General features: G+C 44.2%; 1 protein-coding gene and 1 pseudogene across 1 annotated transcript; one reads left to right on the forward strand and one right to left on the reverse strand.

Moving 5' to 3' along the window:
- Positions 1–934: 934 nt before the first annotated feature.
- On the forward strand, positions 935–4232 carry LOC115201975 (toll-like receptor 2; annotated as a pseudogene).
- Positions 4233–9379: 5147 nt separating this feature from the next.
- Positions 9380–12571, reverse strand: LOC115202077 (secreted frizzled-related protein 2-like). Its single transcript, XM_029765960.1, has 3 exons — positions 11946–12571; positions 11224–11304; positions 9380–11059 (listed from the first exon to the last, which is right to left on the reverse strand). Exons 1-3 carry the CDS (start codon positions 12439–12441, stop codon positions 10755–10757), a joined length of 882 nt encoding a protein of 293 aa, XP_029621820.1. The 5' UTR covers positions 12442–12571; the 3' UTR covers positions 9380–10754.
- Positions 12572–72089: the final 59518 nt, after the last annotated feature.

Genomic DNA, 72089 nt, shown 5'->3' on the forward strand with positions numbered 1-72089 from the left:
TGATACGCCACACCTGTCAGGTGAATGGGTTATCTTGGCAAAGGACAAAATGCTCACTAACAGGGATGTAAACACATTTATGCAAAACATTTTAGAAAAAAGCTTTTTGTGCAGATGGAACATTTCTCGGATCTTTTATTTCAGCTCATGAAACATGGGACCAACACTTTACATGTTGGGTTTATATTTTTGTTCAGTATAAATCTGAAATAATACTTGATAAAACCAGTCCCCATGTTTCACTCTGGCTTCACTTCCTCTTTTGACTCAATGTACTGTTCCATATGTATTATTGGACAGAGAAAAGGGAAATACTACATTATGCTCACTATTTGGCATCATTTGCCTGGCTACCCAAACTCCTTGCTACGGCCAAACGCTACGCCACGCCACGCCATTCCAATGGACAGTATATTGCTTGCAGGAACAGAGGCTCCAAGGGAATTTGGGACAGTCAAATTCTCACTGACCAGTAAGGGAGACTCAGAACACATTTTAGAAGACGGACCACTCTTGTTTGTTTGAATCAAGGAACCTAGTGATTTATTTTGCTCTACATTTCTCAAGTTCTAATCATTTAAAAATAATTGTCATAGTTGTATTTCCAGTTTATTAGGAACATGTTTCGATCCTACAGACGGCGAGTCACGTGGCAGTGGCTTGCTACATAAAGCAGGCTGAAAGACATTGAGGCATTCAGTTACTGTTCGATTGGGGAAAAGGAGTGACCTAAGCACCGGGTCCAATATCTCAGAAACGTCCGGCCTCCTGGACTTTTCACGTATGACAGTGTCAAGGGTTTACCAAGAATGGTGCGAAAACTAAAAACATAGTCAGTGGCAGTCCTGTGGACGAAAACAGCTCGTTGATGAGCGGTCGAAGGAGAATGGAAAGAATCGTGCAAGCTAACAGGCTGGCCACAAACGGGTAAATAATGGCGCAGTACAACAGTGGTGTGTAGAACGGCATCTTGGAGTATAGAACTCGTCAGTCCTTGTCACGGATGTGCTATTGCAGCAGAAGACCACACCGGGTTCCACTCCTATCAGCTAAAAACAAGAAGAAGCGGCTCCAGTTGGCACGCGATCACCAATTGGGCAATTGAGGAGTGGAAAAACATTGCCTGGTCTGATGAATCCCGCTTCCTGTTGCATCATGCTGTTGGCAGAGTCAGGACTTGGAGTAAACAGCATGAGACCATGGCCACATTCTGCCTGGTGTCAACGGTACAGGCTGGTGGTGTAATGGTGTGGGGAATGTTTTTTTCCTGGCACGCGTTAGGTCCCTTGATAACAATGGAGCAACATGTACATGCCCTGAAGAATTCAGGCTGTTTTGGAGGCTAAGTGGTGTCTGACCCAGTACTAGATGGGTGTACCTAATAAACTGTTGTATAGCTCTTGTATAGTTCAATAGCTGTATGTTATATCTTAAAACCTAGTTATTATAATTTGAATAATTGGTCCCACTTTTATGAATAACCATTTTAAATGCTTATTTTCATGTCTATGAATTTGAGTGGTTACATTTCTCCAGCCCCATCCATCAGTGGACACACAGGGATGGGAAGAAATATTTCTTGAGCAATCTTGAGGAGCTTGTGTTCCATGTCAGTGCTCTAGAAGTCTATAAAAATGGACGTTTAGAGAAAATTGTACCTGTTGGCAGTGTAACACTTCGTCTAAACAATCAATTTTAGAGAAACATTTTCTTGATTTACAACAGTGTCCCCCAAATTTGGCCTGTGCGTGGTTTTATTTGTCCCCTCAAGTTTTTTGAGTACATAGAAGACTGGAAAAACACCAGTCAGCTCCAAGTGATTTTCATTTAAGATATCTGTTCCCAAGTATTCGCACTCATAATAGAGACACCTGTTGTGTACAAATGTAACCAAGGTTTAAAATGAATATTTTTTAGTCAAACATATGTTTGGGCTTCTTGCGGTCAATTTGCAGTCTACAAATTATTTGTAATTATGTTCCGGCCCCCTACCGTCCACTAAAGATAAAATAGGCCTGCGGCTGAATGTAGTTGATCCATGGTTTACAACATTATGTTGTGTATTTCATATCCCAACACAACATTCATTTTCACAGATACAGATTCACAAAGCATTGATAATGGGGGGCATTTTGGGCAGTAAAATACAAAGGTGTGAGAAACATTGTTCGTAGAGATGTGTTTTCGACATAGCTTTTATTGAAACTCAATGCTGTCCTATATTGAGGTGGAGGTTTCCACATTTATTCTGACTGGCCATTGGGGCAGTGGAAACCAGCCTCACCTATGCATGCCAGTCTCTCTTGGCTAAGAGTTGAGGAGAGACTGACTGCATCACTTCTTCTTTTTATAAGAAACAATTAGTTGAAAATCCCAAGTTGTTTGCATAGTCAACATACACACAGCTCTGACACACACACTTATGCCACCAGAGGTCTTTTCACAGTCCCCAAATCCATAACAAATTCAAGAAAGCGTACATTATTATATAGAGCCCTTATTGCATGGAACTTCTATCTCGTATTGCTCAAATAAACAGCAAAAAACAGATAAAGCAACATCTCACGGCACAATGCCTCTCCCCTATTTGACCTAGATAGTTTGTGTGTATACATTGATATGTAGGCTATGTGTGCCTTTTAAAATGTTTTATGTAATTCTGTCCTTGAGCTGTTCTTGTCTATTAATGTTCTGTATTATGTCATTCTGTATCATGTTTCAGGATTTTTTGTGTGGACCCCAGGAAGAGTAGCTGCTGCTTTTGCAACAGCTAATGAGGATCCTAATAAAATACCAAATACCCAGAGACTGCTTTTCTTAAAAATGTAGATATTCCTCAATTCTATAATTTCCCTGCCATCTTTTGTCTGGTACCTATTCTACAAGTGCTGCGAAAATTATCGGTGATCAATAGTATAGTTCACACCACTCCTTGTGTAACCTCTGAGGATGTTTCCAGGCTGGAGTATGGACATTAGTGTAAACCTATTCAATGATCAGACAATGCAAGAGATGCTGTGCTATGGCAAGGGTGTACTTTGGGGGCTTAGGACCCTGGTCGTCAGCAGACACAATCTGCAATCCTTCAACAATCACCTTTTCACGAAACTGGACAAGTTGACCACCATCAACTTGAGTTGGAATGTTTTCCGTAGCATACTTGACAGATGCGTCTGGCCTCAAAGTCTCAGCTTACTGAACCTCTCGTCCTCCCACTTAACAAAGGCAACCCTTTGCCTTCCGAAGAGTTTGCACGTTCTTGATTTAAGCGACAATGACCTGACGCTGTTAAACATTGAACTTCCTCTCCTTACTGAGTTGTACTTCTCTGGCAACAAGTTCTTGAGTTTGAGGGATGGAAAGTTGTATCTTTGTCTGGAGGTTCTCTCCATTCGCAACAATTCCCTTTGCTCCTTTAGCTGTGATGACTTGGAGGGATACAACAAACTAAGGGTTCTGGAGGCTGGTACCAACACATTTGTATGTTCGTGTGACTTTGTGGCTTTCATGCAAGATGACATGGGTCATCTACTCACCTTACTAGATGGATCTGGGGCCTATGTATGCGAGTCACCTGACGCGGTGAGAGGGATGCCCATCGTAGACGCTCGGCTATCAGTGTTTGAGTGCCATGCAACATTATTCCTGTCCCTTCTTTGCACTAGCATTCTCATGGTCTTTCCTGTGTCTGGATGTCTGTGTTACAATTGCGATGCCCTGTGGTACCTAAAAATTACCTGGGTTTGGCTGAGGAGGCCAGTTCTCAAGAGAGACGACCGTTGGCTACGATGCCTTTGTAACCAATAGTGAGAGAGATCTGGGTGAGAGGAGGAGCATCTGGTCCCAGAGCTTGAGCAAGTGCAACAGCCATTACAGATCTACCTCCACAAGAGGGACTTCCTGCCTGGTGGGTGGATCTTGGACAACATCATGGACACCATATAGAAGAGCCACAGGACACTCTTTGTCCTCTCCCAGAACTTTGTAAGGAGCTATTGGTGTGGGTACGAGCTGGACTATTCCCACTTCCGACTGTTTGATGAAACAATGACAGGGCCGCGTTGAAACTGCTGGAGCCCATTGCCAAGGAAACCATCCCCAAAAGGTTCCATAAACTGTGAAAGGTCATGAACTCTAGGACCTACCTGGAATGGCCAGAAGATGACAACCAGTGAACTGAGTTTTGGCAAAGTCTAAAAGTGTCAATACAAAGACCTGAGCAGAAAGCATGAAAAATAAATTTGGAGTGAAAATGTAGGTATCCTATTGCTGTGCTGCTGTTATTTGAAACAATGGAATTTCCTTAATGTGAAATGTTTTGTTTATTAAAAGGTGCATCTATGCAATTCAGGGTAGTGTTCTGTAGGCAAAAAAATGGGAGATAATGTTTTGAACCCTACCAGAGATACTGGATATAATGAGGAAATGCGGGTGTCTCCATCCAAACAATGGGATTTGTTGTCCACAGAGCGGAACGTCGGGCTGTCAAGCTCACGTTTATTCCTCTCTGGATTTGTGGATACATCTTGTTATTTGAATATCAGATGAGGGGTGTTGACATCAACCACCTCCCACTGAGCACAGACTTCAATTCAACGTCTATTCCACGTTGGTTCAACGTAATTTCATTGAAATTACTTGGGAACAAAGTTGATTCATTGGCCGTCTCGAATTTCAACAATGACAACTCCAATTTAAAGTATTTTTTCTCAAGTTGCCAGGATGTCACGTGCATCATACTTTTAAATCAGTACACCCGTGAACACCTAAGCATTACGGAACCTCTATTAGATCAAATAAGCCATCAAACTAGAAATTCATTTTTTATCTTGACTTAATTCGTCAATCTCTCGTTGCCCCCCATACAAAAACTTGTAATTTGCTAATGAATGATCCTCGCAACGTGGACAGATTTTCGGCCCTTTCGCTTCGCCTCTTCCTCTCTGACCTTACAACCTAGGCAGGCTCAATCCCAATCAATCATTCTTCACCCCTTATCAACTCTTTATTGACCTCAATTCTGAATACGTTTATATCAAGTAAGAAATGTAGGTGCTAAACCTAGTTTCCATAATCCTGGTTGCACTGTCCTCAGCACCTGCATTTTAGAGCAAACTTGCTTACCTTGATCTCAGTTGCAGTGTGTTAAAATCTCTTATCTACCACTAGTGGTCATGCAAGACCTACCAAGGGTTAGTTTTAAATCCCTGACATGTTGTTATGATTATCAGTTTTCTGCCATATTGTTTCACATTAGTCTACAGTGATCATAAGGAGGCAAAATGCAATTGGTATGCTTGGTCAGTATTTTGTATTTCTTTTGTGTATATATATTTATTTTAGGGGGTACATCAGCTTTAATATTGCAGATAGATTGTGGATTCTATCAATGTAATTAGCTGCATCATTTCCAATCTCCCACATATTTTTGGGGAAATATATATATTTTTATGTATTTTCCTTCTTTATTATTTTCCCTTAACCCTACCATCCCTGCCCTAATTGGAGTAGACTAATGGACAAATCAAATCAAATTTATTTATATAGCCCTTCTAACATCAGCTGATATCTCAAAGTGCTGTACAGAAACCCAGCCTAAAACCCCAAACAGCAAGCAATGCAGGTGTAGAAGCACGGTGGCTAGGAAAAACTCCCTAGAACGGCCAAAACCTAGGAAGAAACCTAGAGAGGAACCAGGCTATGAGGGGTGGACAGTCCTCTTCTGGCTGTGCCGGGTGGAGATTATAACAGAACATGGCCAAGATGTTCAAATGTTCATAAATGACAAGCATGGTCAAATAATAATAATCATAGTAGTTGTTGACGGTGCAACAAGTCAGCAACTCAAGAGTAAATGTCAGTTGGCTTTTTCATAGCCAATCTTTGAGAGTATCTCTACCGCTCCTGCTGTCTCTAGAGAGTTGAAAACAGCAGGTCTGGGGCAGGTAGCACGTCCGGTGACTAGGTCAGGGTTCCATAGCCGCAGGCAGAACAGTTGAAACTGGAGCAGCAGCACGGCCAGGTGGACTGGGGACAGCAAGGAGTCATCATGCCAGGTAGTCCTGAGGCATGGTCCTAGGGCTCATGTCCTCCGAGAGAGAGGAAGAAAGAAAGAGAGAATTAGAGAGAGCATATTTAAATTCACACAGGACACCGGATAAGAGAAATACTCCAGATGTAACAGACTGACCCTAGCCCCCAACACATAAACTACTGCAGCATAAATACTGGAGGCTGAGACGGGAGGGGTCAGGAGACACTGTGGCCCCATCCGATGATACCCCCGGACAGGGCCAAACAGGCAGGATATAACCCCACCCACTTTGCCAAAGCACAGCCCCCACACCACTAGAGGGATATCTCTAACCACCAACTTACCATCCTGAGACAAGGCCGAGTATAGCCCACAAAGATCTCCGCCACGGCACAACCCAAGGGGGGGCGCCAACCCAGACAGGAAGAACACGTCAGTGACTCAACCCACTCAAGTGACGCACCCCTCCTAGGGACAGCATGGAAGAACACCAGTAAGCCAGTGACTCAGCCCCTGTAATAGGGTTAGAGTCAGAGAATCCCAGTGGAGAGAGGGGAACCGGCCAGGCAGAGACAGCAAGGGCGGTTCGTTGCTACAGAGCCTTTCCGTTCACCTTCACACTCCTGGGCAAGACTACACTTAATCATAGGACCTACTGAAGAGATGAGTCTTCAGTAAAGACTTAAAGGTTGAGACTGAGTCTGCGTCTCTGACATGGGTAGGCAGACTATTCCATAAAAATGGAGCTCTATAGGAGAAAGCCCTGCCTCCAGCTGTTTGCTTAGAAATTCTAGGGACAATTAGGAGGCCTGCATCTTGTGACCGTAGCGTACGTGTAGGTATGTACGGCAGGACCAAATCGGAAAGATAGGTAGGAGCAAGCCCATGTAATGCTTTGTAGGTTAGCAGTAGAACCTTGAAATCAGCCCTTGCCTTAACAGGAAGCCAGTGTCGGGAGGCAAGCACTGGAGTAATATGATCAAATTTTTTGGTTCTAGTCAGGATTCTAGCAGCCGTATTTAGCACTAACTGAAGTTTATTTAGTGCTTTATCCGGGTAGCCGGAAAGTAGAGCATTGCAGTAGTCCAACCTAGAAGTAACAAAAGCATGGATACATTTTTTGGACAGAACAATACTTAGGCTTTTACTTCCTGCTGATACACACTATATACATTTTACGGACACATTTTAGAAATAGCAATATTTTGGAGAATTCGTTTAAAAAAAAAAAAGAAGGCCATTCTTGAACACTTGTTGAGCCATTGTTACCAATCTGCTAGAGAACCAGTTTGGATTCAAGCCTTTATTGAGAGGTCTAATGCTTTAATATTTTATATTTTTTGCCCTCTGAATTCATATTCATTACCGTGCATTCAGAAATTATTCAGACCCCTTGAATTTTTCCACGTTTTGTTACGTTACAGCCTTATTTTAAAATTGATTAAATAGTTTTTTTCCCTCATAAATCTACACACAATACCCCATAATGACAAAGCAAAAACAGGTTTTTAGAAAAAAAAACTATCACATTTACATAAGTATTCATACCCTTTACTCAGTACTTTGTTGAAGCACCTTTGGCAGTGATTACAGCCTCGAGTCTTCTTGGGTATGACGCAACAAGCGTGGCACACCTGTATTTGGGGAGTTTCTCCTGTTCTTCTCTGCAGATCCTCTCAAGCTGCCAGATTGGATGGGGAGTGTCGCCGCACAGCTATTTTCAGGTCTCTCCAGAGATGTTTGATCGGGTTCAAGTCTGGGCTCTGACTAGGCCACTCAAGGACATTCAGACTTGTCCCGAAGCCACTACTGTGTTGTCTTGGCTGTGTGCTTAGGGTCGTAACCCTGTTGGAAGTTGAACCTTTGCCCCAGTCTGAGGTCCTGAGCACTCTGGAGCAGGTTTTACTTTGATCCATTCATCTTTCTCTCGATCCTGACTAGTCTCCCAGTCCCTGCCGCTGAAAAACATCCCCACAGCATAGTCCTGGGAGTCTTTAAGTGGCTTTTGGAAAACTCCAAACGGGCTGTCGTGCCGAAGAGTGGCTTCCGTCTGGCCACTCTACCATAAAGGCCTGATTAGTGGACTGCTGCAGAGATGGTTGTCCTTCTAGAAGGTTATCCAATCTCCACAGAGGAACTCTAGAGCTCTTTCAGAGTGACCATTGGGTTCTTGGTCACCTCCCTGGCCATTGCCCTTCTCCCCCGATTGCTCAGTTTGGCCGGGTGGCCAGCTCTAGGAAGAGTCTTGGTGGTACCAAACTTCTTCCATTTAAGAATGATGGAGGCCACTGTGTTCTTGGGGACCAACAATGCTACAGAAATGTTGTGGTACCCTTCCCCAGATCTGTGCCTCGATCCAATCCTGACTCCGAGCGCTATGGACAATTCCTTCAACCTCATGGCTTGGTTTTTGCTCTGAAATGCACCGTCAACTGTGGGACCTTTTATAGACAGGTGTGTGCCTTTCCAAATCATGACCAATCAATTGAAATGATATGAATGCTTGGTCAGTATTTGTATTAAACCATTCCTTTCTCTAAACTGATTAGTCATTTCCCTAACTCTTATTAATATGGTTTTGATCCCCCCCATGGGTCACATATTCTGAAAATATGTTTATCTGTAAATTGATAGTTTGGGGATTTTTGTTTTATCACTATCACATTTGTCCTGTTTGTTATTAATTTGTTTGAAAATAAATATAGGTATATAGTACAAGCTGTATTCTTTTGAAATATATCCAGCAGATAGCTCTTCATTATTGTATACATTTTACCCTAAGATATATTTTGTTCAGGGCCTCAGTTCCCAAAGTATTGGTTTGGTCTGGGTCTTGGCTAGTCTTTGTGGTCTCAACATCACTAGCCCAGTTTATACCTGGTGCTCACATGTGGTTGTCGTCATCCGATCAAGATGATCCAATCACAATTTGACACATCTATACTAAAATGTATATTTTATCAGTCCACTTTCTCTGCATCGTGACCAGATTTTGTGATCCCTCTGTATGCAAATTATTTGACAGATATTGTTTCAAAATAATATGAATGTATTCATTTTAAGACAATGGTGCCACCTGTTATCTTTTACAGGGCTGGATAATGATGATTTAGAGGTTTTTACAGTCCAGATCTGTCTACACTTGTGAGATATCCAGACACAATGCGTGCTCTGCTACCTCCGCAGGTGGCCAGGAAGATCAGATCACAATGTGTTTTTTGATCATCTACACCTGTCTACAAATGTGGACACAATCAGTATGGAATGGTTCTGAAGAGGTTGCGTCTGGTCTTCACTTCATATGTTCCCAACATATTAATAAACATGCCATTGATTAGTCAAAGATTTGTATTTTTAAGGTTCCTTGAATTGTTTCCTTTAATTAAGAGGGACCAAAAGATGCATATCACTTATAAGAATTACACTTCACAGATTAACATTATACAAGCATATGTTTAGTGTTGTAATTTAAAATATATATATATCACCATCTGAATTCACACGTGTCAACTTCTGCTGTCTCCCGAAACTATGTACAAGAATACAAGGATATTTACAGAGTACTATATAAAGCAATATTTTACACACACACACACACACACACACACACACACACACACACACACACACACACACACACACACACACACACACACACACACACACACACACACACACACACACACACACACACACCACACACACACACACACACACACTACAGCTGCATTTTTTTTTTGCATTCACCCCTAAAAATGAAAACACAATCGACCACTAATATACAATCCTGATATACTTAGTTAACGTACCTAAGACATGCTGTCATAGTGAGAAGAAATGTCATTAAAAAAAGTTGAGAGAAACAGAAATGGCATGGTAGACGGCAGTCCAAAATTTGATCACCAACGTCAAAGGAATTTACTTGAAAAAGCTTGAAACAGAAAAATATTTCATAATCAATAATTGTGGTAGAAAAAGAAACAGTGCAGTATTGAGGCTCATGTACAAAAAGGTGACATAGTCCATTGACTGCAGAGGGTCAAATAATTGATTGTCGTCACTGCAATGGTATGGGCCTTGCTTTGGGCTGCTGAACTTGCAATGCCATGGGGTACATTGGAAGTAGTATCTAAAAGGCAGAGAATATAGCCAGCTATCTCTCATTGCTTGAGAAAAATAATAAGTAAAAAAGCACATTACATTGTATTTCATTACATACCTTAGTCTCACCATCATCATCATCATCTTAAAGAATACATCTGAAACAATATCACACCATGCACACAGTAACCACACACACTCCCTCTCACCTAATGATAGGCCAATGCACTAAATGTATCCAGGCTCATCATCAAAGTCTGGATAAGTGTAGCCTAACAGACTGCATTGCATAATGAAAAAATGAAAAGAATGATTTTTAATATTTTCAGAAAAACTGAAATATTCAGCCAACATTACAGGTGGGACTGTGTAGTAGACCTACAATATACACCTTTTTGTCTTTTAATGTAATGTGATTTGTTTTATCTTATGACTATTGATGGATCAAATGAAATCCTAATAAACAAACTTGTTGAAAAGTAGCCTATGGCAGTGTTAAACATGGTACTAAAAACAGGACGTTTAACAATACTGACTGAGAACTAGTTGCATCCAGATCGGACCAGATCTGGCTCTTAGAGTTTAGATAAGACTCATCGGGTCTTGAGTCTTGCTTCGCTCAGCACTGCAGCTTGCGGATGCTGCGCGAGATCCTCTTGAACTCACGCTGGCCCCGCTGCCAGCGCTTGAGCGAGGTGATGACCAGGTGGCCATCCATCTTCTGGCCCATGACCAGGTAGGAGGCGTTGATGTCGTTCATCTCGTCGCACACGCACTGCAGCCCATCCTTGAGCCAGAGCACCGTCTTGCGCAGGTCGCGTTCCGTCACGCCGCTCAGCTTGTAGATGGTCTTGCTCTTGGTCTCGGGCACGATCTTGGTGTCGCCGTTCATGTAGGAGATCTCCTTTACCTTGATCTTCAGGGCTGCGCAAAGCAGGCAGGTGCGAAAGGAAGAGGTGGAGGTTAAGGTTTCGATTTGCTGGACTTGAAACTGGGTGTTAACAGGTCTGCAGTAGATAGCCGACTTTTGTATATCTATAAAAGCAAGACAAGACTGCATCTACTTAGAATTCAGGAGTAGGACTTACCGAAGTCGTTTTTGCACAGGTTGTCAACTATTTCATTGTCATTTTCCTCCTTTTCCTTGCAGGCGTCACACACTCTGGGCACTACAGGAGAAACGAGAGTAGATGTTTTATACTCCCACTGTAAATGCAACAGGTGTTCTATCAACTATAACATAATACAGCATATTACAGTGTAAAGAGTAAAGCTGTTCAATGCATTCTTTCTCACATTCCACTGTTGAGTGATCCTCAGGAGTAACCGGTGGAGATCGCGCTGTTTAAACGTCCCCCAATTAAGGGAACAACCCAGTAAACACAGGTCCTGCCCAAAGGAGGGGATTCCACAAGACTCCCCACTATTAACCTGATTTTCACTCCTCTGAAAATCTAGGAGGGAATGGAGCTGCAGGAACATGGCTTTTAGGCTATTACGTTTTATTTAAATACTCCATTACATTACTCCGTTAGATCTCAATAGGCTACTACATAAAATATATCATCCGCTGTTTGCTGTAGTGTCATGTTATTGTAGGCTAAGACATCTTTTGCCTTGACGTTATTTATTTTATCAGTAGACTATATGATATGAAAATCTTACTCAAAATGTTAAACTTTTTGTTATGTTGCCATAATAAAGCCCTGTATTTTTTCAGAACTGGTTAAACATGTTATATATAATCGATTTGGGGTTTATTTTGTGAATAACTGAAGTGTTGTCTAGCCGAATTATGTCAATACCTTACCTTCTTTGGTGACTGGCATGAAATAATCGATGGCCGATGGAGGGATACACAGGTCATTGTCTTTGGGGAAGCGCTCGCAGTCGAGCATATCTGGCCACGGGAACCCGAACGCGGACATCACCGGTGCGCAACCGTGTTTGACGCTCTCGCACAACGACCTGCACGGCTGGATAGGCTCGTCCAAATCGTGCAGACACACCGATGCAAAGAGAGAGCAAAGAAACTTCCTCGTATCTGGGTGACACTGCTTCTGGACAAGTGGAATCCACGAAGAGGCTTGCTGCAAAACCTCGTTCATGGTCTCGTGCCCGAGAAGATTCGGGAGGCGCATCTCGGTGTATTCGATGTCATGGCACAAGAGAAGATTGGCCGGGATGGGCTTGCAGTTATTCTTTTTGAAGAATAACTCGGGCTGACCGAAATTGTATAATCCGTGGATGGCCATGCACGCAGGTAATGTTATCGCCCATATTAAGGACAGAGTGTAGTAATTCATAGTTGTTGCCTAAATAAAATACAAAGGATCTAAAATCAATTTTTTTTAAATCGAAATGTCGAGCTGCAATTCCTTCATCCAGGTGTTCTTCAGCATCAGTAGCCTACATGAGTAGACGACCACTGACAATGTTCTGAATATGTAGTAGCCTAACATGGGGTTTTCTTGTGGGCATGTTTGGGAGGAGTCAGGGTCGTGAAGTGATCTCATCTATTGGTCCAGTTTCACTCCTCGATTTCAGGTAAACATTCGACTGGCAGAGTTACATTAGCAATTATTTTGAGTCTGGGTGGAATTAAAATCAATTACTACAATTGAATACAAACAATTAAACAATAGAGCTCACCAGAGAAAGATGTGTGAAAGTGTGGACTGGGATATTTTCTAGTGTACAATGTTCTTCATTTCTCATTTCTAGTGTACATTTCTAGTGTACAATATTCTTCATTTCTTATTGTAGCAAAAACATATGTATACAAACCAAGGTTTATTTGAAAAATGGCGCTGGAGAAGAAGGCATGTCCCCAACTGATTGTGTTTTTTTTGTTCTTTATTTGCGTTTTTTTTATAACTTATATTTTGTGCATAATGCCACTACCTTCTCTTATGACAGAAAATAACTTCTGAACATCAGGACTGCTATTACTCACCACGAACTGGCAAAAACAAGCCAGACACAAACAATATATTGCTTTCTCGGAAACAGACCCATATCGCCGTGATTTGCGTGAAGAGGCGGCGGAGAAAAAGGGGCCGAAGGGCGGGCTGCCTTCTGAGAATTCGTAGGCAATCGAATAAACCCCCACTTCCTTCCATTCTGCTAGCAAACGTGCAATCTTTGGACAATAAAATAGATGACCTATGGGCAAGATTAAACTACCAACGGGACATTCAAAACTGTAATATTTTATGCTTCACGGAGTCGTGGCGGCAGGATAGAACAACAGTGGCGTCTGGTAAGACAAGGGGCGGCGGGCTATGCATTTTTGTAAATAACAGCTGGTGCACGATATGTAAGGAAGTCTCGAGCTATTGCTCGCCTGATGTAGAGTATCTCATGATAAGCTGTAGACCACACTACCTACCTAGAGAGTTTTCACCTGTATTTTTCGTAGCTGTTTTACATACCACCACAGTCAGAGGCTGGCTCTAAGACAGCATTGAATGAGCTATATTCCGCCATAAGCAAACAAAAAAACGCTCACCTAGAGGCGGCGCTCCTTGTAGCCGGGGACTTTAATGCAGGGAAACTTAAATCCGTTTTACCAAATTTCTATCAGCATACAAAGCTCTCCCTCACCCTCCATTTGGCAAATCTGACCATAACTCTATCCTCCTGATTCCTGCTTACAAGCGAAAATTAAAGCAGGAAGCACCAGTGACTAGATCAATAAAAAAGTGGTCAGATGAAGCAGATGCTAAGCTACAGGACTGTTTTGCTAGCACAGACTGGAATATGTTCCAGGATTCCTCTGATGGCATTGAGGAGTACACCACATCAGTCATTGGCTTCATCAATAAGTGCATCAATTACATTTTCCCCACAGTGAACGTACGTACATACCCCAACCAGAAGCCATGGATTACAGGCAACATCCGCTAATCGAGCTAAAAGGCTAGAGCTGCCACTTTCAAGGAACGGGACTCTAACCTGGAGCTTATAAAAAATCCCGCTATGCCCTCCGGCGAACCATCAAACAGGCAAAACATCAATACAGGACTAAGATCGAATCGTACTACACCGGCTCTGATGCTGGTCAGATGTGGCAGGACTTGCAAACCATTAGACTACAAAGGGAAGCACAGCCGAGAGCTTCCCAGTGACACGAGCCTACCGGACAAGCTAAACTACTTCTATGCTCGCTTCGAGGCAAATGGCACTGAAACATGCATGAGAGCACCAGCTGTTCCAGAAGACTGTGTGATCACACTCTCCGCAGCCGATGTGAGTAAGACCTTTAAACAGGTCAACATTCACAAGGCCGCAGGGCCAGATGGATTACCAGGATGCATGCTGCGAGCATGCGCTGACCAACTGACAAGTGTCTTCACTGGTATTTTCAACCTCTCCCTGTCCGAGTCTGTAATACCAACATGTTTTAAGCATGTTCTTGTGCCCAAGAACACTAAGGTAACCTGCCTAAATGACTACTGACCGGTAGCACTCACGTCTGTAGCCATGAAGTGCTTTGAAATGCTGGTCATGGCTCACATCAACACCATTATCCCTTCAATTTGCATACCGCCCCAACAGATCCACAGATGATGCAATCTCTATTGCACTCCACACTGCCCTTTTCCACCTGGACAAAAGGAACACCTATGTGAGAATGCTATTCATTGACTACAGCTCAGCGTTCAACACCATAGTTCCCTCAAAGCTCATCAATAAGCTAAGGACCCTGGGACCTAACACCTCCCTCTGTACCTGGATCCTGGACTTCCTGATGGGCTGCCCCCAGGTATTTGTATTTAATATGGATCCCCATTCCCACTCTTCCTGGGGTCCAGCAAAATTATGGCAGTTTATACAATTTTAAAACATTACAATACATTCACAGATTTCACAACACACTGTGTGCTCTCAGGCCCCTACTCCACCACTACCACATATCTACAGTACTAAATCCATGTGTATGTTTAATGCGTATGTTATCGTGTGTGTGTGTGTGTGTGTGTGTGTGTGTGTGTGTGTGTGTGTGTGTGTGTGTGTGTGTGTGTGTGTGTGTGTGTGTGTGTGTGTGTGTGTGTATGCGTCTGTGCCAATGTTTGTGTTGCTTCACAGGCCCCGTTGATCCATAAGGTGTTTTGTAATCTGTTTTTTAAATCTAATTTTACTGCTTGCACGTCAGTTACTTGATGTGGAATAGATGGTAAGGGTAGGTAACAACATATCCTCCACTCTGATCCTCAACACAGGGGCCCCTCAGGGGTGCGTGCTCAGCCCCCTCATGTACTCCCTGTTCAGTCATGACTGCACAGCCAGGCACGACTCCAACACCATCATTAAGTTTGCCGATGACACAACAATGGTAGGCCTGATCACCGACAAGACAGCCTATAGGGAGGTCAGAGACCTGGCCGTGTGGTGCCAGGACAACCTCTCCCTCAACGTGATCAAGACAAAGGAGATGATTGTGGACTACAGGAGAAAGAGGACCGAGCACGCCCCCATTCTCATCGACGGGGCTGCAGTGGAGCAGATTGAGGGCTTCAAGTTCCTTGGTGTCCACATCACCACAAACTAACATGGTCCAAGCACACCAAGACAGTCGTGAAGAGGGCACAACAAAACCTATTCCCCCTCAGGAAAAGATTTGTCATGGGTCCTCAGATCCTCAAAAGGTTTTACAGCTGCACTCTCAAGAGCATCCTGACTGGTTGCATCACTGCAAGGTATGGCAATTGCTCGGCCTCCGACTGTAAGGCACTACAGAGGGTAGTACGAACGGCCCAGTACATCACTGGGGCCAAGCTCCCTGCCATCCAGGACCTCTATACCAGGCGGTGTCAGAGGAAGGCACTAAAAATTGTCAAAGACTCCAAGTCTAGGTCCAAGAGGCTTCTAAACAGCTTCTACCCCCAAGCCTTAAGACTCTTGAACACCTAATCAAATGGTTACCCAGACTATTTGCAATGCCCCCTTCCCCCTCTTTACACCGCTGCTACTCTCTGTTGTTATCATGTATGCAGTCACTTTAGTAACTCTACCTACATGTACATATTACCTCAACTAACCGGTGCCCCCGCACATTGATCCTGTACCGGTACCCCCCTGTATATAGTCTCGCTATTGTTATTTTATTGCTGCTCTTTAATTACTTGTTACTTTAATTTCTTATCCGTATTTTTTTTAACTGCATTTTTGGTTAGGGGCTCGTAAGTAAGCATTTCACTGTAAGGTCTACCTACACCTGTTGCATTTGGTGCATGTGACAAATAAAATATTATTTTATTTTATTTAAGTTATTTCATACCAAGCATACCTCTTTGCAATTGGAGCCAGTAGAATGGGAGAAATACCTCACACATGCTACAAAACTATCAGTCTTGCACTTTTTTTACTAGCTAGAGCTATATCACTTAATTTAGGCTTTCCAGTTTCCTATGCTTTTTGAGTCAGCTGCCCAAAACAATAGTAATATATTAACTAATTAAAACCCATAAGCTACATCTTGTCTTTAGGGAGTATGGAGTTAGGAAAGCTATGTTGAAAGTGGCACTCGGCTCAAATTAACGCATGGATAAATTATCATCGCCAGAGGTTAAACCTTCTGGCCCACTCCTTAGGTTGGGCCAGAAATATAGTCCAGTGTGAGAACCAGAGCTTGGCGCATTGGACCCAGGGGTGAAACTCTATCTTCCCCCATCGGCTGCAGCCCTAGCCTGGCTCCCATCCCACTCAACACCCCCTGGGCTGGAGTCTAGTCTACAAACAGCCAAATGGTTCTTCTCAGCCTTGACATCCTGCCCTATTTTCTTCTTGGGGAAAAAAGAGAAAGAAAGGATGGTGAAAGCGTATCTTAAAGGTTGATGTTGTTCATGCTCGCAGGAGTCTTTGCTCCGACAAGTATAACTAGATCAATGTGTAAAAGGGAGAGCTGGAGTTGACATGGTCAGCAACCTAAGTCATGGCTTCCATTTCCTTACTAGAAAGTCAGTACTCTGAGAAGAATGTTGATTTTCAGCCACACACAATAACATAAGGAAGCATGTACATTGCATTGTTCTAGTGAATTTTACATTTTATTAAAGCAACAAAAATGTGTTCTTGCTTGTTAAAGATGCACTCTCGAATAATTTCAGCCAGTAGTTTTGAAAAGGATGCTCACGAGCAAAAACTGTTCCCCGTTTTTTGTGTACCACGTCATCCAATTGTGAACTGCGTCATCCATTTCGTGTGATACCTTATGGATTTTACAATTTGTATGATATCATACGAATTTTGCAATTTGGGTGATATGTTAAAGATGCACTCAGGGATCTTAAGCACAAAAAATTGTAACTTGTCCCACAATAAGATGTTATTGCCTTGTAGTTGACATGTTACCTACCTTGACAATAATGCAGTATGTATGCTATAATAGGCCTAAGAGTACACAACCTATGTGCATGTACAATTATTATTTTTTAAATCTTTATTTAACTAGGCAAGTCAGTTAAGAACACATTTTTATTTACAATGACAGCCTACTGGGGAACATTGGGTTAACTGCCTTGTTCAGGGGAAGAACGACAGATTTTTACCTTGGCAGCTCGGGGATTCAATCTTGCAACCTTTCAGTTACAAGTCCAACGCTTTTACGGTAGAAAAAGTGATACTACATTGAAAAAAGAAATGAGGGAAGAATGTGTTATTGTAATGGTGTGATTTATGGCATCACCCAAAACGGTTATAATGAATTACTTTTTAAACATTTCAATGAGAAATCTATCATATGTCATAAAGTTGTTTTTCTTTTAAAATTGTGAAAATTTTACGAGGCCCATAAAGCTTTTAGCCGTGTGCCATCCATGTCAAACAAGCCAAGAATTGACAACCCCCACCTTTTGGATGGAAAAACCAATGAACATGATTCCTCGCTAAAGCTTTCTTCTGGGACAGGAAGGGCAATATGTACCTTGCTGTGGTCTCGCCATCTCTTCTTCACTTCTCGAGATCCCCTTCCAGCACCACACAACAAGCAGATCTGTTCAAATAACATTAGTTGTCTTTCAAATACTTTAGCTGTGATTAATTGCCCTGCCTGTCAAAATTGAATCAATGGAATAGTCCCAAAAGTGCAAATCCCACCCACCTGGCACAGTGGCACTCCAAGCAGGCTCAAGCAAATGTTTATAGTATTTGAAGGAAAATCAGGTCTGCACAGCAGTCACTTCGTTCACCCTAGAAGTTGATATAAGTAAATGGCAAAAGAGGGAGGAGAATGGAAGTCAATTGAAAACAAGAGAGTCATTTACAGTGTCTGAATTAAACCTATCATTAAAGTTTATAGCTTTAAGTCCGTACATTTTTCAGTTGGGAGGGATAAAGAGGATGGATACGTTGGGAAAATGCTTAAAGTTTGGGACTTATATTCTGTGGTAAAACAAGACAGAACTTCCATAATATAAACAACTAGGAGTGTTTGGCATGAGTAAACTGTCTTTCAGTCCAAATGAATAGCTGACTATTTACCCATTCCCTTAAATTAGGTGTTTTATTGTTCGCTAGCCATGATAAAATACTTCTAAAATTCTCCTGGAATGAGTCATCATAGAATCATACCTTCTACTGAGTCACACATTTCATCTTTTTATAGAGGTTAGTATGGATTTGTTACGAATAATAGTACCTATTGCGCCCACATTTCAGGAAGGCAGATCACCTAGAGCGCATTTAGAATGTATAAACATATGTATTTGCTGTCAAAGCAAGGCCCTTGTGTGTTGGGACAATGTGAAACTGACTACAGACACTTCCATTTTAACCATCCTCCAATAACATTTAGACTGCTGCTCGCCGAGTGTCAAGTGTGCACGTGCCGGAGTGTAACTTATCTACCACTGCTTTTTATTTACATAGGGAAAATGTGCCCCCAGTGGTCTAAGGATCAACTGAGTCCAGTGGTACGTTTGTGGTGCCCCCAGTGCCTTGGAGTCAAAGGTTTACCCTGCTTTTTATGGGGCAGCGCTTCTCCCTTCATCCTTGCTCCTCTTCGTAGTGTGTAAATTCCACAAACACTTCTGCGAAGACAACCTTGAGGTCGTATTTACTCACTAAAGCCCCTATTAACCCGCTACTGGGCTCCCCTTGACCCTCGGGGTCCAGAGGCTAAGCCACGAAGCGAGCCCAGCTATTTAAACCCTAGGTTTGATAGTTCAAGTGACAATCCCTTCTATTGGGGCTACCGAGGTGATCTAAAGGTTACAAACGGGAGCACGGCTTATACTGGGGAGTCTTAACGTCTCGCTACACCAGGGCCAGTATTCACAAAGCGTCTCAGAGTAGGGGTGCTGACCTAGGATTAGGTCCCCCCCGTCCATATAATCTTGTCCATTATGATCTGAAAGGGAAAACTGATTCTAGATCAGTGTACTCCTACTCTAAAAAGCTTTGTGAATACGGGCCCAGGCAATGGTTGTGGACCCATTCAATGGGAAAGCTAAGGGGCGTAGAATGTGTTGAGGTTTCACAGGTCCACGGGGCATGGGTAAAATCACTGGGGAAGCCAAGCCGGAAAAGAAACCACATCACAACCTGTATGTGTTGTGCTAATTGTGTTGTTTTCTCTACAGCCTATTAGGTCATATGCCTTGCCACAGTGATATATAGGCCTAAGGCCGAGACAATAAGAAGATACAGAGGCAGAATAAATTCAACCACACCTTTGTTTCATCACAAAACTGGAGAGCAGCATCTGTCCAGTGAAGTCCACAAAGCGCATTGCATTCAACAAACAGTTACATGACCTACAGCATGGTCAAGCAAGTTAATGTTTCCGTCATGTTCATACTATTGATTTCGAACCATGGAGAGTTCCCGCAAGTCGCTAAGAAAACCGGAGCTGCCTCCTGCTAGTTAACATTAGCCTACTACATCTAGCTACATATTGAACTTCCATCCTTTCAGGCCAGGGGCACAATGTATGAATTTATGGTTGGTTGGATCAGAATCGCAGTTATATAATCACTAATCAGTACGGAGAATTAATTAAAAACAAATTGCTATCCCCATCCATGGCTAATTTAGGAAAGGGACAATTTTATCTAACTAGCTAGCTACCGGAGGACAACGCCACAATGAGATAAAATAATCCACGTTTTTTCTGTCAATGACAACTTACTTTTGATGTGATTGGTGTGAAGCCAAATCCAAACTCTCTTCCCATGACACTTCCCTTCACAGTTTAGCTCAACGCAGATTGGCTATTATTATTTTTTTAAACTATTATAATGGGAGGCCAAATGCTCACTGGCTTCCCTTGCATTCAATGCTACAGTCAGCAACAATGTCATACTCTTTTTGACCAGACAGCATCAGATAGACTTGAAGTCGGAAGTTTACATACACCTTAGCCAAATACATTTAAACTCAGTTTTTAACATTTCCTGACATTTAATCTTAGTAAAAATTCCCTGACAGAGCTGGTGTAACTGAGTCAGTTTCCTGTTTCCTGTCACAACTTGCAGACTTGTTTACGCTGCTGTGCGTTTTTGTTGCCGATCTTACTTTGCTACCTAACGGTTTTTACTTTTTCATTACCGTATATTTTTACTTTTTACCCTCACTCAACTTTTTTCATTCAACTTTCTTACCCCGGAGGTTTTATCTGGACATGGTTCGTCAGGACTTCAAACAGCCGAAGCTAAGTAACATTAACATGATGCCTTCTAATTGCAGTCGTTGTACTTATAATATACAAGAGAACGATCGCCTTACGGCAAGGATAGCTGTGCTGCAAGCCCAGCTTCAGACGCAATCGTTAGGCAAGGGTAATTTCAGTGTAGGAAAGGATGAAACAGCGTCTGTGCCACCAGCAAGTACAGATAGTAACGTTAGCATAAACCCCCTTGCACGGTCTCCGCAGCCGGACAACTTTCTCATGGCTTCTGGAGGGAAACGCTGTAGGAATGCTCAACCGGTGTCGCTTATTCAGCCGACAGAAACTTTCAACCGGTTCTCCCCATTAAGTGAGTCGGAGTCGGAGGCCGAGACTTCTCTGGTCTCTACTCCTCCCGCTGTGGGGTCCGAGACGCCGACGGCTCCCACCATTAGCTCTGACAAATTGAAAACCCTAGTCATTGGCGACTCCATTACCCGCAGTATTAGACTTAAAACGAATCATCCAGCGATCATACACTGTTTACCAGGGGGCAGGGCTACCGACGTTAAGGCTAATCTAAAGACGGTGCTGGCTAAAGCTAAAACTGGCGAGTGTAGAGAGTATAGAGATATTGTTATCCACGTCGGCACCAACGATGTTAGGATGAAACAGTCAGAGGTCACCAAGCGCAACATAGCTTCAGCGTGTAAATCAGCTAGAAAGATGTGTCGGCATCGATTAATTGTCTCTGGCCCCCTCCCAGTTAGGGGGAGTGATGAGCTCTACAGCAGAGTCTCACAACTCAATCGCTGGATGAAAACTGTGTTCTGCCCCTCCCAAAATATATAATTTGTAGATAATTGGCCCTCTTTCTGGGACTCACCCACAAACAGGACCAAGCCTGGCCTGTTGAGGAGTGACGGACTCCATCCTAGCTGGAGGGGTGCTCTCATCTTATCTACGAACATAGACAGGGCTCTAACTCCTCTAGCTCCAGAATGAAATAGGGTGCAGGCCAGGCAGCAGGCTGTTAGCCAGCCTGCCAGCTTAGTGGAGTCTGCCATTAGCACAGTCAGCGTAGTCAGCTCAGCTTTCCCCATTGAGACCGTGTCTGTGCCTCGATCTAGGTTGGGCAAAATTAAAAATGGCGGTGTTCGCTTTAGTAATCTCACTAGTATAAAGACCTCCTCCATTCCTGCCATTATTGAAAGAGATTGTGATACTTCACATCTCAAAATTGGGTTACTTAATGTTAGATCCCTCACTTCCAAGGCAGTTATAGTCAATGAACTAATCACTGATCATAATCTTGATGTGATTGGCCTGACTGAAACATGGCTTAAGCCTGATGAATTTACTGTGTTAAATGAGGCCTCACCCCCTGGTTACACTAGTGACCATACCCCCCGTGCATCCGGCAAAGGCGGAGGTGTTGCTAACATCTACGATAGCAAATTTCAATTTACAAAAAAAAAAACAATGACGTTTTCGTCTTTTGAGCTTCTAGTCATGAAATCTATGCAGCCTACTCACTCACTTTTTATCGACTCAGTGGGTTTTGTCCAACATGTCTCTGGACCTACTCACTGCCACAGTCATACTCTGGACCTATTTTTGTCCCATGGAATAAATGTTGTGGATCTTAATGTTTTTCCTCATAATCCTGGATTATCGGACCACCATTTTATTGCGTTTACAATTGCAACAAATAATCTGCTCAGACCCCAACCAAGGAGCATTAAAAGTCGTGCTATAAATTCTCAGACAACCCAAAGATTCCTTGATGCCCTTCCAGACTCCCTCTGCCTACCCAAGGACGTCAGAGGACAAAAATCACTTAACCACCTAACCGAGGAACTCAATTTAACCTTGCGCAATACCCTAGATGCAGTTGCACCCCTAAAAATTAAAAACATCTGTCATAAGAAACTAGCTCCCTGGTATACAGAAAATACACGAGCTCTGAAGCAAGCTTCCAGAAAATTGGAACGGAAATGGCGCCACACCAAACTGGAAGTCTTCCGACTAGCTTGGAAAGACAGTACCGTGCAGTATCGAAGAGCCCTCACTGCTGCTCGATCATCCTATTTTTCCAACTTAATTGAGGAAAATAAGAACAATCCGAAATTTCTTTTTGATACTGTCGCAAAGCTAACTAAAAAGCAGCATTCGCAAATGGAGGATGGCTTTCACTTCAGCAGTAATACATTTATGAACTTCTTTGAGGAAAAGATCATGATCATTAGAAAGCAAATTACGGACTCCTCTTTAAATCTGGGTATTCCTCCAAAGCTCCATTGTCCTGAGTCTGCACAACTCTGCCAGGACCTTTGCTCAAGGGAGATACTAAAGTGTTTTAGTACTATATCTCTTGACACAATGATGAAAATAATCATGGCCTCCAAACCCTCAAGCTGCATACTGGACCCTATTCCAACTAAACTACTGAAAGAGCTGCTTCCTGTGCTTGGCCCTCCTATGTTGAACATAATAAACGGTTCTCTATCCACCGGATGTGTACCAAGCTCACTAAAAGTGGCAGTAATAAAGCCTCTCTTGAAAAAGCCGAATCTTGACCCAGAAATTATAAAAATCTATCGGCCTATATCGAATCTTCCATTCCTCTCAAAAATGTTAGAAAAAGCTGTTGCACAGCAACTCACTGCCTTCCTGAAGACAAATAATGTATACGAAACGCTTCAGTCTGGTTTTAGACCCCATCATAGCACTGAGACTGCACTTGTGAAGGTGGTAAATGACCTTTTAATGACGTCAGACCGAGGCTCTGCATCTGTCCTCGTGCTCCTAGATCTTAGTGCCGCTTTTGATACCATCGATCACCACATTCTTTTGGAGACATTGGAAACCCAAATTGGTCTACATGGACAAGTTCTGGCCTGGTTTAGATCTTATCTGTCGGAAAGATATCAGTTTGTCTCTGTGAATGGTTTGTCCTCTGACAAATCAATTGTAAATTTCGGTGTTCCTCAAGGTTCCGTTTTAGGACCACTATTGTTTTCACTATATATTTTACCTCTTGGGGATGTCATTCGAAAACATAATGTTAAATTTCACTGCTATGCGGACGACACACAGCTGTACATTTCAATGAAACATGGTGAAGCTCCAAAATTGCCCTCGCTAGAAGCCTGTGTTTCAGACATAAGGAAGTGGATGGCTGCAAACTTTCTACTTTTAAACTCGGACAAAACAGAGATGCTTGTTCTAGGTCCCAAGAAACAAAGAGATCTTCTGTTCAATCTGACAATTAATCTGGATGGTTGTACAGTCGTCTCAAATAAAACTGTGAAGGACCTCGGTGTTACTCTGGACCCTGATCTCTCTTTTGAAGAACATATCAAGACTGTTTCAAGGACAGCTTTTTTCCATCTACGTAACATTGCAAAAATCAGAAACTTTCTGTCCTAAAATGACGCAGAAAAATGAATCCATACTTTTGTTACTTCTAGGCTGGACTACTGCAATGCTCTACTTTCTGGCTACCCGGATAAAGCACTAAACAAACTTCAGTTAGTGCTAAATACGGCTGCTAGAATCCTGACTAGAACCAAAAAATTTGATCATATTACTCCAGTGCTAGCCTCCCTACACTGGCTTCCTGTTAAGGCAAGGGCTGATTTCAAGGTTTTACTGCTAACCTACAAAGCATTACATGGGCTTGCTCCTACCTATCTTTCCGATTTGGTCCTGCCGTACATATCTACACGTACGCTACGGTCACAAGACGCAGGCCTCCGAATTGTCCCTAGAATTTCTAAGCAAACGGCTGGAGGTAGGGCTTTCTCCTATAGAGCTCCATTTTTATGGAATGGTCTGCCTACCCATGTGAGAGACGCAGACTCAGTCTCAACCTTTAAGTCTTTACTGAAGACTTATCTCTTCAGTAGGTCCTATGATTAAGTGTAGTCTGGCCCAGGAGTGTGAAGGTGAACGGAAAGGCTGGAGCAACGAACCGCCCTTGCTGTCTCTGCCTTGCCGGTTCCCCTCTTTCCACTGGGATTCTCTGCCTCTAACCCTATTACAGGGGCTGAGTCACTGACTTACTGGTGTTCTTCCATGCTGTCCATGGGAGGGGTGCGTCACTTGAGTGGGTTGAGTCACTGACGTGGTCTTCCTGTCTGGGTTGGCGCCCCCCCTTGGGTTGTGCCATGGCGGAGATTTTTGTGGGCTATACTCGGCCTTGTCTTCGGACGGTAAGTTGGTGGTTGTAGACATCCCTCTAGTGGTGTGGGGGCTGTGCTTTGGCAAAGTGGGTGGGGTTATATCCTGCCTGTTTGGCCCTGTCCGGGGGTATCATCGGATGGGGCCACAGTGTCTTCTGATCCCTCCTGTCTCAGCCTCCAGTATTTATGCTGCAGTAGTTTATGTGCCGGGGGGCTAGGGTCAGTCTGTTTCATCTGGAGTATTCTCTTGTCTTATCCGGTGTCCTGTGTGAATTTAAATATGCTCTCTCTAATTCTCTCTTTCTCTCTTTCTTTCTTTCTCTCGGAGGACCTGAGCCCTAGGACCATGCCTCGGGACTACCTGGCATGATGACTCCTTGCTGTCCCCAGTCCACCTGGCCATGCTGCTGCTCCAGTTTCAACTGTTCTGCCTGCGGCTACGGAACCCTGACCTGTTCACCGGACGTGCTTGTTGCACCCTCGACAACTACAATGATTATTATTATTTGACCATGCTGGTCATTTATGAACATTTTAACATCTTGACCATGTTCTGTTATAATATCCACCCGGCACAGCCAGAAGAGGACTGGCCACCCCTCATAGCCTGGTTCCTCTCTAGGTTTCTTCCTAGGTTTTTGGCCTTTATAGGGAGTTTTTCCTAGCCACCGTGCCTCTTTCACATGCATTGCTTGCTGTTTGGGGTTTTAGGCTGGGTTTCTGTACAGCACTTTGAGATGTCAGCTGATATACGAAGGGCTATATATATAAATTTGATTTGATTTGATTTGTAGGCCTCCTTGCTCGCACACGCTTTTTAAGTTCTGCCCACAAACATTCTATAGGATTGAGGTCAGGGCTTTGTGACGGCCACTCAAATACCATGACTTTGTTGTCCTTAAGCCATTTTGCCACAACTTTGGAAGTATGCTTGGGGTCATTGTCCATTTGAAAGACCCATTTGTGACCAAGCTTTAACTTCCTGACTGATGTCTTGATATGTTGCTTCAATATATCCACATAATTTTCCTACCTCATGATGCCATCTATTTTGTGAAGTGCACCAGCCCCTCCTGCAGCAAAGCACCCCCACAACATGATGCTGCCACCCCCGTGCTTCACAGTTGGGATTCTATTTTTGTTTCATCAGACCAGAGGACATTTCTCCAAAAAGTACGATCTTTGTCCCCATGTGCAGTTGCAAACCATAGTCTGTCTTGTTTATGGCGGTTTTGGAGCAGTGGCTTCTTCCTTGCTGAGCGGCCTTTCAGGTTATATCGATATAGGACACGTTTTACTGTGGATATAGATACTTTTGTACCTGTTTCCTCCAGCATTTTCACAAGGTCCTTTGCCGTTGTTCTGGGATTAATTTGCACTTTTCGCACCAAAGTACTTTTATCTCTAGGAGACAGAACACGTCTCCTTCCTGAGCGTTATGACGGCTGTGTGGTCCCATGGTGTTTATACTGTTGTTTGTACAGATGAACGTGGTACCTTCAGGCATTTGGAAATTGCTCATAAGGATGAACCAGACTTGTGGAGGTCTACAATTTTTTTTTCTGATGTCTTTGCTGATTGATTTTCCCATGATGTCAAGCAAAGAGGCACTGAGTTTGAAGGTAGGCCTTGAAATACATCCACAGGTACACCTCCAATTGACTCAAATGTCAATTAGCCTATCAGAAGCTTCTAAACCCATGACATCATTTTCTGGAATTTTCCAAGCTGTTTAAAGGCATAGTCAACTTAGTGTATGTAAACTTCTGACCCACTGGACTTGTGATACAGTGAATTATAAGTGAAATAATTTGTCTGTAAACAATTGTTGGAAAAATTACTTGTGTCATGCACAAAGTAGATGTCCGAACCGACTTGCCAAAACTATAGTTTGTCAACAAGAAACTTGTGGAGTGGTTGAAAAACGAGTTTTAATGACTCCAACCTAAGTGTATGTAAACTTCCGACTTCAACTGTAGATGGGCTAGACATACAGAGACAGAGGTGCTGTTTCGCTCGCTCGGATGCTTTCTCCGGTGAGAGAATTCTCTTCGAATTGAAGGAAAATTATGAAACACAGAGACACGAAACATACATTATTGTATATGTATTTTTCTTGGTAATTTTTGGGGGGAAGCCTGGCATCCCTTGGCACCCATGAATACACTCCACTGTGCACAGAACACTGCACACTGTCTGTACATCATCCTAAACCTCTTCAAAAGCTCCAGAGACAAGCCCATGTGAGAGTGAAATAAACCAGGCGAAAGGAAAAGCACATTGTGGTTGGGTTTTAATAATTTAGCCTAGCGGTTAAGAGTGTTGGTTCAGTAACCGAAATGTAACTGGTTCGAATCCCCAAGCCGACTAGGTGAAAAAACTGTGGCTGTCCCCTTGAGCAAGGTGCTTAACCCTAACTGCTCCTGTAAGTTGCTCTGGATAAGAGCGTCTGCTAAATGACTAAAATGTATAAAGCGACTCAAGTTGAAGAGAGGTCATTTTCAAGAAAGCCTTTTAAAATATTCTTACAGTGTGATCCCCACTCCTCTAACCACAACTGTAGGGCTCCCCTGTGCCAAGTACAGTATGTCACCAACACTGCAATGTTACACAAAACCATATAATTGCTATTCGTACCATTTACATTTACGTCATTTAGCAGACGCTCTTATCCAGAGCAACTTACAAATTGGTGCATTCACCTTATGATATCCAGTGGAACAACCACTTTACAATAGTGCATCTATATATTTTTTTGGGGGGGGGGTTAGAAGGATTACTTAATCCTATCCCAGGTATTCCTTAAAGAGGTGGGGTTTCAGGTGTCTCCGGAAGGTGGTGATTGACTCCGCTGTCCTGGCATCGTGAGGGAGCTTGTTCCACCATTGGGGTGCCAGAGCAGCGAACAGTTTTGACTGGGCTGAGCGGGAACTGTGCTTCCGCAGAGGTAGGGAGGCGAGCAGGCCAGAGGTGGATGAACGCAGTGCCCTTCTTTGGGTGTAGGGACTGATCAGAGCCTGAAGGTACGGAGGTGCCGTTCCCCTCACAGCTCCGTAGGCAAGCACCATGGTCTTGTAGCAGATGCGAGCTTCAACTGGAAGCCAGTGGAGTGTGCGGAGGAGCGATGTGGCGTGAGAGAACTTGGGAAGGTTGAACACCAGACGGGCTGCGGCGTTCTGGATGAGTTGTAGGGGTTTAATGGCACAGGCAGGGAGCCCCGCCAACAGCGAGTTGCAGTAATCCAGACGGGAGATGACAAGTGCCTGGATTAGGACCTGCGCCGCTTCCTGTGTGAGGCATGGTCGTACTCTGCGAATGTTGTAAAGCATGAACCTACAGGATCGGGTCACCGCCTTGATGTTAGCGGAGAACGACGGGGTGTTGTCCAGGGTCACGCCAAGGCTCTTAGCACTCTGTGAGGCGGACACATTGGAGTTGTCAACCGTGATGGCGAGATCATGGAACGGGCAGTCCTTCCCCGGGAGGAAGAGCAGCTCCATCTTGCCGAGGTTCAGTTTGAGGTGGTGATCCGTCATCCACACTGATATGTTTGCCAGACATGCAGAGATGCGATTCGCCACCTGGTTATCAGAAGGGGGAAAGGAGAAGATTAATTGTGTGTCGTCTGCGTAGCAATGATAGGAGAGACCATGTGAGGATATGACAGAGCCAAGTGACTTGGTGTATAGCGAGAATATGAGAGGGCCTAGAACTGAGCCCTGGGAGACACCAGTGGTGAGAGCATGTGGTGCGGAGACGGATTCTCGCCACGCCACCTGGTAGGAGCGACCTGTCAGGTAGGACGCAATCCAAGAGTGAGCCGCGCCGGAGATGCCCAACTCGGAGAGGGTGGAGAGGAGGATCTGATGGTTCACAGTATCAAAGGCAGCAGATAGGTCTAGAAGGATGAGAGCAGAGGAGAGAGAGTTAGCTTTAGCAGTGCGGAGAGCCTCCGTGACACAGAGAAGAGCAGTCTCAGTTGAATGACCAGTCTTGAAACCTGACTGTACCACAAGGGTGATGTAAAGCGGTGTACCCTGCAACCAAGAACCCCAAACAGCACAATCTGTGTTGGCCCATATTTGTCCTCCATAACCAAGGGAGATGATCCCTAACGAAGCATAGATCTCAGGTCAGTCTGGAGTTTGACAACTTTATGGGTAGAGGTTAGAGTCAGGAATCGGGAAGCTGATCCTAGACCTGTGCTTAAAGGGGCCACGTCTCCCCAGAACAAGTACCAGCAGGTTCTCGTTACAACTGTGTCAAAATGAGACGCAGCTTTGTTGGAGCGACTCGCTCATCTGTAGGCCTTCCTCTCTTTTCCTCCCCCCTCCATCCCTCCCACCCTCTCTTTTTACATGTTTTATTGAGAATCGCAGGCTGGACTACTGTCACAAGCCATTAGTGAAGGAATGTTTCCTCGGGTTCAGGAGAAACCCAAACCCCACTGGAAGCCTTTGAGGAATCAATTCATTGAGCGTTAATAAAGTCCCTTGCGGTGTGAAGGGGGCTTGGACCATCGGGCCCGCTCGAATGTAAAACAAGAATTCTCTTTCATGTTTTCACATCAAAGTCGCTATTCCTTGATCAGAAAGCAATTTTTTTTCCCATCTGCACTTTACAACAATTTTTTTAACGTTTGCTATTTGGGAAGGAGTTCGCTAGTCAGGTCTCTGAATATGTTTACTGTAATTTGGTTGTAATCGACATATTTCTAATTATAGTAGCTGGGATTAGTGTCACTGAAACAATAAAAGCCAAATCTTTCATCATTATGATACGACATTCTGTTCCAATCACGGTACCAGAAGAATTGTTGTTGGCTTTCGAGAAGGGCTTTGTTAAGCCGATTTGACGTTTTAAAAATCAGCAGTTACAAAAGCTTGTCATTAAAGGGGCAATCTGCCGTTCAAACAACAAGTAAGTAGTCACCACACCACTGTTTTGGTAAAGAGCTGAAGGATGTGGCTTGAGAAATGAAACCGCTCGCAGAGCTATGGATAAAAAGAATGACCATACATGAAATCAAAATTGTAATTTCAACTATGTTTTGAGGTTATGCAGTGTTTACAAACAATCTTATATTGATGGAGTAAGTAAGACTGTTGAACTAAGCTCATGAGGCATTTCTTAAAATCAATGGGTAAATATCATACATTTAAAAAGCAAAAGAAAATATCAACCCTTTAAGCACTTTCTAAGCTTCTCAGGCTGCGTTTAGACAGGGAGCCCAATTCTGATCATTTTCTTTCACTAATTGATCTTTTGACCAATCAGATCAGCTATGAAAAAGATCTGTGTGAACGCAGCCATAGTGATCTGCAAGTGCCAATCTATAATAGATCTTAGATCTGCAGTGTATGAATCTATTATATATGATTCATGGTCTGAGTGACATTTAGACCGATGCTTTGTGAGATCAACAAGGCTGTTCCACTTCTACTCTGTACTTATCACGTAGGGCCCACCACGGGACCCCAACAGAGAATCAACGTATAGTCCAGGATATGTACTGAAGTCCACATGGACCACATGTACTAATGACCTTGTTAGCCGTAATCCCTCTGCATACATTGACATAAGAGGGGAAGGAATTCATCCTATCTATCTAAAATGTATTAATCTCATTAAAGTTCCAGAGAGTCATATAGATAATGTTTGCTGAGTGTAATTTATGAAATGCCCCCATTACGGAGGTAAAATTGTTTCAGTATGGAGGTTCAGGCAGCTGTGACACAATCAACTCTCATGCTAAGGGGGGGGATAATAATCAGATGCACACTAGCCAAGAGTTGTGGCCCTGTCCAGCTTCTACTTCAACTAGATCTACACATCTGTACAATGCTCAAATTCTATTTCAACTATATCTACATATATACATTGAGTGCACCAACCATTAGGAACACCTTCCTAATATTGAGTTCCACAGGGATGCTGGCCCATGTTGACTCCAATGCTTCCCACAGTTGTGTCAAGTTCGCTGGATGTCCTTTGGGTGGTGGACCATTCGAGATACACGCGGGAAACTGTTGAGCGTGAAAAACCCAGCAGCGTTGCAGTTCTTGACACAAACCGGTGAGCATGCCACCTACTACCATACCTCGTTCAAAGGCACTTACATTTTGTGTCTTGCCCATTCACCCTCTGAATGGCACACGCACAATCCGTCGGAATTGTCTCAAGGCGTAACAATCCTTCTTTAACCTGTCTCCTCCCCTCCATCTTCACTGATTTGAAGTGGATTTAACAAGTGACATCAATAAGGGATCATAGCTTTCACCTAGATTCACCTGTCATGAAAATGTTTTAATGTTTAAACATTATGTTAATGTTTTGTATACTGTGCGAGTCAAAGTCAACAGCATGGTACAAAAAGGCTTCTTCAGGCTCGTCTCTGTAGAAAAACCCGTTATGATTTTAGGTAGAACCATTTTTCCCACAAAGAACCCCGTTAAAGACGTTTTTTCCCCATGGAGACTGTTTTGGAGTCTCACCCTCCCGGATGAAAAGGGTTCCATTTTCACTACAGAAAAAAGGCTTCCAAAATGTTTTTTTGTGGGTGAAAAGGTTTTACCTAGAACCAGAAAGGGTTACATTTTACATTTTTTTTAAATTTTAGTCATTTAGCAGACGCTCTTATCCAGAGTGACTTACAGTAGTGAATGCATACATTTCATACAATTACATACATTTTTTTTTTTTTTTTCTGTGCTGGCCCCCCGTGGGAATCAAACCAACAACCCTGGTGTTGCAAACACCATGCTCTTACCAACTGAGCTACAGGGAAGGGTTCAACTACTACAGGGACACGAACTGAACAGACACAATGTCTATATGATTGACTGTTAGTACACATGAGTTCTTCCCCTTTCAGACAAGCTGGAAAAGTGTTTTTGCGTTGGGATCAAATAAACTTAGGTGGTGTTTTTTTAAATAAAAAAGTCAACAGCTTGCCGTTTGAAAAGGTCAGAAAAGCGTCAGAACATAAAGTGCAGCACGTAAAACATTGGGCCGAGCAGTTTTACGCTATAAAGGATGTCCGCGACCCACGACAAGCGGATGCTTCGGAATGGCCTTGCTCTTTGACCTCTGACCGACACTGGAGCTGGAAGTCTCACACTGAGGGGCTTAGAAGGACTTTTTACGACGCACACCAAAGCAACGAGCAGCCCTGGGGTTACTGCACTGTCTATGGATGACCCAGACCTGATCTCCATCTCATACGGAAGGGCACCACCATCCCGTTCTCGCCACCCCCACCCCCTTCCCTGACTGAGATGCATTCCTTCCCAATAGGAACCTTGGCGTTTACCTAAATCAGTCCTTGTGGAAAAAGAGAGGGGGCTACCAACCTACCTACCACTCTAAACCATTATTAGCAAGGCTTGGAAAACATACAGATGAGACGTTAACCAATTAAACAAAATGTAGCAGCTGCCGGATATCCATTATGGCCAATTGTAAAAGGTGGGGTCATTTCCTGACATTTCGCTCACGTTTATGCCCTGTACATAGTTGATGTACATAGTTGTGAGTTAGCATAGGCCTATGCTGATTTTTTTTAAAAATGGGTACGAGACTAGCTATAAGTTAGAGGCCTATCAGTTGCTATATTTATAGTCTGTGTACTGTATTTTGGACAACCTGTTGTCTTGATGAAGCCATGGAGTCTGTATAAGAGCTCCATAAGCAATAAGGGAGAGGGTCTAGGTTTAGCTCCATCTGTAAAATACTGGAACAAAAAGAAAGGTGGCTTAACAGGTTCATAAACCGATTGTATTTCGTATCTAATTAACTGACCCAAAAGTTTGAATCATGCACAGGTCGGCAAGGAGCGCCACATTTATCAAACTTCAACTTGAGCCTTTAAGACCTCAGATACGGTCTTACGTGTACAGTGTACCTTTTTGGTCTGAAGCTGTTAGACACAATATCACTCTGTTTACTTAGACTTGTTTTAGAGTGTCCAGTGCTGTTTTTCTGCTACATTTTATTGATATCAATGATCCAGGCTCTATCAACGATTAAGCGTCACTCTATCTGGGCATTCTAGAGGAATGGGACTAAATCCCAATGCTCCCCCCCCCAAAAAAAATACTTCTTAGCTCATAAAACATAAGGTGAATGCACCAATTTGTAAGTCGCTCTGGATAAGAGCGCATCTGCTAAATGACGTAAATGTAAAATGTAAAAAACAAGTCAGGATGTTTTTACAGATAACGTAAATATGGCCCATAAAGTATTCATCTAAATGCAAGTGCTACAAGACAAGCACCGGGTGTCTCAGTGACATGAACAAATGACTGCTCTTGCACCAGTCATGGCTCATTTGGCAGTGTGTGTTGTGAAATAGTCTCCACAAACCCTCATCACCGTCCTCTTAATTTTAGCCAACAATGACTGTGGGTGTGCTAAGTGACCCGGAGTGACCCCGGGAATACCAGACGCAGACTCGTGTATAAATAAAGCTCCGGCATTCCCACTCAAAGTCGCAGCCACTGCGACAAGGCCGGAATTAGTTTACAGGGATCAGCTGAGACCCATTAGGTTTCACTTGAGCAGAAACAGACGTGAGAGCAACCATCGCGGAACCTCTCCTTCATCGTGTCACAAACAACCCCCGTCAGCCCGTAAATGTGAAACGTGAAATGTGACCTGTAGTCCGTCTCTGAAGTCACTATCAAAATATAATTATCCAAAAGGCCCACTACAGTAGGCCTACAAGTTAACATTTATTTTCGCTAGGTCATTATTTCTATTTTTTTTTTTATTGCAGATATATTTTGCGATAAAGGTCTCGTTTCCATTTCTGCCTGTTTGAAATTGTTTTGGATTTTCCAGATTTTGTTGCATTAATCAATGTGATAACTGCTTACAACTGGAATAATCTTAATTTAAGGTAATATCTTTGAAATTCCATTGATTGATATGAAGCAGATTGTGTTGAGGTATGAGGTATGTAAACAGAGCATACAGTAGAACACAGATTTATTGGAAATGTGGAAATAGTATGAAAGCAAACCACTCGATAATAATCTGAGAAACAAGCAGACATGTGGTTGCAGCAAATCAAGTTAATCATTTCTGTATATTTTAATCTAACATGGATTTAGTTACATACAGGACATGAGGGTATTGTTTAAAAAAAACACACCAATTGCTTTTGCAAGATGAGCTTACAAAAGCTGCAAGCATATCAAAGAGTTGAAAAGTTGAGAAGCCTTTGCACCGTAGGAAGAGGACAAGCAACAGTAAAGGTAAAATGAAACATTGCTTAGAGGCAGAGGACTTAGCATATGTTACAGTGTAAAAGGATTAAATAAAAGACTGATTATGCTTAGTGTCGTGCAAGGCATCTCTTTCTCAGCCAAGTATGGCACAGTTACATCATCATGTAATCAAAGGTTTCCCCTCTCATACAGCTGAAGGATGGACCAGTGCTCCAAACAACCTGCAGCAATGAGGGGTGGAGAGGTTTGGCGTGAACCTGTGTGTCCACGAATACTATCATTACGTGTTCAAATAGTCACCACAAGAGCTTTTTATTTTATTTTATTTATTTTTTATTTCACCTTTATTTAACCAGGTAGGCAAGTTGAGAACAAGTTCTCATTTACAATTGCGACCTGGCCAAGATAAAGCAAAGCAGTTCGACACATACAACAACACAGAGTTACACATGGAGTAAAACAAACATACAGTCAATAATACAGTAGAAAAATAAGTCTATATACAATGTGAGCAAATGAGGTGAGATAAGGGAGGTAAAGGCAAAAAAGGCCATGGTGGCAAAGTAAATACAATTTAGCAAGTAAAACACGGTAATGAAGAATTTGTAGTGGAAAAAAGTGAAAAGTAGAAATAATGGGGTGCAAAGGAGCAAAATAAATAAATAAATACAGTAGGGGAGGGGTGGGGGTTAAAAAATAGAAGGGGTCGATTTCCATTTCGAATCCATGTTTCAAATGCGAAGACTTGTAGTCTAACATGACAAAGGTTACACCAGAATGTCCATATGTCCATAATGTTGAAACGTCCTTAAATTGTACAAATGTCAGCTTCTAACCTTACTCTTATGCAACTGCATTTAGGGGAATTTAATTATGACAGTAATATCCACTTGTTGCCCATTTGCTAACTGAACCACACTATGCAGTCAGTGTGCTTTCATCACCAGTACCCCCATGCTCTGGCATGTTGACGTTTTTCGCCAAGATGTCTAATTATTTTGACAACACGTGATGGATGACAGTGTGCAGCCACTTCAAATAAGTCCTACTGCATGTAGAAGCCAATGCGATAATTCCCTCGGCGAGTTGGATTATCTCATTTGAGGAATATTCTTTCCTCTTCACTCACAGAGCTAGACAATTGTGACCACAAGAATGAATTAGCTAAACATTTTGGAAGGATGCATTTTCATGGGATCACATGTACTGTATTAATCAATATGACAACTGTGTATGCCAAAATATTATATTTTTTATTAGCAAGAGGCATTGTTGCTGTAAAGGTGTGTCACATAGGCGTTCCTAATGTCAGAATACACCCTATACTGAAAGGGAGTTTTGTTTTATATTGAAGAGGCTTTTTAAGCATAGCAAAAAGTGTTTTCCCCTGCCATTTTTACTGTTTTTAAAATAATACACTGACAAACACTGTCATTATACCCTGATGAAGACAGCTTGTCTGTCGAAACGTTGGACTTAAATATTTTTTGGCATCTGAGCTCTTAGAGTGCGCGGCTCTCCTTCATTTTATAATACACTTTACCGTCCAAGTTTACACTTTTTAATAGAGCCAGGCAAAATGATGTACCTTTTATCCAAATAGAAATAGATTTAAAAGACCCTGTGTCTTCATGTCTGCAAGACTTACTTTTAATTTTTTAGCACCTGTGGACCAAAGCAAGGCACTACATTAAAGGATAAATAAGGTCTTTGCCGCACCCGGCATGGGATACATTGACACTTGAAACATTGATATTGTTCCGAAGGATATTACCTTCCTCCTGGTCCACAGTACAATAACAACGTTTGATATAGAGTTGTAGTATATCATTGACTACATGAAGACAGTTTTGTACCTCTCAAAGTAAGTGGAGAACATCATCTCCAGATAAACCACACAAATGTATTCCACTTGCCTTGTAGTGTAAAGATAGCATAGACATTTTGGTGAATAGCCCAAATTCCTACCCTTTCTTAATACATCGCACAGTTTCTTTGCGTTGACTTACAGTACAGGACATTTTCGCTTTACCTTCATCCACTGTGCCAAGAGGGTTTGCTAACTTGGAAGTGTGCTTGGATGGAACAAGCCCAAGGCACTGCACATTATACCTGCAGAGTCCTGCTGGGAGCAGCAGAAAGAGACCAGGCCTTAACCTATTTGGGAGACGCCGCTGCACACACACTTAAAAACCTCCTGCACGTTTACTAAATGATGGCCTCCTGTAAACGCTGAAGGCATTTCCAAAACCTTGACGAGACGACCTCCTTCAAAGTCCCTACACGCTAATTGTTTGACATTTTGAGAGGTAGGATGGTAGCTAGGCTTCTCTAAATGGCAATTAAGTACTGTTTGCTTGCATTTACCACTTTCTTTTCGACAATAAATGAAATCCAATTAAGTTGATTTTGTTTGTAGATTTTGTCTTATCACGTAGTCTGGTCAGTTGGTCATCAACCCTGATTCTGTAGTTCTGCAGTGTGTGCAGGCTTTTGTTCCAACCAAGCATGAACACACCTAAAATAGCACAGAACAAATCAAGGTTAGTGCTAAGATCAAGGTTAGTGTTAGGCCCACAAAAAAAGTCTGCACCAGGGTTGGTAACCGCTAGTCAAGGTAAGCAGCACCAATGTGATCAGTGTTCGCTAGGCTGTGGTAGACCCACTTCTCTCCAACTGGTCTTCAAACATACCTTATGGCTATGATCAGAACATTGAACTTATATTCAAATCCAAGGAATTACTGTACAGTACATGACATTAAAATAATGTTTAGATTACGATTGCCCCAGCCAAACACTTTCCCTGACACTACCCTTCAGTAGACCTTAGTTGCCCTCTCAAGATGACGTAACCATTTTACAGAAAGCTCTGACGCATGTTGTTATCTTAATACATTCCATGTTCACGACTGTCTGAATTTTAGGGCTGCTCAAAATGGAAAATAACAAGTGACAAACTTACTCAGTCTCAAGACGATGGGGCTTTCTTCCATTTGCCTTATTCTCAAAGGGAAAATGATGATCTGTTGCGCAAAGCACGCCTCAGTTGCATTCCAATGGAAGGTATCGCTGTTTTAAAGAACGAGTGGACATAGCTCAGCAGAAACCCGAACCCGACCTTTACTGATTCCAGACTCTCTCCTAATCTCATTGTCATCTCAACCACTCATTGTCAATTTAGAGTGGAAGTGGTATAGTATTGTGAATATGTGAGAAAGGTAAGTAACAGCCTTATAGGTGAACTCTCCAATGTCAGTACTGTATAAATCAATACTTTATAGGAGCAAGTTCACGTCAGGGGAAGTAGACGAGAGAATACTTTCCTCTGGTCCTTTGAAAACCTTTTGTTTACAGTCAACTTATTAGTAGCTACAATCCCTCTGTAGCTAACACTGAAATATTAGTAAAAAGACTTCTTGGTTGTAAACCAAATGCTAATGACATAAGTTCTCTGTTTGTTACAGAGTCATTGTCACAAGAGGCATCCCAAACAGCTCGCAACTGGTTCTATCAAATCACGATTAGCGCCCACAAACATTATAGCTAGCTCATGGTAATAATAGCACATTTAGTAGCACACACTTTTCCACTCTTTAACAGCCTTATCTGAGGGCCAAACTGGGGCCTCAAAGAAAGGATATGCCACATTTGCATTGGTAATGCACCCAGGTCTTGTGCATTTGATGCCTGCAGATATCTAAGAAAGAAAGAGAGAGAAAGAAACAGTGAACGAGTAAAATGAGTGCCACATGAAGCTAGAGCTCTCAGCTGCATTATAGGCCAATCTTCAGGCCTGTGAAGCCCCAATGTCCTCTCCCTCTCGACCCATATCTGGGTTGGCGGCCCTAATTGTTTGATACCGCTCTCCCTCCAACCTCCCAGTGCAGCCAAAGCACTTCAAAGACTGCAGAGGCCTCAGAGTCTGGTTAGCATGGGCTAACCAATGGGAAATTTCATTGGTCAGGGGTTCTGAACCCGTGTCGCCCGCCACCTGTTTTTTTTCTCCCATTGCTGGCATGGGGGTGTGGTGTGTGTCAAGTAGGGGCAGGTTCAGGAAAGGCAAGGCAAGGCAAGCTGTCGAATATATGAGAACGGTTCTGGGAATGGCCAGACTCACCATATAACTCTGCAAGGGTCCTGTGTGTGTGTGTGTGTGTGTGTGTGTGTGTGTGTGTGTGTGTGTGTGTGTGCGTGTGCGTGCGTGTGTGTTTGTAGGGGGGGGGTGGGGTTACGAAAGTCTAGAGATAGGTCTCTTTATCCGTTGGCATGTACACATTGCCTTCACATTGCCTTTTTGTGTTACAAATTGGGATTACAATGCATTTAACTATCCTTGTTAACGATCTACACAAAATACTATATAATGTCAAAGTGGAAGAACATTTCTAACATTTTTATTTTATTCATGACAAATAAAACACTAATGTGTCTTGATTAGATAAGTATTCAACCCAATGAGTCAATACATTTTAGAATAACCTTTGGCTGGTCTCCCGAGTGGTGCAGCGGTCTAAGGCACTGCATCACAGGGCTTGAGGCGTCACTACAGACCCTGGTTTGATTTAGCCGGCTGCGACAGAGAAACCCATGAGGCGGCGCACAATTGGCCCAGCATCGTCTGGGTTAGGGGAGGGTTTGGCCGGCCGGGATGTCCTTGTCCCATCGCGCTCTAGCAACTCCTGTGGTGCGGTGGGCCGGGTGCATGCACGCTGACACGGTCGCCAGTTGTACTGTGTTTCCTCCTACTCATTGGTGCGGGTGGCTTCCGGGTTAAACGAGCAATGTGTCAAGAAGCAATGCGGCTTGGCAGGGTTGTGTTTCAGAGGACGCATGGCTTTCGACCTTCGCCTCTCCTAAGTCCGTACGTATTGAAGGTCCACCCAATAAACACCACATAGAAATAGACAAACACCCCTCTTAAATAAGAACCCCCCCGCAAAGGTGCAGACCCCGGAAGCACCTCACACAAAAATAAACACAAAAAAATAAACCCCAAAACAAAAAATAATCCTAACTAAAGGGAGGGAAGCGAGGGTGGCCACCGTCACTGACGGTTCTTGTGCTACACCCCCCCCCAACCTCCGACTACGGAGGTGGCTCAGGCTCCGGCCTTACTTCCCAACCTAACCTGTCCACCCCCGCTGAATGCTTATTATATTTTACCCCTCCTGAAGTCTCTGGGCTAAAGCGCATCGCTGAAGACCTCGGGCTGATGCGCGTCGCTGGAGACCTCGGGCTGATGCGCGTCGCTGGGGAGCTCCGGACTGGAGGGCGACTCTGGGAGCTCCGGACTGGAGGGCCGTCTCTGTCGGTTCCGGACTGTGGGCCGTCTCTGTCGGTTCCGGACTGTGGGCCGTCTCTGTCGGTTCTGGGCCGTCTCTGTCGGTTCCGGACTGTGGGCCGTCTCTGCCGTCTCCGGACTGTGGGCCGTCTCTGCCGGCTCCGGACTGTGGGCCGTATCTGCCGGCTCCGGACTGTGGGCCATCTCTAGAGTGGGGCACTGTCGCCGGACACTCTGGACGGGGCACTGTCGCCGGACACTCTGGACTGGGCACTGTCGCCGGACACTCTGGACGGGGCACTGTCGCCGGACACTCTGGACGGGGCACTGTCGCCGGACACTCTGGACGGGGCACTGTCGCCGGACACTCTGGACGGGGCACTGTCGCCGGACACTCTGGACTTGGCACTGTTGCCGGACACTCTGGACAGGGCACTGTCGTTGGAAGCTCTGGACAGGGCACTGTCGTCGGAAGCTCTGGACGGGGACTGCGCACTGAAGGCCTGATGCATGGGGCTGGCTTAGGAGGCGCCAGACTAGGGACACGCACCACAGGGCGAGTGCGAGGAGCAGGAGCAGGACGAGCTGGACTGGGCTGACGCACTGGAGGCCTGGTGCGTGGGGCTGGCACTGGAGGTACCAGACTGGAGACACGCACCCCAAGGCTAGTGCGAGGAGCGGGAAAAGGACGTACTGGACTGGGCTGACGCACTGGAGGCTAGTGGGCTAGTGCGAGGAGCAGGAACTGGATACACCGGGCCATGAGTAGGCACTGGAGGTCTGGAGCGCACCGCCTACACAACCCGTCCTGGCTGGATGGTAACAGTAGCCCTGCACAAGCGGAGTGCTGGCACAGGGCGAACTGGGCTGTGCAGAGGCCTGATGGCTGCCGTGCATAGAGTAGGGTAGCCTGGGCCTAGGAGGCGCACTGGTGGCCAGATGTGCTGCGCAGGCATCCTCCTTCCAGGCTGGATGCCCACTCTAGCACGGCACTTGCGAGGGGCTGGGATCGCTCGCACCGGTCTGTGCGTGCGCATGGGCGAGATCGTGCGCACTTCCGCATACACCGGCACTCTCCTCTCCACACGCTCCCCATAATAAGCACGGGGAGTTGGCTTAGGGCTCACCCTTGGCCCAGCCAAACTACCCGTGTGCCCCCCCCAAAAAACATTATTGGGGGAGCCTCTCAGGCTTCCTTGCCAGCCGTGTTCCCGCATAGCATCCTCGGTCCTCTTCAGCCTTCCTCCATGGTGACTCACCCGCCAGTATCTCCTCTCTCCTAGCTGCCTCCACCTGTTCCCATGGGAGGCGATCACTTCCGGCCAGGATCTCTTCCCACGTGTAGGATCCCTTGCCGTCCAGGATGTCCTCCCATGTCCAGTCTTCTTTACAGCTCTGCTGCCGCTCCTTCCTCCGCTGCTTGGTCCGTTGATGGTGGGTAGTTCTGTCACGGGTATCGTAGGGATTGGACCAAAACGCAGCGGGAACGTGTAAACTCATCTCCTTATTTTATTAAAGAAGGAAAACAAAAGAAACACGTATACAAAAACAACAAACGACACTAAACAGTCCCGTCAGGTGCACGAACACAAAACAGGAAATGACTACCCACAAATCCCATAGAAAAAACACCCCTCTTAAATAGGACCTTCAATTAGAAGCAACGAGGAGCAGCTGCTTCCAATTGAAGGTACACCCAATAAACACCACATAGAAATAAACATACTAGAACTAACATAGAAATAGACTAACAAGAACATAGAAAACCCCCGAAACACTCTAAACAAACCCCCCCTGCCACGCCCTGACCAAACTACAATACAAACAACCTCTTTTACTGGTCAGGACGTGACAACTCCAGTGTATTTTTGTCTTTATGTTTTACGTGAATTTGATGAATTTGTCTCCCAGTGTCTGTTGGAAAGCAGACTGAACCAAGTTTCCTCTAGGATTTTGCCTGTGCTTAGCTCTATTCTGTTTCTTTTTATCCTACACAACTCCCTAGTCATTGCTTATGACAAGCATACCCATAACATGATGCAGCCACCACCATGCTTGAAAATATGAAGAGTGCTACTCAGCGATGTGTTGTGTTGGATTTGCCCCAAACATTTTTTGTTGTTGTACACGCTTCCTTTTCATTCTGTCATTTATGATAGTATTGTGGAGTAACTACAATGTTGTTGATCCATCCTCAGTTATCGCTCATCACCACTGGCCTCATGGTGAAATCCTTGAGCGGTTTCCGTTCTCTCTGGCAACTGAGTTAGGAAGGGCGCCTGTATCTTTGTAGTGACTGGGTGTAATTAATAACTTCACCATGCTCAAAGAGATATTTGATGTCCTTCTTTTTTGAACCCATCTACCAATAGGTGCCTTTTGCGAACCATTGGAAAACCTCCCTGGTCTTTGTAGTTGAATCTGTGCTTGAAATTCACTACTCGATTGAGGGACCTTACAGACCATTGTATTGCATGTGTGGGGTACAGAGAGGAGGTAGTTATTTAAAAATCCTGTTAAACACTATTACACAAAGAGTATCCATGAAACTTATTATGTGACTTGTTAAGCACATTTTTACTCCTGAACTTATTTAGGTTTGCCATAACAAAAAGGTTGAATACTTATTGACTCAAGACATTTCAGCTTTTCATTTTAAATTAATTTGCAAACTTTTCTAAAAAAACATAATTCCACTTTGACATTATGGGCTATTGTGTGTAGATCAGTGGCACAAAATCTCAATTTAATCAATTTTAAATTCAGGCTGTAACAACAAAATGTGGAAAAAGTCAAGGGGTGTGAATACTTTCTGAAGACACTGTACAGTGCAGATCACTTACCTTGTACTTTTGCTACATACTGCACCGTCAGACCATTTAATCACCATTAAATCGACTCTCAACTAGACTGTCAACCATAGTCAGAAAGCAGAGTAATTTAGCTACACTAGACATGTATGAACAGTGGTCTCTCTACTGTAGCTTGATAGATTGGTGACTCTCGTCTGTTGCGTCGTAGCAAAGAGTGGGGTTGGAAAAACCTGACCCCAAGATGTTTGATCTCCGTGGACCTCCAGATGCACCCAGAGACAATCATGGATGTCATCTTTGTTCTTTTTTGGTGGTGGGCGAGAGCGAGCAAGAAAGCCACAAGAGAACAGGCCCTATGATTGGCCCTATTTTGATCTTGAAACGATTCAATATCATCAAAGACTTGGGACTTAGAAGAGGGTAAATTACTGAAAAAGATTACCTCTATTCTACAGAGTGAAAAAAGTAAACCATCCTATTGAATATTCAGATACAGAAAAGCAATATATTATCTGAATCAGTTAAAAGAGACCAGGGTATTCAATACATCTAACTACTTTGTGCTCTAAAAATAGACTACATACTGAAAGAACAGTACCCCCTCCTTCTAAACTCCTTTTTCAGGACCCTGTCTTTCAAAGATACAGTTGAAGTCGAAAGTTTACATACACTTAGGTTGGAGTCATTAAAACTCCACAAATTTCTTGTTAATAAACTATAGTTTTGGCAAGTCGGTTAGGACATCTACTTCGTGCATGACACAAGTCATTTTTCCAAAGTTGTTTACAGACAGATTTTCACTTATAATTCACTGTATCACAATTCCAGTGGGTCAAAAGTTTACATACACTAAGTTGACTATGCCTTTAAACAGCTTGGAAAATTCCAGAAAATGAAGTCATGGCTTTAGGAGCTTCTGATACGCTTATTGACATAATGTGAGTCAATTGGAGGTGTACCTGTGGATGTATTTCAAGGCCTACCTTCAAACTCAGTGCCCCTTTGCTTGACATCATGGGAAAATCAAAAGAAATCAGCCAATTTCCAAATGCCGGAAGGTACCACATTAATCTGTACAAACAATAGTACGCAAGTATAAACACCATGGGACCACACAGCCATCAGACCGCTCAGGAAGGAGACGCGTACGGTCTCCTAGAGATGAAAGTACTTTGGTGCGAAAAGTGCAAATCAATCCCAGAACAACAGCAAAGGACCTTGTGAAGATGTTGGAGGAAACGGGTACAAAAGTATCTATATCCACAGTAAAACGAAAGGCCGCTCAGCAAGGAAGAAGCCACTGCTCCAAAACCGCCATAAACAAGCCAGACTACGGTTTGCAACTGCACATGGGGACAAAGATCGTACTTTTTGGAGACAGGTCCTCTGGTCTGATGAAACAAAAATGGAACTGTTTGGCCATAATGACCATCGTTATGTTTGGAGGAAAAAGGGGGACGCTTGCAAGCCGAAGAACACCATCCCAATCGTGAAGCACGGGTGTAGCAGCATCATGTTGTGGCGGTGCTTTGCTGCAGGAGGGACTGGTGCACTTCACAAAATAGATGGCATCATGAGTAAGGACAATTATATGGATATATTGAAGCAACATCTCAAGACATCAGTCAGGAAGTTAAAGCTTGGTTGCAAATGGGTCTTCCAAATGGACAATGACCCCAAGCATACGTCCAAAGTTGTGGAAAAATGGCTTAAGGACAACAAAGTCAAGGTATTGGAGTCAAGGTATCACAAAGCCCTGACCTCAATCCTACAGAAAATGTGTGGGCAGAACTAAAAATGTGTGTGCAAGGAGGCCTACAAACCTGACTCCTTTACACCAGCTCTGTCAGGAGGAATGGGCCAAAATTCACCCAACTTATTGTGGGAAGCTTGTGGAAGGCTCCCTGAAACGTTGGACCCAAGTTAAACAATTTAAAGGCAATGCTACCAAATACTAATTGAGTGTATGTAAACTTCTGACCCACTGGGAATGTGATGAAAGAAATAAAATCTGAAATAAATCATTCTCTTTATTATTATTCTGACATTTCACATTCTTAAAATAAAGTGGTGATCCTAACTGACCTAAGACAGGGAATTTTTACTAAGATTAAATGTCAGGAATTGTGAAAAACTGAGTTGAAATATATTTGGCTGAGGTGTATGTAAACATTCGACTTCAACTGTAATTCGATCTTCATTGTAAAAGGTTTAAACACTGTTTCCCATGCTTGTTCAATGAACCATAAACAATTAATGAACATGTAGATGTGGAATGATCGTTAAGACACTAACAGCTTACAGATGGTAGGCAATTAAGGTCACAGTTATGAAAACTTAGGACACTAAAGAGGCCTTTCTACTGACTCTGAAAAACACCAAAAGAAAGATGCCCAGGGTTCCTGTCACCCGCGTCAACGTGCCTAAGGCATGCTGCAAGGAGGCATGAGGGCTGCAGATGTGGCCAGGGCAATAAATTGCAATGTCTGTACTATGAGACGCCTGAGACAGCCCTACAGGGAGACAGGACGGACAGCTGATCGTGCTCGCAGTGGCAGACCAAGTGTAACAACATCTGCACAGGATCGGTACATCCAAACATCACACCTGTGGGACAGGTACTGGATGGCAACAACAACTGCTCGAGTTACACCAGGAACGCACAATCCCTCCATCAGTGCTCAGACTGTCTGCAATAAACTGAGAGAGGCTGGACTGAGGGCTTGTAGGCCTGTTGTAAGGCAGGTCCTCACCGAACAACGTCGCCTATGGGCACAAACCCACCGTCGTTGGACCAAACAGGACTGGCAAAAAGTGCTCTTCACTGACGAGTCGCGGTTCTGTGTCTCACCAGGGGTGATGGTCGGATTCGCGTTTATAATTGCACAGGGAAGTATTTCTACAGTATAGGTGACCATGTTGAATTAAATGTCATGTCAATGTTTTCCCACAGGAGAATTATTACATTTATAGAATTATGATTTAATACATGTGACTAAAGTTGTGCATTTTAATAACTAGGGGGAAAAAGCTTGTTTTGAGTGATTAAATGCAAGAGCTGAGGTGGCCTTTTTGAGTTACATTTTCTATATATGTCTATCCCCAAAAATTCACTCTAGTTGCCCGTGTTTGAAAACAAAGACATTAAGAGCCCTCAGTGTAAACATGTTTATTTTAGAATAACCAGTACAGTTAGAGTCTGGGGATATTTAGTTTAGAAAATCGTGACATAAGAAATGTAGCCCTAGTCTCCAATTGATCTCTTTATGAAGCTAGCCAGATGCTTAGATGGCTGCAAAATAAACAGAGCCAGACCCTGTTGAACTGGCAGTCTGGAATGTGTACTTTGGAGGCATGCAAGGTGATGGGCATTATGGAGCAAATTTGGATTCAAGTAGTATTTTGGGGTGGGGGTTCAAGTAGTATTTGTAATCTTTCAAAAGCTTCCAATGCATTTTGCTTGAGCCTGTCTATAGTGCCAGATGGGTGTGGTTTACACATGGGACTATTCCATTGGTTCCATTGTGCCAGGCAAAAACAAGAGCACAGCTAAAGTATTTCAGTGATTTTTAATAGTATTTCAATCCAGGTCTGGTACAGAGTGGATGGCACAAAATAAAAATTATACAATTCCCACATGCATCTACAGTACATAATTCACCTTTTGGATGCGGCCCCACAGAACATTTTATTTTTGTATTTCACATGTTGGAACATCTCTCTGCTGTTAAAGTCACACATTAAAGCCGGTTGGCTTCCAAAAATAGAATACACATTTCTTTAAGTTGAAAGCAGTCAACCGTTACTTTTGAACATTGAAAATAGGCAAGAGTCTGCTCTGCCTGCGCAAATGTAGAGCTGTTTTAACATTCTATCAGATTTAGCGTTGGATTAAATCTTTTAGCACTGCCTTCTGATCGCGCTCCAGAAACATAATCATTATAAAACAACTTGTCACCCAGACTGTACACCCCCCCTACCCTCAGTGAGTGTTGCTTTGCCAAGTCCCAATGCAATCTCGATTTTGCAGCGGATGACTCAGCCCCCCGAACCTTGAGATGTTTCAGAGCTCAGCCACTGAGAAAACAGACAACAATGCAGGACTTGTTTTGAAGCCAATGCATATTTCAATATCAAGTGATGGGTGTAGTATGAAATCCAAGTCAGCTTAGAGTGCAGCTGTCTTGAAATTACCACCATGCATCCCTGTCCAACTGAACATTGGACCCGCATAATCATGAGCATGAAGTGCTCGTCTGGGGCAAGGAGATTGTTTTACTGCTCCGAACAGAGCACATTGTCAGCTGACTGACAGACGTTGAAGAAGCGTTGATGGAACATCTCAGAGGAGCTCCATATCCCTGCCTGGGTCCCCTGACTCTCCCAGCTATGTGCCGAGACATGCAGATGCTTGTTGTATCAGATCACATGACACAGGAGAGATCTCTCCATCGCCTGTGCTTCCCAAGGCCAAAGACAGAGCAGAGCTGTAGTCCAAACCAACCCGTCAGGAAAGAGTGACCCAGAACTGAGTCAATAAACACGATGCCTATCAGGCCCTATACATAGAATGCATGAAGCCTGCACGGTTAACTGACTAGCCACTCAAATGTTTATTATCCTTAATTAAGATACCTGATAAGGGCTCCGAGTCTTAGACCTCTCCTGGCACATGTTCCTAAAGATAGCATTTTTTGGATTAGCACCAGACCGAGTGGAGCCGTGTCAAATCGCCTGCATTTTATTGCTTTTGGAGCAAAGGAATGCGTGGGCGTTCAGATGGCCCATTATGGACAGTAAGGGACGCTTGGGTGGGTGCAAGGAAAAAAATGGCTGAGAGTCAGAGCTTATTAGACTTGGATTTCAGGGCCATGTCATTACTTCTCCATGAGTCTTTCACCAGCAGTTTCGGAGGCCATTTTATAGTCTCGACATGCAGACTCATCTCAAATGAGTCTTGAAAATGAGTAAAAAGACACATTGACGAGGCTAATTCAAATACCTTACACTTTTTGAAAATAGACCACCTCCCAAAATGGGTTTCACAGCCAAAAGCCATTCCATATTTTCGCATCACGGTGGCCAAATGTATGGATGGTATGTCCATCTGTTAATCTTGAGACAGAGGCTCTGAAAAAGTGTTTGGATGCTTCAAGGACCTCTGGCATTGTAAGAGAATTGTGACTCGTCATTGCCACACTAGCTTTCACACCAGACCAAAGCTCTTATAATAGATTCTTGCTCTCCAACCAAGAACAATCGATGTATCATCTCCGTCGCGGTGATCCGAATGTAAGGAAACAGGTCATCAATATTAAGGATGCTCTCAAGCCAAGCCAAGCAGAGGAGTGCTAGGTCCCCCGATCTCAGACACTGTTTACGCTGCCACGGCCTAAACCCTTGGAAAGAGAGAAGCATACTGTATCATCATCTGGCACTTTCCTTATAGCTGTGAGGTGGAAAATGTACAAAGACCTCAAAGACAGTGCGAGGAATGAGATGAAGTGTCATGGCAAACATGTTCTACTGTATAACCTCAGAGCAACAATACCAGCCTCTGAAGCTTGGGATTCTCACCTTTGCCCTTAGAGAGCCACAAGCGAAACTTGTTTTTATTCCACCCTTTAAAACGCAACTATTCTATTAGCCAGGGAATGGTTGCACTCTTTTTCCGGTCTGGATTCCATTAGAAACAGACTCAAACAATTGTTTCGCATCAGACCTCCTTCAGCACTGGGTTAACTCAGCGTGGCCATGTGGAATAATGTTGGATGGAATCAAAATGCTATTTGATCATGATTCTAAGACACATGTTCCACAATGGGAAGAACAACAAAAGGCTTATGCGGGTTTTGTTCTCTATGTGGTATCAATACGTTTTTGAAGTTTGATAGTTTAGTCTAATTTAGAATTTCTTAATTGCAGAGGAAGTCTGGAAACATTATTGCTTCGTAAGCAACACACATTTTCCATTGGAATTGTTTAATTTATGAACCACATTAACAATCAGTTCAACGATGAAAAGGAATGAAGAGACAAAGTCACAAACCGTTGTGGAATTGAATCGTACACTAATTGTTGTTCAAGTCAGTTAGAAGTGCCCCCCCCCCCCCCATATCAGAGCTAAAAGATAGCATGACATTGTTTAACATACTTAATCTGACCTTTGTTTATCTGCATATTATGATTGAGCAATAATAAAATTGAAATGTTACACACTGTACAATAAAGTGCGGTTAGTATACTAAAAGTGACGTCGGTATCTATAGTATACAATCAGCGCACACAGCAATATCAAAAGACACCAACTGCCCTGGCTCTTTGTACAGCTGTTATTGACATTTCAAATACTGTAGGTATTTGAAATTTAGTGGTCTACAGAATATGGGTTCGTGGTACTCTGACATAATACAACTACAGAACAACAAGAATACTTGCCAAGTGAAAAAGCTATAGCCAACTGAAATGACAATGTGTTTCATTTTCTTTAGCATGCAAATGTGTTTACGACCACACGTTTGTTCATTAATTGTGGATTCAAACATCCACTTGTGTACAGAGTGCTGCGTTGTGCCATTGCAACGCAAACCAGAGTTCAAGCTTTTGCATATATTACTTTTTTTTATTACAAAAGCAAGTTATGAAAATATTAAATGCACCACAATGCGAATCATTCATTGTACAAATACATTTAATAAATGTCTGATTTCACCCATTCATCTGCATTGTATAATCTCCTTACCAGTAGATGTGCCAGATGACAGGATATTGTTCAACATGAGCCAATATTGATTTGTAGATCCTTTATGTTGAGAAACTAATTGAATAGTGATGTGATGTTAAAATCGGATTTAAAATAAGCTTGAGAACCGAATGATTTAATACTAGTATTTGGCATCTATCATACAATACAATATATTTCAAAGTCAATATAAAAAGGTCCGCAAGTTTACACCTGTATTTCTCCCTCCAGGAGGCTGCCGGCGTCTAGCCTGAAGACCCCCAGCCCAGTCTCTGAGACCATCGGGGAGGCGTTGGGGGTCCGCAGTGTGACAACTGACAGCGAGGGAGAGAAACTGGGCGTCATGGCAGATGGGGTGAGCACTATTTCCTGGCCAGGGGAGCGTAAGCGTATTTTGGGTAGAAGGGCCTCCGGGTCTGGGTGTGTATGGGGCATCCGGGGGGGCACAGCCCTAAGGCCTGGCTGCGCCACGCCCGTGATGAGGGGTGGCGGATGCATGAGGCAGCAGGCTTCAGACGCCAGACCCTCGTGGCCCCCCTGGAGGTCCTTGTCGGGCAGCAGGCTGATGTCGGTGAAGACTGAGGCCAGTGTTTGGTAGCGCGGCTCCCAGTCCAGCAGGTAGTCCCAACCGTTGCTGCCCTGGAGCTGCTCCTCCAGACAACAGCGAGCTGAAGGAGCCGTCCACAGAGGGACGTGGCCCCTCATGCTCTCCTCCATCTCTCACCCTGACCCGCGGCAGCATCCCCCCTCCTCTTTGAAAGTGTGGAGGCTCTCAGAGCTCTGCATCCCTGTGGCCAGACATGTGTTGGAGACCGTGGTTACGACCGTCCCTGGGTTTCCATCCTCTGAACGGCAGGAAAGCTGGTCCAAGTCGATGGGGACCCTCTCGCTCTGAGCAGTCGGCCCTCTTGCGGCACTGATACTCGTTGATCATCTTGCCTTCTGCCGAGCCGCGGCCGCTTGAGTCAGAGTTCCGTATAGGGAGGGATATTTCCCTCTTCACTCGGATGGGGATGGGCACCCTCAGCTCTCGCAAGCCGATGCCGATGCTGTTGGCCACCGCCAGTCCTGCCGAACGTGCCGGTGTTGAGGTTGGCTGCAAGGGCCTTCTTGATGGCGGCCTCTTTGGTCTTGTATCTCAGGACAAGGGACACGAAGCTGACCAGTAGAAGAAGGAAGATGGCCAGCGACACGCCCAGAGTTACTGTCTGGACACCGAGGGCCACCCCAACCAGAGCTTCAGCCGAGCTGGAGATATTGGCTGTTACCAGGCTGGTGGTGGACCCGGAGTCCATTCTGGGACTGCCGGCCGTCACTAAGAGCTCCACCAGATCTTCGTTGGAGAAACCTCCTCTCTTGCGGTACACTTGGGCCCGAGACGAACACTGCGCCTGTTGTTTTGTTTATGGAGAAGAACTGAGGGGTTGACAAGGGAGTACTCCAACACGCCATCCAGGCCTCTGACATGATCCATGGCCATAACGTGGCTGACCGTCTGCCCCGCCTTGGCGTTCTCCGGGAGGATGAAACGGTACTGCCTCTGGGTGAAGACGGGACTGAATTCGTCCTCCCCTTCGATGGCCACCTGGACCCGCACGATAGCCGCCTGTTCGTTTTTGTCCCTGGCCTCCACCATGAAGCAGTAGCCGCTCTCCCACTCGAAGTCAAAGGATGTCCCCGGAGAGGCTGTCGATGGCAAAGGCCTCCTTCCTGTCAGGGCTGCCACTGCCGTAGTCCATGAAGCAGGAGGACAGGATGGAGTAGGTGAACTGGACATAGGGCCCGGCGTCTTAGTCGACGGCATGGACTGAATAAGTTGGGGTGGAAGGTTCTCCGGCACCGAGCAGTTGACTGCGGGGAAGATGAAGTAGGGCGAGTTGTCATTCTCGTCCAACACCATGACAAAGACCACTGTGAAAGCTACTTTACGGTTTCCAGGTTCACCCCCATCGGAAGCCTGGATGGTCAGTGTGTACTTGGAGTCTTCCTCGTAGTCGAGACTGTGGTTGACCTCAAGGGCGCCGGTGTGATGGTCTAGCCTGAGGTGACCCTTGTTGTTGCCGGAGATGTCATCCTGGACCAGACCATTGGTTCCGCGGTTGGCACAGAACCAAACTCCCAGCAGTCCTCTGCTGGCTCTCCATTTGGACTGCACCTACCTCTATACAGAACCTCCTGTCCTCGTCGCCACTAGCAATGACATAGTCCAGGTGGGTGTTTTCGTACGCCCAGTCCAGGTCCTCTGCCCAGAGTGTCAGCAGGGTGGTGCCGACGGGGGTATCCTCGGGGGGGCTGACCATGTAGGTGTCATGCTGGAAGAGCGGGGTGTGGTCATTGGCATCCAGGACCACAATGTCCACGGAGGTGACTGTAGAGCGGACTGGGTCACCCCAGTCTCTGGCTTCAACCAGGAGCTGGATCACGTTACCATTGGTGATGTACTTCCGGGGCTTGTTGGTGAACACTGACCCTACAAATGGGTTTGGAGTTAGCCATCGTCTCCGATTTGAAAACAGTGAAAAACATCTTAATAGTGTTTTTAATCAACTGAAAGTGCTGCAAGTCTTTTATATTTTGCTTTATTCATATACATAATTTAAAAGCGCTTAAAAATAAAAATGTTATCGTCATTATTAGACAAACACTCAAAATTATCTATTTTAGCATTGTCTAATGTAGGGGCGTGTTTCAGGTGTCCACTCAGTCTACAGCTGCTGAGGGAGGCTTTACCATGCTGACTGTAAACACAACTCACAGCTCTCTAGCTGTTATTATGGTAAAGAACAGCCTATCAAAGAGCAACGTTGGTGGAATGCCCCTTTAACCAGGAAAGTCCCTACAGGTTTTGGCAACCGCAAAACCTGTACAATAAGATCACTCACTACCTCATGGGTTTCATCCATAGCTCAGTCTATGAATCTGAGAGTGATTACATTTCTCCAGCCGCATTCCTTAGCTTTGTAGCAAACCGAGTGGCGGGGCTGCCTTTTGACTGAAACCCAAATTCAGGATTGTGGCTTTAATGCTCTCTATAGAAGTGCATTCTGTGGGCTTTTGGCTGAAGTTTATTTTGAGAATGTTGAACTATCGAATGAGTTTCCTGATGTGAGCACAGAAAACGGAGACTGAAAACCCAAGCAAGATTGGTCCTTTTCAATACATGGAATTGACTACTATTGTATAGCCAAATCAGTTTGGGATATTACCCAGCCTCCTATAATATTGCAACTCATCTTGAAACACATTCACATAAGTTAAAACATATTTCAGTGCTGGAAATATGAGGAAACAGAAAAGAACAAGCCAGTATGTGTTTCTGGTTCGAGCTAGGATTAAGACACGTCCCGAGAGGCTCAATTCTAATATTGATGCCAATCCAAATTTCACTTCCCATTAGGTACTCGAACTACAAAACATGGAGAATACATTTCTCAGATGTTACTTTCGAGGGCCAGCGACTTTAATAAGGAGGCGGCTACAAATATTTTTTTCAAAACTCCTAGGGAGTTTTTCCTAGCCACCGTGCTTCTTTCACATGCATTGCTTGCTGTTTGGGGTTTTAGGCTGGGTTTCTGTACAGCACTTTGAGATTTCAGCTGATGTACGAAGGGCTATATAAATAAATTTGATTTGATTTGATTCAAGAAAGAAAAAAATACATCTTTGGCGTTAGCCTCTTGTTAACTTCAATTAGTCTTCACTCGTTGGGTTGGGGAGGGCGATGACTTAACTGGGCTTCTCGAGACGGGAGATAACAGACCCGGCTCTTAAACAGACCTGTATATCAGTGACCTCTCATCAGCAATCTCTCCCACTCACCCTTTCTTTTTTCCTCTCTCTCCCCTCCAGTGCACTCGTTCACACATCCAAGCCCGTAAAAAGAGAAAGGATGGAGAAACGGAGGCTACTGACAGTGTGAATACTCTGGATAACCCTTGATGTGTAGAACTGGGCATATACTTACTGTTGGCACAAACCCCCATTTCTTGGCACTGAGTGAAAATAAGCGCGCCGTGCTAGGAAAAATCTGATTTTAAACAAAGGGAATATAAAAGATGAATATGAAAACTGGGCTGCCAGACAGCCTTCAGACGTGAACCTTTGAAAGCATGTGGCGGTAACTTTTCTTTTACTGCTACATTTTGACAGGCTGAATCGTAGGAATTAAGAGAAGCACATTTTGTAGCATCGCGGGAGGATTAGGCCTATTTCTTCACTTTACAGACTTCATGCCCAAATAAGTTCCACTGTTACCCTTCAATTTGACTGAAATTGATTTAGAATGGACTGGATGGGACAGCAGTTAGGGCCGTAGCCTCTGGTGCACATATGTACACTTCGGCATAGGGTGGTATCCGGCCTACACATTTTTCACAGTGACGCATTTTCTCTTTATCCCTCCAATCTCTTCAATAAAAAGAACACTAAATACTAAAGTATAAATATTTTATAATTAGAACAGGCGAGTTGACTATCTGATCAGGCTAATTCTGATGAAAGCTATTCATGTAGCGTTTTACGTCACTTAACTTGAATCTAATTGGTAAATCTAATAGTGCTTACCGTTGTCTGGGTGTATGTAGAAGCCGTATAGAGGAGAAGAGAGGAGTTTGTAGCCGAGTTTGCTGTTAAGTCCAGAGTCTCGGTCCATGGCAGCCACAGTCAGGATCTACATGTTGGCAGGAGACAGTTCTGGCAACTCCACCTGGGGGTGCAAACAAACAGACATCTTATGTGAATTCCCAGGAAAAAATACATACATTTATAAACATCTCAAGGAGGACTTTGAGTCACAAGACATCACTGAAGATTGAGGGAGTACAATGGTGTCACATGGATAGATCAGACATTGTCCAACTTGACATACAAATCCCCTCATCCTCTCAGTGAGTCAGTCATGTTTACATTTTAAAGGACTTCATTTCTGCCATCTATACAATACTTTTTTGCTAATGTGGAAAGGCTCACCACAAGGTAGATGTTTGTGTGGTGAGGGATTTGTGTTCCATAACTATAACTGTCTTGTAATCCATCATTAAAAGACAGATTGTAGCTCTAGCTACCTGGTAGGAGTCCTGGGAGAAGACGGGCACGTTGTCGTTGACATCCAGCACTGGAACCAGGACCTCGGCCGTGGTCAGTTGGAGGGAGTCCGAGGTCCTGGTTCAAGTGCTGGATGTCAACGACAACGTGCCCGTCTTCTCCCAGGACTCCTACCAGGTGGTCAGGGGGAGGGAGTCCGAGGCCCACACCACCAGCCTGTGCACCGCCTGCTCCTGACGGTCCAGCATCTGCGTCAGGGTCACCACGCCTGTGTAGCAATTGATGGCGAAGCTCCCAGCGGGCTGGCGTTGTCCGAAAAACTGTAGGTCACAGTGGAGCTGAGGTCCACGTCGCTGGTGCTCACCATGTAGCCCGCTGGGAGGTCTAGTGACCAACAAGATAACAGTGTAAGAGGTATTTAGTACCAAATAGTCTATATAATCAAATGCACACCACTTGATAGGGGGTACTGGCCTGAGCCGAAGAACAGTTGTGTGTACAGGTCCTACTTAATCTCTACAGGTATTTAGTACTACAAATTAAACTGAAACATTCTCGAAAGTTAACAATTCTCTTGGATATCCCCCTCAATCAATAAAAATGGCTTTTGTCCCAGACCTCCGCTATAACACCTGACTCAACTAATCATAAAAACCTTGGTTAGTTAAATCAATGTGTCAGTGCTGGGCTGGGAACTGCTCTATGAGCAAAATACATTGGAAAGACATTGAAAATATGTATTTTTGGTTGGAAATACCAATTTCAACACATTTTGCTCACTGGGTGGGCTTGTCTCCCAAGAAATTTGTCTCAGGAAGTGATCTTCACTCCTTCAGAACGGTGGCATAAGGACAGAGCTTTGCCTCAGGCACAACAGCCCACGGGCCTGTTACAGAGGGACTTCATCCTTTCACCAGCTACCAAATCTTGGCCTACTGTGAAGATGCTTTATATATATATATATCACACACACACACACACACACACACACACACACACACACACACACACACACACACACACACACACACACACACACACACACACAAAATGATGTGATTAGAAAATATAGGCCCTGGTCGAAAGTAGCGCACTGTAACGGGAAAAGGGTACCATTTGAGAGGGGTGGTGTCTTACTCTCTGCTATGACCACAGGCTCCATGGGGGGAATGGTGGGGTTGTTGTCGTTGATGTCCACCACCTGGACGGTGGCGGTGCTGCCAGGGGAGGGCTCCCCCTGTCTGCCGCCCGCAGTACCAACCTGGGAACACAACACACAACATTACTATGACTAGCCAGTGGGACCGTCAAAGGAAACACACAGCATGACATTACGAGGAATATAGATCAACTCTGCATTATTTATAGAATCTGGAATCAACATTTTTATAATGAAATGTGCATCTCTCGATTGTAGGTAGAAGACGTAGAGATCGATAGACATATACTGTATATACACTGAAGAAAAATATTTAAAAAAGCAACATGCAATGTGTTGGTCCCATGTTTCATGAGCTGAAATAAAATCCCAGAAATGTTCCATTTGCACAAAAAGCTTATTTCTCTCCAATTTTGTGCACAAATATGTTTACTTCTCAGTAAGCATTTCTCCTTTGCCAAGATAATCCATCCACCTGACAGGTGTGGCATATCAAGAAGCTGATTAAACAGCATGATCATTACACGTGTACGTTGTGCTGGGGATAAAAGTCCACTAAAATGTGCAGTTTTGTCACACAACAATGCCACAGATGTCTCAAGTTGAGGGAGCGTGCAATTGGCATGCTGACTGCAGGAAATTCCACCAGATCTGTTGCCAGAGAATTGAATGCTCATTTCTCTACCATAAGCCGCCTCCAAAGTTGTTTGAGAGAATATGGCAGTACATCCAACCGACCTCACAACCGCAGACCACGTGTAACCACGCCAACACAGGACCTCCACATCCTGCTTCTTCACCCGCGGAATCGTCTGAGACCAGCCACCCGGACAGCTGATGAATCTGAAGAGTATATCTGTTTGTAATAAAGCCCTTTTCTGGGGAAAAACTCATTCTGATTGGTTGGGCCTGGCTCTCCAGTGGGCGCCCCTGCCCGGTTATGAAATCTACAGATTAGGCCCTAATGCATTTTTTCAATTGACTGATTTCCTTATATGAACTGTAACTCAGTAAAATTGTTGAAATTGTCACGTTTATATTTTTGTTCAGTACAGATAGACACATACCAAACATTATGAACACCTTCCTAATATTGAGTTGCACCCACAACCTCAATTCTTCTGGGCATGGACTCTACAAGGTGTCGAAAGCTTTCCACAGGGAGGCTGGCCCTTGTTGACCTCAATGCTTCCACAGTTGTGTCAAGTTGCCTGGATGTCCTTTGGGTGGTGGAACATTCCTGATACACACAAAAAACTGTTGAGCGTGACAAACCCAGCAGCGTTGCAGTTCTTGACACAAACTGGTGTGCTTGACACCTACTACCATACCCCGTTCAAAGGCACTAAAATATTTTATCTTGCCCATTCAACCTCTGAATAGCACACATACACAATCCATGTATCAAGGCTTAAAAAGCCTTCTTTAACCTGTCTTTTACCCTTCATCTACACTGATTGAAGTGGATTTAACAAGTGACATCAATAAGGAATCATAGAATTCACCTGGATTCACCTGGTCAGTCCATGTCATGGAAAGAGCAGGTGTTAATGTTTTGTATAGCACGCGCACACACACACACACACACACACACACACACACACACACACACACACACACACACACACACACACACACACACACACACACACACACACACACACACACACACACACACACGGGAAAAAGTACCCAATTGTCATACTTCAGTAAATGTCATGATATCTTAATAGAAAATTACTCAAGAAAAGGTGAAAGTCACCCAGTAAAATACTACTTCAGTAAAAGTCCAAAAGTATTTGGTTTTAAGTATACTTAAGTATGAAAAGAAAATGTAATTGCAAAAATATACTAAAGTATCAAAAGTTAAAAGTATAAATAATTTAAAATTACTTCTATTAGGCAAGCCAAAGCACTTGTTTATTTTTTTTTATTTTACGGATAGTCAATGGCACATTCCAACACTCAGACATAATTTACAAATAAAGCATGTGTTTAGTGAGTCCGGCACATCAGAGGCAGTAGGGATGACCAGGGATGTCCTCTGGGAATTGAACCATTTTCCTGTCAGAGGCAGTAGGAATGACCAGGGATGTTCTCAGTGAATTGAACTATTTTCCTGTCCTGTTAAGCACTTTTGTACTTTTGGGAGTCAGGGAAAATGTATGGAGTAAAAAGTAAAAGTTGTCAAAAATATAAATAGTAAAGTACAGATACCCCAAAAAACTACTTCAGACGTACTTTAAAGTATTTTTACACCACTGCATTTATACACAGACAGACACACAGTACCCGTCAAAAGTTTGGACAACTACTCATGCCAGGGTTTTTCCTTATTTTTATTATTTTCTACAGTGTAGAATAATAGTGAAGACATCAAAACTATTAAATAACACATATGGAATCATGTAGTAACCATGATGGGTGGAAGTTCTGGCTTTGGTGTGTCCCTGGCGTTGAAAAATGACCAAGGAAGAAAAGAAAAGCATGTTGGAAGTTCTTGCAGCAGGCAACTAATGAAAGAATCCTAGCTGGCTTATGCCAACCAGCACACTGGAGCCTAAGCAATGTCTTTGATTCCAGCTTCAGAGAAGAACAAGTTCTTTTGGGGTTTTAATGTACTTATTGAAGATTAGGACAGTGAAGAGGAGACAGAAAAGGTGGGAGAGATTGTGAATCAAAAAGGTACTGAGCTGGATTTAAACACATGCTGACTCTGGTATACATGTGTGCCGGGGATGGTGGCACTAACCACTGGACCACACAATAAATATTGTTTTTTAGTATTGGAAAGGTTCGGTTCATACCTGTGTGTCGGTTGATGGTGAAGGCGCTGTTCTCGTTGCCGTTGAAAATGCTGTATTCGATTCGCCGTCCATCGTCGGTTCGGTCGTGGGCCACCACGTTTCCCATCCACAAGCCTGGAGGGGGAAGGAGAAGAGATGGAAAAATGGAAGATGTCTCAATGGCTTTTAGCACTCACCTGAACTCAAAGGGTTTGAGACCCTCGTAATAGAGTGACGCCAGTAAAGAGTTTGGATAAAGTATTGAACATACACAGCAGATTTAAGTGTTTGATTGAGCCTGACTGGAGCGCCAGATGGGCTGGGTTGACACTTTTAGGATTACTCTATTGGTTCCATTGCAGCAGCCAAGTTCAATCAAGGACGTTTTTGATAGAAAACAAATACTAGTTGAAACCAGGTCTGGTACATATCAATGCACGTGTCTTGAATAGTTGTTAATATACTGATGTTAGAGCAGTTCTTCCGTACCAGTTTTGCTGTTTTCCACCATGACTCCTTTGTAGAGCGTCTCAGTGAAGTGCAATGGCTCATCCTCTCCCTTCAAGTAAATAAGGACCAGGCAGGTAGAGGTGAGAGCTGGCCTCCCCTGGTCTGCAGCCAACACCTGCAGCTTAGCACCCAAGAAACTCTGATGAATGGACGGGTTGTTTTCCACCAAGCTAAACCACACAGTCCCGTTGTCGGCTGGGTTGCCGTGGAGACGATCCCAAGCAAGATTGTCGCCACGGTGACTGCAGTGGACGGCGACAGTGGTGAGAACGGGATGGGACTGTTCTCCGCGCAGATAGGTGCGTCGGCGTCCTCCACATTCACGGTAACCGCGGTGGACCTCTGGCGCAGCCGTCGGTAGCCACGGCCCTGACGGTATACTGAGCGCGGCTCTCTCTGTGATTCGGCCGGGTGGTCCAAATCACGCCCGTGGCGGGCTCTACCGAGAAGGCCCCCAGGGTGTCCTCGGCCAGAGAGAATGTCACTTCGCCGTTGGGGCCCTGGTCCGGGTCCCGGGCCTCCAGACGCAGCACCTCTGCCCCCTCGGGGAGCCCCTCAGACAGGGAAGCGCGGTAACTCTTGCGGTGAAACGAGGGACTGTTGTCGTTCTGGTCCAGCAGGAGCACCAGGAGATGGGTGGAGGAGTTGACGGGGGAGGGTTGGCCGCCAATGCTGGCCTGGATGTAGAGGGTGTAGCTGGGCCTCTCCTCTTGGTGGAGGGCCCGCGTGGTGCTGACGGCGCCCATGGTGGCATGGATGGTGAAACGCCCACCTGGAGGGATAAGTCAATACACTCCGGTTAAACTTAACGAAATAGACTGTCCTTTGAAAGTCATAACTGAAGACGTACTTCTTTCACAGCTTCTCTACATTGTACCAACATCTTATACTGCCCCCCCCCCCAAATATGATAGGAAAGTGATTTTTTTTTCAGGGTTCATTTCCCCCCTTGTTTTCATCTGACCGTACCAGTGGAAAATTGGCCCGACGTCTCTTGGTATTTCACAATCACCGGGTCGATTCTGGCACAGCTTCAAGACATTGCAGCTTTCCTGTGATTACGTTTCCTTAGTAGATTTAAATTGTTCAAACTCAGTCCCGACTGACATCTGCTGACGCAAAAAGGGCTTTGTAAATACATTTGATTGATTGAAATATCGTCATGTGCACATCTGAAAGCAGTTTAATCACAAAATATTATTGCATATTTTGGATGTAATTGTATTCGCATGAGGCGGGGGAGAAAGCACACGAAAAATACCCTAGGCCAAGAAAGCAAAACAGTCCATGGAACATGTGTCTACTCACAAAGCTGAGACTGAGTCGGAAATGGCTCCCTATTACCTATTAGCAGTGCGCTATTTCAGAAATCTGGTGCCATTGGGGACGTACCCTTGTAACGTCTAGACTTGCCTCTACGTTAATCAAATCTGGTGAATAATGTTGCTTTCATAAAGTGGGTAGACCGAGTTCTTTAGGACTCTGTCTGTGAACCATACAACAAGAAAGAGAGAGATTGAAAGAGGGAGAGAGAGTGGTGGTGAGAGAGAGCGGAGGAGAGAGGGAGGAAGAGGGACAGCGTGAGAGGGAGACAGAGGGAGTGAGAGAGAGCGACAAAGGAGTGAGCACAAGAAAGAGGGAGAATGAGAGAGGGAGCGATAGAGGAAGCGAGAGAACCCAACAAAGAGAGGGAGAGAGAAGGAGCAAGAGAAAGAGGGTTGAAAATATTCAAGATATTTTATTAAGCCCGATGGTGGAAACAGATGTGACAAGCCAAGAGGTGACCTAAATGAGAGAGGACTGCTGTACAGGATAACTGTCTCCACGTATTGCACGATTGGGCATTTAAATGAGGCTACAATTCCACTCTGGCTGATATCCCCAGATATGTCCGCCCCTAACACTGGCCATCACTGAACTGAAATCCACCCTTATACAAGGAATCAACACACATAAAAATAAAAAACACAATCATATTCTCAAGATTGACTCAACGCCTCCATCTACAAACAAGTACAGAGGACATCACAGCACCCTGAAATGACTGCAGCTTTAACGGTAATGAGTTGCTGTGTGTAATGTGTATAACCTCTAAGGGTTTAGTGCTGGTACAGCTCCCCGTTCAGTTGGGAGATGGTGCAGATCTCTCCAGAGTGGAGGTCAATGGAGAAAAAGTCGTAGCCTGGGCCGGGCAACAGGCTGTACCATACCGCAGCATTCTCTTGTGGTAGAGAGATAGATGGACAGTTAGTTCCAGGTAGAGTACTGTTCACATCCAGCCGATATCAGATGCATGGTACACAAAATGACAAATTCTTTCAAATACTTTGTGTTTGATTTAGCCTGCCAGATAGACAGGGTTTGGAAATATATTTTGGTTCCATTGTGCCACGCAAGCTCAATCAAGCAGAAATTAAGTATTTTAGAAAACAATATTATTTGAACTCTGGTCCAACAGAGACACACGAAAACAGTTTCAAGATTGTGGGCACGTAGCCATGGCACCATCAGTCCAGCTCATGAAGCAAAGGCATTCAAAACAAGGACCATGTAATAAATAGGACATTGTTCAATAAATGGCAGGCATGCACATGAAAACGAACCATTTCAATATTAACAACCCTTGCTACAGCTAGTCTACCGCTCCAGCATGTCTCACCAAAACTCACTCACGCTTTCCATTAAAACCAATTAACTGCTTTTTTCTTCTCGCAATATGATTGATAAACCAGCAAATTCCACAAGGCTCCTTTTAGACATATTGGACTGTGTCCAAAATGGCATCCTATTCTCTTTATAGTGCACTACTTTTGACCAGACCAAAATAAGTGCATTATACAAAATTCGGGAACAGGGTGCCATTTCAGGTTAAAGGAAGGGCACTACACCATAGGGAATAGGGTGCTATTTGGGGGACACACGCTTGAAGTTTAGGGGCACATTAATAACGACGTCGCCGTTTAGCATGTCAGGTCAGCCTCACCTACATGTCCCAAATGACAGGGAATAAGGTGCCATTTGAGACTAGGGGCCTGTCTGGAGAGAAAGAGTCATTTGGGACAGGGGCCTTTTCTGATTCCCAGATTGAAACCAGTGCTAAAGGGGTAAATCACCTCACGATATGATCTGTCATACCTCTATATGAGCCCCACCAAGTGCTGCAGTCTGATTCAATGCTAGTGGATCACCCATGTACGCATGCGCACACACACACGCGCGCGCACACACAACAATCTTGAAACCCCCCCACCACCGCCTAGTCCAATGCTCATCTTAGGCACAAAACAGATGAAAATGCTTCGAAACGGATAGGTATCTGAACGTGTCCAATAGGAAACACTTGTTAACCGTTGGAAAACGTTTTGCTACGGTGTGCCCTAACGAAACACTACCCAGGTTGGTGGTTTGGAGGAAGAACAGGGAGAGTACTAGAGACACACAGATTGATGTCCCTGACCTAGTCATAGCCCCCCCCACCCCTTTCACCCCCAGCCCTACCCGACAGGCAGGTCAAGTGGTAGAGCAGCCCTCATCAGGCACCTCATCAGGCACCTCATCAGGCACCACATCAGGCACCACATCAGGCACCAGCCAGCGCAGATCTCCACATGTGGTTGACATTACCACACACTTTCACGGGAAAAATGTAACTGCACCACTAATTGTCAGGGGTGAAGGTGGGGTATAGTCTCTTCCCTGTCTAGTGGATATGGTGACTATAGTGGCTGGTGTTGTACTGTTTCATTTATTAAAAGCATTCCAGGTGAAGCCAGTTGAGAGAATGCCAGGAGTGTTCAAAGCTGTCATCAAGGCAAAGGGTGGCTATTTGAAGAATCTCAAATATAAAAAATATATTTTTTGTTTAACACTTTTTTGGTTACTACATGATTCCATGTGTTATTTCATAGTTTTGATGTCTTCACTATTATTCTACAATGTAGAAAATAGTAAAAATAAAAACCCTTGAATGAGTAGGTGTTCTAAAACTTTTGACCGGTAGTGTATGTAAACATCCATTATTTAGTATTTTCCACAAATACGTTTTTTGTTTGTTTTTATTACCAAAAAAACGTAAGCTGGACACATCCCTAAAGTAAGGTTTGGAGCCAAGTACTGAGCAACCAGTCTCTCCTCAAGATTTCTCCACACCGAAGCGGGAGACAAAAATCAACCACCGGCGCAAAAAAAAACCAACCTTCTTCAACTTTCCACCCGGTGTCAGTCAAATAATCATTTGCTAATGATAATCAAATAAATGATTGTGGGAGAGATGGAGAGAGAGTGGCCATCAAGGCACGCCACAGACTCTGGCCACTCCAGAGACAGGTGATTGGAGGACGAAAACATGACGCCTATTAGCACAGATGGTTGGGATTATGGACTCATCAGTGGAACCTTTCACATCTCCTGGAGGAGCGAGGGCTTTCGCTCTGCTTGTTGTTCTTGGACACTGTTCTCACCCCCAAGAATGTCTCACACACACACATACACCCATATGGACGCGCATAGAGACACATGCTGAAACAGACATACACTCACACACACACACCTCCTTGGTGTTTAAAACACCACCCCCTCCCTCGCGCCACCTTCTTCCTCAACTTTCAATATTTGGGTGAGAAATGAAGAAACTTGTTTTGGGGGCCGGCGGGCTACGGTGGGGCAAAGTGTTACAATAAACAGGGCCAACGTGTGGATGTGCGAACACGATTCATTTGGGGTGTGAGTGTAATGCGTGCTTGAACTAGCCTGCGCAGAGAAAGCAAACAGTACAAGACGAGATCAGGGGAGCTGCCTCCCTTTCAATCAAACCCAAAGTTTGCGTCCCAAATAGCACCATGTTCCCTGTATAGTGCACTACTTTTGACCAGAGCCCATTGGGACTATATGTAGGGAATAGGGTCCCATGGGCCCATATGGCTCTGGTCAAAAGTAGTGCACTATGTAGAGAATAGAGTGCCATATGGGACAAATGGAGAAGTAGAAATTCTTGACCTGTCAGGCCTCTAGGGCTCTACTAAAAAACTCACGGATTGAGCTGGATTGTCGGTTAATGGTGCCCCCCCGTCAGTGTGAAATACTGGTGATTGACATGAACCACATATGGATAGGGGGGGAGGAAAAATGGGGGAATGATAGACCTGTGTGTGGCTTTTCAGGACACAAGGTTACCCGACAGTTGAACTTTCTAAATACTTATTTGAGATAGCAGAAAAGACACAGGAATCCCAAAATGTTTCCATAAGCTATAGATATTTCATATAAAAAATGATTTCCCTTAATATTCTACCATTGGACAGTGAACAGTTTGAGAGAGCAACATACGGAGCAAATGTAAGTATAAAAAAGTGTCCCAAACCGCAATTCAAACCATAGCCAACTTGGTTATTTTACCAAATACAATTTTATGGTCAGGATATTGGGTTAGAAGGGATAACCAACAGTGTTTGCTGACCACTATATCACGGGACAGATCGGACTCAGCTCAACCACAGTAAGATAGGCTACTTCAAAGCATAATTCATATGCTGATGCTGCCACCTAGAGGATAGACTGATCTACTGTATTGTGACCACTGTGTACATCTAAACCGTGGATGGGTTTGTCTACAACGAGTGATGTGGGCTCTAGGTTATCTAGAGTATTATTCTGCCCATGGTTCTCTTTGTCCTGATCGCCCAGATTCATAAAAACTCAAAATGAGACCTGATGCATCTCTGCTTGACACTCCGCATTAAGGAGATGTATTGTGGGTAAGCAGATGGATTGGGGGTATGGAGATGGATTGGGGGTAAGGGGGTAAGACCCTGTGATCTCCAGGGGATGTACTTTTACAAACTGCCTCATGCTACAGAAACAGGAGAGGCTCTTTCCCTGTAGACCATTTTGGCTCGGACAAGGCTTACTTCTTACTTTGAGATGAGGTGCAAGCTAGCGCTGCGGTGCAGAACAATATCTCCAATAAATAATTGGAGCACTGAACATGGAGAGAAAACTGTGCGACTTAATGTTTTTCTGCATCCGAACTGAGCAATGAAACAATTTGAAAAAATAACAGTGTCCAGAGTGGTACGTACCGGAGTCCTTGTCTGTGGAGGACACAGTGACCACGCTCTCCCCAGGCTCTCTGTTCTCGGCAACGCTGGCTGTGTAGACGTCCTGCTGGAACAGGGGAGGCTGGTTGTTCACGTCCCCCACCTCCAGCCTCAGGGTCTGGGTAGAAGAAAGAGGGGAGCCCCTGGTCTGAGACCTGGATGGTCAGGGAGTGGGATGACTGGAGCTCGTAGTCCAGAGGGGATGCAAGATATAGCAGACCTATGGGGGGAGAAGAGGAGAGTTGAGACTGATGTACTGTGGCAGTGTTTCCCTGCCATTGTATTGACAGAGTGGGCCCCTAACTTGCTCTGTTAACCCCCACCTAAAGAGACTCAGTTTGTCTGAAGGGATCAGTTTGAGCAAGGCAAGGCGCAGAATCACTAATCATGATCACATAATGAGTAGTTATTTGGGATGCAAAGTGATTCGTAGATCAGTGATTCATTTAAACATTTTGATGCCAGAGGATCTGGATGTTTGCCTGCCTATCCAGACTCCTTGCTCCGGCCAAACACTCTGCCACGCTCAAAGACTTTAGTTTTATTGATCGGAGTACCTCCCAGACCCTTCACCAAATGCAAACACATTCACAGCCGTCTGATTGATCCAGACACCAATTGGGTTGGTTGGGCCAGAACACACGTGGGTAAAGCAGCGGTTTGAAAACTCATCATTGGCTTTAATACTTTGATTGGTTAGAGACAATCCAATCGCTGAGGACTTTGTACAACGACCCTTGTCACCACAAACAACTTCATTGATGGCAGTCTCAGACTAAAGTATGTAGCGAACGACAGAGCAGCGGAGGAATTTAGTGTGATTCATCAGGCTACCTGGATGCTTTGCTTTGGGGGCCTTTGTGCTTCGCCTGGAAATTAAACTATGGAAAGACTGTATTGGAGGTAAATGATTCCTCATACATTTTCCAGAATCATATTTTCGTCATTCATTAAAATACTACCAAGAGCATACCTGTTTTCTCCTCCAAAGTAAAGAACCCTTCCTTGTTCCCAGAGAAAACAGGTGGCCTGGTGGCTTTCACCCATGTCATCATCCACGCCCACCACACGATGCACCAGGCTCCCCACCTCCACATCCTCCATCACGAGGGCCGTGTCCTGGGAGACAAAAGCCGGACAGATGTCATTCACGTCCAGCAGGAACACCTGAGCAGCCACAGTCACGAAATTATGGTCGGCCGCCCTCGCTGCCGGGTCGGTGGCGGTGACCATGAACATGAAGCTCACGGTCCTCTCGCGGTCCAGGGGAGCGGTCGTGGTGAAGGTGCCGGGTGAATACGGAAGCGGGTGGTGAGCGGGTGTATACGGAAAGCAAATGATGTTGAGGACAACAACGATGACCCTCCTGACCTGCCCAGCTCAGGGTCAAAGGTCAATGAGTAACGCAGGCCGCTGTTGGCCAGGCTCCCATCGCCGTCTCTGGCGTTGAAGGTGAACACACGCGTTCCAACTTCTACGTCCTCCAGAAACCCCAACGTGACGGAGCCGAGACAGTGCCGGGTTTGTTGTCCTCCCTCACGGAGAAGACTCGCACGCTTTGGGGGTGGTTGCCACCGTGCTGTTTCTCTGCAGCCTGAACATGGGTTGAATTCAACTTCAATTCAAACCATTACATTTCTAATTGCCAATGCAGACTTAAGTAGTGCAAATGTTAGAAATACTACTAATTATTGTAATTACACTAGAATTACAAACCATCCACAGTAATCATCAGTTGTCTCTATAACATATTATGAGATAATGTATCTTAATTGCATGATGCCCTGGATAAGAGCAACTGGTAAAGGTAAATGACAAACATGTACGGGCATGTCATCGTAGTACTCAGTGAGAACTGGGCCAATATCAATCCCATTATGCAAAAGAAGTCAGGGCACCTAGAGGTGAATGACGGCTGTCTCCTATAGGGGGACAGCTCCATTGTTGGTGGCAACCACTGTCAGGGTGTATTATGTCTTGGCGTTCTGGGTGAATAGCTCCGTATGTCTCCGCTCTGACTAAGTCAAAGTGGCCCTGTTCCTCATCAGTGAGTGAGCGAGTGAATGACTGACAGTAACTGACAGAGAGAGACTACATGAAGCGAGAACAACACGTCATACAGACATAGATAAAGATGATATGGTGCTCATCATCATTATTTTGGATTGATGGGTATAGCTGGATCTACACAATGGCCTGGAATGAGGGCAACCTAAGACCAACTTTGAGCTCTAAAAACATTAACCTTAAAGACAAGGATCTGAACTAACCTAAATCTTAACTTTGATTTTGTGATGAACTGTCCCTTTAAGTTAAATGGTATCCGAATAAGACCAATTCAAATATGTAAAACGAATCGGTGTTTAGAATTGAAATCATTACGTGTCGTCAGAGAAAACCTGACTGTTGCATTTTCTCCTGCATCGAGGTCTTAGGCAAACATCGTGGTCACCAATGAGCCTGAGGGGATCCCTATACATTTCTGGCTCAGATGACAGACTCATTTACACTGCCTTCAGAAAGTATTCACACCCCTTGAATTTTTCCACATTTTGTTGTGTTACAGCCCGAATTTAAAATTGATTACATTTACATTCGGCCCTGCCTACACACAATATCCCATAATGTCAAATTTGAGTTTTTTTGCTACATTTTAGCAAATTAATAAAACATGTAAAGCTGAAATGTCTTGAATAAATAAGTATTCAACATCTTATGGCAAGCCTAAAGTTCAGGAGTAAAAATTTGCTTAACAAGTGACATAAGTTGCATGGACTCACTCAGTGTGCAATAGTGTTTAACATGATTTCTGAATGACTACCTCATCTCTGTACCACACACATACAGATAATTGTAAGGTCCCGCAGTCTAGCAGTGAATTTCAAACACAGATTCAACCACAAAGACCAATTAAAAAGACCACAAAGACCAAAGAAAATATTCCAAAACATGCATACTGTTTGCAACAAGGAACTAAAGTAATACTGCAAAAAATGTGGCAAAGCAATTCACTTTTTGTCCTGAATACAAATTGTTATGTTTGAGAGAAATCCAACACATTACTGAGTAACACTCATTATTTTCAAGTATAGTGGTGGCTGCATCATGCTATGGGTATGCTTGGACTGGGGAGTTTTTCAGGATAAAACAATAACTAAATGGAGCTAAGCACAGGCAAAATCCTAGAGGAAAACCTGGTTCAATGTGCTTTTCACCAGACACTGGACACATAAAAACAAGGCTAAATCTACACTGGAGTTGCTTTCCAAGAAGACAGTAAATGTTCCTGAGTGGCCGAGTTACAGTTGACTTAAATCTACTTGAAAATCTATGGCAAGAATGGTTGTCTAGAAATGATCAACAACCAATTTGACAGAGCTTGAACAATTTTTCAAAGAATAATGGGCAAATGTTCCACAATCCAGGTGGCGAAAGCTCATAGAGACACACCTAGAAAGACTCAACTGTAATCACTGCCAAAGGTGACTCTAGCATGTATTGACTCAGGGGGTTGAATACTTACCTACCGTAATTTCCGGACTATAAGCCGCAACTTTTTTCCCACGCTTTGAACCTTGCGGCTTAAACAATGACGCGGCTAATATATGGATTTTTCCCGCTTTCAAATATTTTTGAAAGGAGATGACTTCAGTGGTTTCAGTGCACAGGAGGAGAAAGATAGTGACCAATGACTTTCTTGGTAGGCTACTGTTTACTGCTAATTTTAAATTTTTTGTTACAAGCCGTGTTTCGTTAAAGCCTATTTATTTTTGTTACAAGCCGTGTTTCGTTAAAGCCTATTTATTTTCGTTACAAGCCGTGTTTCGTTAAAGCCTGTGTAAAGTTAATTTGTTTCAATGTACCGGTAGGCACCTGCGGCTTATAGACATGTGCGGCTTATTTCTGTTCCAAATAATATTTTTTTTTTAATTCAGTGGGTGCGGCTTATATTCAGGTGCGCTCAATAGTCCGGAAATTACGTTAATCGAGATAGTTTTACTTAATTAATTTTTTACAAAGGTTGGAATTTTTCTTCCACTTTGATAGAGTATTTTGTGTGCACTACCGGTCAAAAGCTTTAGAGCACCTACTCACTCAAGGGGTTTTCTTTATTTTTACTATTTTCTACATTCTAGAATAATAGTGAAGACATCAAAACTATGAAATAACACATATGAAATAACACATATGAAATAATTTAGTAACCCAAAAAAGTGTTCAACAACTCCAAATATATTTTATATTTGAGATTCTTTAAAAGTAGCCACCCTTTGCCTTGATGACAGCTTTGCACACTCATGGCATTCTCTCACCCAGCTTCACCTGGAATGCTTTTCCAACAATCTTGAAGGAGTTCCCCCATATGCTGAGCACTTGTTGGCTGCTTTTCCTTCACTCTGTGGTCTAACTCATCCCAAACCATCTCAATTGGGTTGAGGTCAGGGGATTGTGGAGGCCAGGTCATGTGATGCAGCACTCCATTAGTCTCCTTCTTGATAAAATAGCCCTTACACTTCCTGGAGGTGTGCTGGGTCATTGTCCTGTTGAAAAACAAATGACCGTTCCACTAAGCCCAAACCAGATGGGATGTCATATCGCTGCAGAATGCTGTGGTAGCCATGGTGGTTGTGTGACTTGAATTCAGCAAAGCACCCTCACACCATAACACCTCCTCCTCCATGCTTTATGGTAGGAAATACACATGCAGAGATCATTCGTTCACCACACCACACCTCACAAAGACACAGCGGTTGGAACCAAAAATCTCCAATTTGGACTCCAGACCAAAGGACAAATTTCAACCGGTCTAATGTCCATCACTCGTGTTTCTTGGCCCAAACAAGTCTCTTTTTTTATTGGTGTGCTTTAGTAGTGGTTTCTTTGCAGCAATTCGACCATGAAGGCCTGATCCTTATGAGAGCCAGTTTAATCATAGAGCATGATGGTTTTGTGACTGCACTTGAAGAAACGTTAAAAGTTCTTGAAATGTTCCGTATTGACGAACCTTCATGTCTTAAAGGAATGATGGACTGTCATCTCACCCAGAGGCGGCGCTCCTAGTGGCCGGGGACTTTAATGCAGGGAAACTTAAATCAGTTCTACCAAATTTCTATCAACATGTTAAATTCTAGATCACCTGTACTCCACACACAGAGACGCGTACAAAGCTCTCAATCGCCTTCCATTTGGTAAATCTGACCACAACTCTATCCTCCGGATACCTGCTTACAAGCAAAAATTAAAGCAGGAAGCACCAGCACCAGCACCAGCACCAGCACCAGCACCAAGTCTAAAAAAAAGTGGTCAGATGAAACACATGCTAAACTACAGGACTGTTTTGCTATCACAGACTGGAACATGTTCCCGGGATTCTTCCGATGGCATTGAGGAGTACACCACATCAGTCACTGGCTTTATCAATAAGTGCATCGAGGACGTCGTCCCCACAGTGACTGTACGTACATACCCCAACCAGAAGCCATGGATTACAGGCAACATTCGCAATGAGCTAAAGGGTAGAGCTGCCGCTTTCAAGGTGCGGGACTCTAACCCGGAAGCTTATAAGAAATCCTGCTATGCCCTGCGACAAACCATCAAACAGGCAAAGCGTCAATACAGGGCTATGATTGAATCATACTACACCGGCTCCAACACTCGTCTTATGTGGCAGGGCTTGCAAACTATTACAGACTACAAAGGGAAGCACAGTCGCGAGCTGCCCAGTGACATGAGCCTACCAGACGAGCTAAATCACTTCTATGCTCGCTTCGAGGCAAGCAACACTGAGGCATGCATGAGAGCATCAGATGTTCCGGACAACAGGCCAGCATACACAAGGCTGCGGGGCCAGATGGATTACCAGGACGTGTACTCCGGGCATGTGCTGGCCAACTGGCAAGTGTCTTCGCTGACATTTTCAACATGTCCCTGATTAAGTCTGTAATACCAACATGTTTCAAGCAGAACACCACAGTCCCTGTGTCCAAGAACAATAAGGTAACCTGCCTAAATGACTACTGACCCATAGCACTCATGTCTGTAGCTATAAAATGCTTTGAAAGGCTGGTCATGGCTCACTTCAACACCATTATCCCAGAAACCCTAGACCCACTTCAATTTGCATACCGCCCCAACAGATCCACAGATGATGCAATCTCTATTGCACTCCACACTGCCCTTTCCCACCTGGACAAAAGGAACACCTATGTGAGAATGCTATTCACTGACTACAGCTCAGCGTTCACACCATAGTGCGCTCAAAGCTCATCACTAAGCTAAGGACCCTGGGACTAAACATCTCCCTCTGCAACTGGATCCTGGACTTCCTGACGGGTCGCCCCCAGGTGGTAAGGGTAGGTAACAGCACATCCGCCACACTGATCCTCAACACGGGGGCCCCTCAGAGGTGCGTGCTCAGTCCCCTCCTGTACTCCCTATTCACTCATGACTGCACGGCCAGGCACGACTCCAACAGCATCATTAAGTTTGCTGATGACACAACAGTGTGCCTGATTACCGACAACAATGAGACAGCCTTTTCGGAGGAAGTTAGAGACCTGACCGTGTTGTGCAAGGACAACAACCTCTTCCTCAATGTGATCAAGATAAAGGAGATGATTGAGGAGAAGGAGGACCGATCACGCCCCATTCTCATCGACAGGGCTGTAGTGGAGCAGGTTAGAGCTTCAAGTTTCTTGGAGTCCACATCACCAACAAACTAACATAGTCCAAGCATACCAAGACAGTCGTGAAGAGTGCACGACAAAACCTATTCCCCCTCAGGAGACTGAAAAGATTTGGCATTGGTCCTCAGATCCGCAAAAGGTTTTACAGCTGCACCATCGAGAGCATCCTGATGCATTGCATCACTGCCTAGTATGGCAACTGCTCGGCCTCCAACCGCAAGGCAATACAGAGGGTAGTGCGTACGGCCTAGTACATCGCCGGGGCCAAGATTCCTGCCATCCAGGACCTCTATACCAGGCGGGGTCAGAGGAAGGCTCTAAAAATTGTCAAAGACTCCAGCCACCCTAGTCATAGACTGTTCTCTCTGCTACCGTACGGCAAGCGGTACCGGAGCGCCAAGTCTGGGTCCAAGAGGCTTCTGAACAGCTTCTACCCCCAAGCCATAAGACTCCTGAACAGCTAATCAAATGGCTACCCAGACTATTTGCATTGCTAATCCCCCCCACCCCTTCTACACTGCTGCTACTCTGTTATCTATGCATAGTCACTTTAATAACTCTACCTGCATGTACATATTACCTCAATTACCTTGACACTGGTACCCCCTGTATATAGCCCCGCTATTGTTATTTACTGCTGCTCTTTAATCATGTTACTTTTATTTGTTACTTTTTTTATTTGTTTTCTTAACTGCATTGTTGGTTAAGGAATTGTATGTATGCATTTCACTGTAAGGTCTACACCTGTATTCGGCGCATGTGACAAATACAATTTGATTTGATTTGAATGTGTGGTTCAACGAGCAGGTGT

The sequence above is a fragment of the Salmo trutta genome, chromosome 11 (assembly GCF_901001165.1).
Source record: "Salmo trutta chromosome 11, fSalTru1.1, whole genome shotgun sequence".
Lineage (NCBI taxonomy): Eukaryota > Metazoa > Chordata > Actinopteri > Salmoniformes > Salmonidae > Salmo > Salmo trutta.

What these genes read in the sequence shown, in the direction of transcription:
- LOC115202077 (XM_029765960.1), bottom strand. Translation starts at nt 12,441, where the DNA reads ATGAATTACTACACTCTGTCCTTAATATGGGCGATAACATTACCTGCG. An exon ending in CATGCCAGTCACCAAAGAAG is followed by an intron (nt 11,305 to 11,945) that starts GTAAGGTATTGA and finishes TTTCTCCTGTAG; the next exon opens with TGCCCAGAGTGTGTGACGCC. An exon ending in CCTGTGCAAAAACGACTTCG is followed by an intron (nt 11,060 to 11,223) that starts GTAAGTCCTACT and finishes TGCTTTGCGCAG; the next exon opens with CCCTGAAGATCAAGGTAAAG.